This window comes from Amblyomma maculatum, chromosome 6, assembly GCF_055883805.1.
Source record: "Amblyomma maculatum isolate TAMU_Amacu chromosome 6, ASM5588380v1, whole genome shotgun sequence".
Lineage (NCBI taxonomy): Eukaryota > Metazoa > Arthropoda > Arachnida > Ixodida > Ixodidae > Amblyomma > Amblyomma maculatum.
In genome coordinates this window covers 41776091-41848179 of record NC_139349.1, presented here as the reverse complement: position 1 = coordinate 41848179, position 72089 = coordinate 41776091, and positions in this window count along the sequence as shown.

Sequence of the window (72089 nt, the reverse complement as noted above, 5' to 3'; positions counted from 1 at the left end):
GCTGCGAGAGGAGGAGTTCAGACGCAAGCGGCGAGCCCGGCCGTAGATGCCGTGAGCACGTGATCATGTTTAGGACGGTGGTGGTGGGATTGGAGTGCCGATGGCATGTCAGTCGCGCAGCATTAAGCTGATTTTGGTGCGCGAACGCCGCTGGCATTTGTCATTAAAAGAGCTGTTAAGAGTCATTTGCATGATCCACGCAGCCGCAATTTCTTTTTCTTTCTCGCCGGTAGGCTTTTCAAGATGGTTCTAGCACTAAATTTTGGTTTACTGTTCATATATACGCATCGCGCGTGGACGAAAAAGAAAAGTTATGCAATCTGTGACGTAATGTCACCTTTCTAAATTTACTCTTTGTATGGCCAAGTTTAATGCTGCGGGTATTCAATTCAAAAAGTTGTTCAATTAAGCTATGCAGTTCTCGATTAGAGAGGTGCGGGAAAAAGCGCAGCACACATTTGCAGGTAATCGCCATTATGTTTTCTTGGTGGATATTAAAAAAACGAATACTGCCGAATTATTTTAAGCACCCTGGCATCATGAAAGACTAGCTGATCGGGAATGCAGTAAAATAAGCTAGCAATTGTTGTTCCAACTTAAGATGAACAAAATAACTGCATGGCGCAAATAGATACGACCGTAATAAATCAATGGATTACACAGCCTTGCAAATAATGCACGCGAAGTTGGCGCCATGGAACCTTGTCATTGTTGAAGAGCCTATTTGTATGACATAAAACGTCATCGCTTTCTCCATGGTCCGCTGCATCCTACGGAGATTTACCGCCGGAAACTCCGCACAGCGTGGCTACGTGATGTTTTTTTTTTTTCATTTCTTGTTTAATCGCAATATTTCGCTCTTGTTTCAGAGGTTCATCTTTTTCCTTAGCCGTGTTGAAGCCGTGTTGATTCTGTTCGATTTGTCGCTTATACATGAACACGACGTTTTTGTTGTGATTGCGGACCAGATCAAACAGGACCTGCTCCATTGTCAGAAGGCGATATATACGAATAGCTGCTCATGTTCATTGAGTTTCTTGCTGAAGTGTTTGTTGGAGGCATTATATTTCTCAAATGCAATAATGCGAAAGTGTTTCTTACGACTCTCAGCACTCTTTTGCCGCTTTGTCACTCATTTTGGTTTGTCTTTTTTTTGCTCCTTTTTCACTTTTTACTTTTTTTTTCTTGGTTGCTCTGTCTAATGTTTCTTACTCTGGTAGCCTTTTTCCCTTTTTCCTGGTATAATGCTTTCTTCTCTCTTAATACTTTTTTCTTTTCCACTCTTGACGGACTCTTTTCCATGTTGTCACGCAATTACGAGGCCTGACATTAAAACATTGCAAAGGTTTTGCACATTTTTGCGCACTGTCTATATTATATCAACATCCATGGCTATTTTGACGTTGAATTGGCTTTATGGCTCTAATTATTAACTAATTACTCAACATCAATGAAAGTTTGCACACAGACACATTTGTTTTTGCCCTCTGCATAACACGCATAGTTTTTACTCATTAATGAATTAATTTCTCGATAAATACGAGGTGACACCCTGCGCTTACGCACAAATCCTGTCCACACTCATGAGCCTCTATATGCTGAGCCATAAGCCATAAATACTCAAAATGAAAGCGGTGTTGCTGAACTTCAGCCACCATAACCACTGTAAGCATCATAGGCCGACATGCTACCTAGTACAGGGCAGTCAGACTTTTCTAGGGCATAGGGTGGCATTATTCAGACGCTTCATTTTGAAGGGGCTATTTATTTTTGCCTGTGCGCACCGACATACCCTTTGAATGAACATCGGGTATTTGAGATACTCTCGGGATACGCGTAGGTGATTCTTCCGTTCCGATTTTAACAGAAAAGAAGGGTGATAAGAGTTGATATAACTGTAACTGACATATTTCATTTTATCCACGGTCATGCAAGGTAGCACGTGTCAGTGGTTGCCGTAGTTGTTGATGGTGTAATGGAAAAATTACAGCTTGTTTTGTTGAGTGCAGAGTACATGCTCACCTGCTAGTCGCGTTGCATTTCGCTCTCTGATCGGTTCGGTTTTAGGCATTGTTGTTCCAAGTCGGTCAATGGGGACCTTAGCGATAGCGTAATACAAACTTTCGGGACCACTTAACACTTGCCGCCTCCGTTAATATACATGTTTATAATGCAATTTTCCTTTCACATATCAATTGCTGCCTTTTAGTGTGGGGTAAAACAACACTTGGTAATTTAAATCGTATACATGTCCTGCAGAAAAGAGCACTCACTGGTATAGCCAATGTTGGCTTCCGTGAGCACACAGCTTATATTTTCATTAAAGAATATTTCCATTCACAAAAACTGTAGGGGGCACTTTGGATCACTAAACTGCGATTAGGCAAACGCTTCTATCGCGGGGTGGTCCGAAGCCTTCCACTACGGCACCTCTTTCTCTGTGTTTTCACTCCCACCTTCACGATGACGCGATAGCGTAAGCTACCAGCAAACATTTAAAGCTCCGCTTTAACCGAGCCGTATGAACGTGCCTGCGTGGCCATCTTGGCAGGCTGGTTCTGATATCACCTTTCAATATGAAAGGAGAGGCTGGAGTTGGTAGCTCTTGCCAAATGTAATGCCTGGATCGAAGCCCTTAGTCCAGCTAGTTATGGGCCATATCAGCTGCCAGTTGCCACCTCCCACGTAACGAAAGCGTTACGGATGGGCGGACGGACATGATCCGCAAGCATGAGCCCTTAAGGCTATCGCCTCAGTATGTACTCACTATATCGGCAAAAATATAAGAACACGATTCAGAGAAATTCCTCGACACATTTGCAAATTGCACCTCTGTAATTCGTCAGTACAATATACGTAGTAATGAAATTTTGAAACTCCATTTCTCACGAATCAAAATTGCTGAAGAAATTCTCCGTCACGCCCTACCTACTTTACCAACTTTCATGTTGAAGGCATAATATCAAAATGATAGCAGCATGCTGAAACCTTTTTTATAGCGAAGCAATGACTTTATATCATAAGCTATCAACATGTTTTATATTGTCTAATGATGTGCGCTTCCTCTAAGCTCTCACTGTTTGTCTTACAACTAGGAGACTCTAAGCTTGTCAAGTGGACACTTTTACGTTTTTTTCGAGCCCTCGTCTTCTTTTTTATTTGTGGAAGAAATAAAAACAGTGATTGATTGATGTAGTGTGATAGAAGTGATTTGCTCTGGATAAATTGGTCTTTAATGGACTTTGATGAAGACTGTCACATGCAATGCATTGCTCGTGATAGTGGACGCTTAACTTTACAAGGGGTGTTCAACCGCGGAGAAGGCCACAGTGCTCTTGGGCATGATCAGCGAAGCTGATACGTTAGTGCCATCATGGGATAGAAAGCTAGTTTGGTCATTGTGGCGGCCATATTTTGTTGATTTATATCAAGATCGGAGGGATCGCATAAGCAGACATTTTTTTGACATAGATGAAGACTTAGTTATAGAGCGCTAAAAGCAAAGTAGTCATCAAGTGACAGTCACGTTCTACCTACATATCTTGAAGCCATGGTCTCGCATTGCATCCGAGAGAGACCGCATGAATTCCTTCGCGGTAATATCTGCCTACAAAAGAAAGCATAATAAAATTGTTACTTTCCCTGGGTAAGGCCCGTTTTGACTTCGTAGTTGATGCTGTACTGTGCAAATTGCGTACGCGCAGCGTCTAGACAAGATGAAAGCCGGACATTTCGCGTTCATAAATATTTATCGAGGCGCGAACATAGCGCGAAAATCATTGTTGCGAGAACGCAAAAGCAGACGACGATAAAAAACGTTGATATTTTTTAAAGTGCCACTAAAAAGCTCTGAAGTTGTAGCTCGGTATCTTTGTCTTTTCCTTAGTAAACGTTCATACTTAACCTGCTCTTCTGTTCCTTTGTTGCTATTCATAGTCAGCATATTAGATGTTGACTAGAGCATGTGTGATTGTGACACCCTTTTTTGCAATAGTTTTGGCCAGGATTTACGATTGTACAGTCGGTAGCATGTGGGCTCAAGATGCTGAGCGCCCATGGGGGCTGAAGCGCTCTTCGTGAGACTCGCATACGCAGTTACGCCAGCTTTCCTTATTATTACCTAATAGCAAAAAACTGAGTGCGTTGCTGATCTTTCCAACAATTCTTATGCAGTTCTTGCCTTTTGGTATTTGCTCATTTCTTTTCCTATTTATGACCAAGCGGCTCTGGCAACACCCAAACCATTCACGAAGCCCGCGCCTTGTGTCTCTTAATACTCTCTTCAGGCCTCTTGTGCGCCAGTTGATTACGGTTAGAGTATCTTAGGTAGTTGGAAAGCATGTATAGTGCTTTCCAAAGAACAATGACATTATTACATTTACTTTAATCACCCGAGAACATATCAGCTTCGCATTTTGCTTCGACCGCAGACTTCTGCTAACATAAGTCTTGTTAATTACTCAAAGTACTGCAACTCTTAAACTTTAAAATACACGAATAAGTAGTTGTAATATCTAAACAGTTTCTTATTTGTTTTAGGTGCAAGCTTGATCGAGTCCACGCATCGATCCCAATTTCTCATAAATCAAGAATTACTATAAAAATGCTTCTCTGCTTATGAGAAAAGACCAATCTGGCCAGCTTTAGGAGAAGTTGTAGTGGACATTTAGCGGGCCATGCCACCTATATATGGAGATGATATGACTGCTCTCGTAAACATTAGGGGAGGCTAAGTAACAAAATAACTCTTTTTTCTCCATGCCATATTTGTACCGCATCTTACTAAAAAGATACCACGCCATCTTCTGTAATATGCCAAGTGGTACCGTGGAGAAAAATTGGCGCTGGCTTGTTTCTTTTCTTCCAATATTTGTGACCTAGTTTATTGCAATCAGATCGGCACCGCGCTTCGTTAAGGTTTATTTTCTTATCTGACAATTCATTCTGTATACGTACTTTTTTTGTCAGTGTGTAATCGATAAGGAAAAAATAAAGTGTTTATTGAATTACGTACTCAGTAGGTGAAATGCTTGAATTAGCGAAAAATGCAATGATTTTGTATGATTATCGGCCCAATGCCACGAAATCTGTGGACACTTATAAGGTTAGCGCGGAGTGAAAGAATGGGGTCTGCGAAACCGTCCAATCGTGAAAAAAAAAAAACTCTATTGTTAATAAGTGTAGAGCGCGCAGCCTTGTGAGCACAAACGGTACCCTTTTCACATCGCCCGCAAACGGCGGCGACCGCCCTGTGTAAAAGAGACGCGTACGCACCTGCAGGGCTGACCAGTGATGGCGCGCGTTTCTTCGAGAGGACGAGAGGGTTTTACAGTGTCAGCCGCATTGCTCGTATTCTTGAAGGTCATCTGGGGATTGGATTAGACTTCTAAAGGGACGTGAGACTATGACGTCATACTACGTGACTCACCGCCGTCACTGCTGTGTGCTCCGCAGTCACGTTCGCCCTGCTCCGACTGTCGCGATGACATTCCCAAATATGGCCCGGCCCACCCCCTACAATCCGGTTCGTCCAATTTGGACAAAGATAAATGTCCAGCCTAATTCGGCTATGGCGAACACGAAGGTGACCCTCAAATCTAGCCGAGATCACTGCCAAAATTTCTCCCGGGCTCTCCCCAAAATCTATTTCATCCTGGACCAAAACCGAGGTTGTGCCTAATTCGACTATGGCGATAACAATGGTGACCTCCAAATTTGGCCTGGAGCACTCCCGAATTCGACCCTCGATATCGCCAAACGCGTATTTCGTCTGATTTGGATCAAAACTGATCGACTGATCGATGATTTGGATCAATCGACTATAACGAACACGATGATGACCTCAAATTTAGCTTGGACCAATTCCAAATTTATCCACTCCCGAGATTTTACTTCCTTCGATTTTGACCAAACTGGACCTCCAACCTATTAAGAACATGGTAAACGTGGTGGCAGCCTCCAAATGTGGCTCAGTCCACTCCGAAATTTGCAGCAGTGAGCATCCAAAACTTGAGTTGGTGCGATTTGTATCAAAGTCAACGTCCAGCTTGATTTGGCTATGATAAACACGATGGCGACCTCCAATATTGACTCTTGTCACTTCCGAATCCCGGTCCCGGTAATTTGCCCGGTCCACCTGCACAATTTGGCTTCGGCGAATGTGAATCAGAATCGATGTCCAGCCTAATTCGTCTATGGTGAACACAATGGTGACATCCAAATATGGCTTGGCCCTCCCCCCCCCCCCCCTCCAGTGTTTACACTGCGAACGCTAGGTCTAAGTGCGCGCTGGTTATGGCACGTTTTAACAAAGAGAAGCAGCATGCCTAGACCCTATTCACTATCAGATTTAGCGGGCGGGAGGTGTAGGAACCCTATATAATTGCTCGATTTGAAACTGAAAACACTTAAATGTGAAGTTTCAAGACTGCCTGCTTTTATCTCCTAGACTGCGTTCATAATTCTCAAATCCAAGGTTACTGATAAAAAGGCACTAACCTCGTGACGTTAAGGGCGTTACAGGTCGCCCGCGTCTGGCTGGAGATCGAGCATTCGCGCCACTTTTCGGCCAGCAATCGTTCATTATTGTGCAGTCCAATGCGTTGATTCTGATCGCTGCACAGGTTGCAGTAAAAGCTCATTGTATCACAGATCAATCAAAACACACAAGACGGCACTTTACAAGTGCTATAAATGATTTACCATTGTGCACAAAACAGCGAAATCGATGACAAAATAATACCTATTCATAGTGACGCATGGATCTTTTCTCTGAACTAGTAACGGATCGTACGTACAATTTTTTTCGTATGCAGCAGGTGATGGGTACAATTTAGACATGCCTGCAAGACTAAATGAACTCGAGCGCCAAGGCCACAGGAGTGTCTTCAAACTGCACCGTGCGCCACAGGCACGGCTACCACTCCCATGCTTATGCAAGTACGCTGGAATCCACTCCACCCAGGACGAGCTATCGGGATAGCTGGTTTTCCATTCGTTTTTGCAGTGTGTAGCAGGACGAGGACACAGCTTCTTTGTCGGCGCATAACACTCGGGAAACCTACTGAGAGAGTTGCTTTTAACCGGGCAGCAGAGGGTGCAGCCGCTTTGCCGACAAAATGAAGACTCGCTCTAAGAACGCAAAAGTTTATTCTAAACATCACACATGCTGACCAGACGTTGTGGCTGTAGAGGATGCACACATTAAATTCCACGGCCTTCAGAGGATGCACCAACCGGCGACGTGCTATGAAAAGTAGCCCAGAGTAAAAGATATATTACTTAGATCAACGTTCTTGCGGACTAGGTGACTCATGTTAGCAGTGACCACAAGTCAGCCCCGTGTTCTGCAGTACTGCTTGAAGCGCAGGATTGTCCCACCAAAGGTTCAAGCACTCTTGGTTAATTTCGTACCATCCTGGAGCCATGTGAGAAGAATATCAGATGGGTTGACGTCTGCGCCTATGGTGTTGTGCTCGTTCCTTCGCTGTCGTCGTCCTCTTGTTGCACAGCTTTTTTCTTCAGTTTTCTACCATGTGAACTATACAACCACCACATACTGAAACGCTGTGACCACCCAATCTCAGGTATGTACCGGTTACTCTGGCAAATAAGCATATTTTTTATCAGGCTTAGATGTCACAGTCACCCCTGCACTTACAACACAGGTAGCTTCACACCCACACACCCCGTTCTTGGGAGATTGGGCTGCACATGCGGAATCCCGTCGATTACTGTGAGGGCAACGCGGTGCCATATCGCCCTTGTGTTAGGAGAAAGACCCCAACGGATAGGCGTGAGGCGACGAGCCGGACCAACGTCAATAAATTTGTCTCTCTCAACACTGCGAGGTAGTTCAAACACAGCACGCATTAACGCGACCGCCGTTTTGTACGTGCCCTTCCTAGGTGCCTTTCAAGCTTGCAGTGTCAAGCCGTGTGGAGCGCTCTTTTCAATCCTCCCCTCCCATTTTGTTCTGACGCTGGCACTGGAAAGAGAATAATCGATTTCTTGTCGGGCGCACGTCACGCATCAGGGGGTGAAGCTGAGAAGAAAACACTTGGAACCAAACGGACCGCGGGGTCGTTCTTCGCGCTTCTAAAGGAAAGCAGGCGTTCCGTATGCGCACTTCGCTTTATTCCTCAGCTACAGCCGTCTTCAATCGTCGAATCATTTGCTGCTGAGACCTCTATTTGCATTTTTTTTTTATCCTGTGTACGCCATACTGCTCCTCGTAAGCTTGATGGCGTAACACTTACTCGCTCATTTTTGTATTTCTGTTTCCAGTAATGCCGGGTCGGGGCACTCGTGTCGTAAGCTTGACTTGAACGAGCAACGGTTTCTTTTTGTATGAAACGCGATACAGTTTTGTGTGTTTTGCAATTTATGAGCGCACGATGCTTAGGCGATTGGAGCTGTTCCTTATACATAGAGACGCCTCATTGCAAAGTGCCAGACATCTTGCATACGCATGTAACCTGTTAAAATATGAGGCACAAATTAGACGAAGTCTTTTAAACTCTATTTCTTTTTCTCTCCCTGCTTGTGACCGCTAGATCAAGCGCGCTTAAAACGCTGTCGAGAAGCAGCTTTCGTTTGAAATTTCCATAATTGGGTGATTTGACGGAAGCCTTTAGTTTCTCAGCGTTTGCGTTTCGCACGGTGATCCATTTAACGGCTATATCTAAGAAGACAAGCAAACATAAAAGGAAATGTGAAAAGATTCATTGATTGGATCAAATTTGGACAAAATTGTATCGTCGAAAATGCGAAACAACAAGTAGAGATTGAATCGATTATAATTTTCTACTTTTTGTTTTGATATTGGGCTCCAAAATTGTCTCATGTACACTGTAAGAACAAAAATTTCTTTTTACTATTTCAGAAAGACAGAATTGGGCGTGTTGAATATTTAAGGGAATCTCTCAAGGTGTGTAAATGTATAATACGGGATTAATTACAATAGTATCTACCCAAGCTCAGCCATGCAGCTACAAAGGAAAGCTTTCTCGGAAACATCGTTGTTAAAGAAGAATCGCCCTTACTCCGGGAATCAAACCCGGGACTCAATGGCAGTCGCTGTAGTAACTGAGCTAACGAGGGCGGCCAGCAGTTAGATTAGATAGTAGGGCGAGAGCGAATGGACCAATAACTTTAAGTGGGAACGGCGTTGGTTGATTTATTCCAGCTTGGAAGATTCCCTTAAATATTCAACCAACACCATTCTTACTTCGAGTTATTTATGAAACCACTTTTGCCCTACCATCTTTTCTTCTGACTGTCCTGTAGCGGTCTTAACTCTGTTTAGCGAAAATGCAAGAAAGCTGCAAGAACACACTGTATACACAGTTGAATCGGCACTGATTGTGTCAAGCGTATAATATTTAATGTCCTAGCGCTGTCACACATTTCATACTACCTTCATATTTTGCGTGATACCGAAATGCAAAACATTAACATGCTTTTAATCTTGTAAGAATAGATATTAGTAAACTGCAGATCCTCCCTCCTTCAACCACAACCAAACACTTTCTAAATATGTGAATGTTTTTGCGTTGTTTACATAACCACACTTTACATATTTTGCTTTCTGTATTCCACCAATTTGTCTGCAAAAGTTAAAATAGCTGTTTACTGCAAATTGGCAGTTTAGTTAGAAATACAAACATATTGTCACGCGCTTTCACAGAACATCGACGAAAGAAGACGATCAACGGTCGGGTGGATCGGTACAGGAAGAAAGACTAGGTCAGCAGGACGTTTGTAGTCGCGGTCCCGCTTCGATCGATCCCTCTGTAAATAAACCTCCTGAGCGTACTAAGCAGCTAAGAAAATCGCCATCACCGAAACGAAAAGGCTACGTGGGGTAGAGCATCCTCCTCACATTCGGGAGCGGCCAGGTTCGATCCCGGCGCCACTTGGTATCCACCGGTTTTCAATGGGTACAAGCTTTCCCCTGGCCTGGTGCTCGGCTATTTGAGGTGAAACGCTTGAGAAAGGGGTCATAGGTCCCAAATAGTTGCGCCGATAGCACTGTGATCTGTTCTGCCATCGGACAATAATAGGTTGCATTCAATGCGCATACACTAACCGCTTCAATTTCTGGACTTAGGTCTCGGTTTTCAAAGCTAATGCGGGCAACGAGGGAGATCATTAACTCATTATTATGCTTATGTCGTAGGAAAGCCTGTAGAGGACTCGTCCGCAAAACGTGTCCACAGAAACTATATATCTGCACATCAAAAATTTGTCTCTTTAGACCCTCAAAATTTGACCTTGTACGAATCTGACCAAAATTGCTGTCCAACTTAATTTGAATATGACGCATTCAATAGTCACCTCCAAATTTCGGTGGGCCTCTCTGAAAATGTAGCCCCAGGAACACCCTTAATTTGACCTCATCCGAATGTGGCCGAAATTAGTGTCCAACCTAATTCGCGTCCGGAGAAATGAGTGGTGAGCTCCAAAAATAGGGGGGGGGGGGGGGGGGGGGGCATTTCCAAATTTTACCCCTCTGAACTCCCGAAGTTTACTCCGTCCGAATTTGACCAAAATTGATGTCCAACCTAATGTGCCTATGGCGAATTGAGTAGTGACCTCCAAGCCTAGGTGGGCCATTCCCAAAATGTAGCCCTCTGGACCCCCGAAATATCACCTCGTCCGAATTCGACTAAAAATTACGATCCGACCAATTTGAGTAGGGGGAATTCAGTGGGGATCTCAATTGTTGGGAGCCCCCCCCCCCCCCCCCCCCCCCCCCTGAAATTTGGCGCTCTGAATTCTAAAAATTTGACCTTGCCCGAATCTAACATCTCTCCACCAATGCCGTCTACCCCCAGCGGGCCCATACGATAACATTCCAAAAGTCATTTTTTTTTCTCCGCACTGCCCTGGATTGGAACGACCTTCCCGACCACATCGCCTCACTAACCGACATTCATAATTTCAAGACTGCCATCGAAAGACATTTTTTATTGTAACCGCCGTACTCCAAGCCCACCCCTCATGTAATACCCCTTAAATGGGGCCTTTGAGGATTCAATAAATAAATAAATAAATAAATAAATAAATAAATAAATAAATAAATAAATAAATAAATAAATAAATAAATAAATAAATAAATAAATAAATAAATAAATAGATAAATAAATAAATAAATAAATAGATAAATAAATAAATAAATAAATAAATAAATAAATAAATAAATAAATAAATGAATAAATAAATAAATAAATAAATAAATTGGTTTCTATAACTTAATTTGATTATGGCCTCCTTAACCATTTGGCTAGTTTACTAACGTCATGTTCATTTTTGCAGCTTAGAGCAGCAGTCGTTCTAGGGTTGATATAGGAGAATTTCGTACGTGCGCATGCTGTCGTAGTTGTAAACATAAGGCCTGTACTTTTTCCACATTTTGCCACTAAAGAGCTGGTTCACGTTTCTTTACACTAATCAAATCAAAAGCAAAAAAATAAAAAGTTGGTCTCACCAAAATGAGGATTGACACCAATTTTGATGAAATTCGGACAAGGTCAAGTTTCGGCGGTCGAGAGGGCCAAATTTTGGGGTGCGGACGACGCTTCCTTCGGATGACGGGAAATCGGTGCCCGGATCTTGGCTCTCGGTTTCGGCTCGACGTCACCTCAAGGCCGCCGGCATCGAGAGCTAAAGGCGTTTCATGCTTGACAGAAAAAAAAAAAAGAAAATCGACGTTCGTTTGCAAGCAGCCGTGAGGAAAACTACAGAAACAATTAAGCCGATGCATGTGCACTGCGTGGTGCTAAACTCTGACTGCAACCTTACTGAAAATCTTAGGACGGCCATCAGAGCAAACGTCCCAGCCTGTTGCTGGTAACCATGGCACTTCTGGAACTCTCTTGTGAACAACTTCATAAACTGTACTTCCTCGAAAATTAGTTCGAGGTGAATCTACATTTAACTGAGCATCGATATGCTGAAAATATTCTATAATTCTCAAATATAAGGTAAAAACATGTTAAATCTACTATGCCGTGTTGAGATTGACGGCATTGAAAAGTCAAAAGGAATGTGAGATGTATGCTGCAAGCGATTTTTGTTCATGCCGCAAGCGCTCGTAATTCGCACTTTCATTGCGCGTACGAGACGCTAATTTATGTTGCTCATGTTAAAGTCTAGCGTGTCGCATGTCTTTCTTGTTTTTTTTTAATTTAATAACAGCACGTGGAAAAAGCGCGCACGTGTGACAGCCAATTGCCCAGACGGCGAACGAGCGATATTCGACAGGAAATTCGAGGAGGAAAACACCGGAGTGGAGGACAGTATCAATACTTTGAAATTGTCGAGGGGCTTTAATGGCGGCTACATGTTCCGTGGTGACGTCACAGCATGTCTATCCTAATCGTGTGATATACTACTTCAATTCCGTCGTGATGTTCTAACGTTATAGTGAGGTTGTGATGGAGCTACAACGGCAGCACGTAGACCAAAATGTTTGCGGCACTTTGATCACGTGGTGTATTGGACAGACGGGCGGACACGAAATGTGCAAGCAAAAGCATTTAGAGCTTACGCTCTTAAAAGGTTTTCCTGCGGCCTTTATGTGCATTCAACAACCAAGTCCTTTCTTACCGGTCGCAGTAGACGACCTCGTCTTCGACAGCTGAAATTCCCGGGAACTAAAGAAGCTGTTTCCTATACATTGCGCCGAAGCCCCGGCCGATGAATTATCTGTACTGGCTCCAAAACATCTATGCAAATCTCTGCAAACTGTTGAAGAAAACCAGGCAGCCCATTTCCCTCGACATCGGAAATATACGCAATTGGCTACTGCAGCAGGTAATTGCATAAAATTTCAATGAATACCACCTGGTTGTGACATTTTGGCCAATGAAAAAGTGGACGAAGCGGCCCGTAAAGGCCGCCACACTCAGTGGTGCATTTTGACATTGTTCACCAAATCTGATGCATCTCAACTGGCTAAAAGATTTGCTTCCGAGAATAGGTATCGTCTCTGCAGTTTGCGGCACAACATTGCCGATTTCTTCACTCAACCCACCCACATCTAAGGTTGAATCCCGCCCAGAATTCCTCACCATCTGGAAACTATCACCGACGTAGCCTGAACTGTGCATTTACAAATAGGAGAATGCGTTTGGAGGTTATAGGTCCGCAGTCACGTGATACATGAGTGACGTAACCTATACTTCTCATTGACGTGTGTCATGGAGTTGTTCTTTTTTTCCCCCTTAAGAATGGCGCTCTGCTTTCAAAAGGCGCGATGCGAGGAAAGGCAGAGTGATCGCCGATTCTGCGCGTTCGCAATTTTCTGCTTTCGTTCTTTTTCTTCGGGAGGTTTAGGTGGCTGGTATGAGAAGCAGTTTACATTAGGTAGCGAAATACTGGAAGTAGTAGGCGAATATGTCTACTTAGGACAGGTAGTAACCGCAGATCCGGACCATGAAAATGAAATAACAAGTAGAATAAGATTGGGATGGAGCGCATTTGGCAAGCACTTGCAGATTATGACTAGCAGCTTACCGGTATCGCTCAAGAGGAAAGTATACAACAGTTGCATCCTGCCTGTACTCACCTATGGGGCTGAAACTTGGAGGCTAACCAAGAGAGTTCTACTTAAGTTGAGGACAACCCAGAGGGCTATGGAACGAAAAATGGTAGGGGTAACATTAAGAGATAGAAAGCGTGCAGAGTGGGTCAGAGAAATAACTCAAGTTACCGACATTCTAGTAGAAATTAAGAAGAAGAAATGGACACGGGCAGGACATGTAGTGCGAAGAGAGGATAACCGATGGTCGCTGAGGGTAACAAACTGGATTCCAAGGGAAGGAAAGTGTAGCAGGGGGCGGCAGAAAGTTAGGTGGGCGGATGAGATTAAGAAGTTCAAGTGGATGCAGCTATCACAGAACCGAGTAAAGTGGAGAAATATGGGAGAGGCCTTTGCCCTGCAGTGGGTATAATCAGGCTGATGATGATGATGATGATGAGAAGCGATGCAAGAACTCGATGAGCCTGGCTTTTCGCAGCGGGCTGTAGGAATTGTGCGTCTGTGTTTCTCATTACTGACTGTATGCGGGGCTGAAAATGCAAAGAGTACAGGCAAATCAATTTTTTTTTTTACACATGTACGCATGCATACACGCTACGCGCGCCCAGACACATGCATTTTTGTAGTGGCGGAAAAGATATAACTCTCAAGAATGAATGCATCTTCTAAATCTCACGTAAACATTGACGTTTGAAATTAAGCTGTCAAATATGCAAGATCTTGCTCAGCGTATGAACAGACCGATTTCGATCACTATAGTTGTTTCACATAACGGGCATTACTTAAAGTGGAAATGCGGCCGATTGAGTCGTACTCTAACGTGCTACGCACAGAAGCAAATAAATCTTTAGCGCTCCTTCATCTCCCACTCTTTTCAGAGCAGCCCATACCTCCCTCAATACTATGGGGAAAAAAAGGAAGTAATCATGCATACTCTTCTGTGCTTTGCCGAGGGCAGCACCAAGCCGTCATTAGTTTGAAACCGTGGAATGAGGTCACGTCCCAGTACCGGCAGAAGTGAGGGACACCACGATCAGGATCCTAGTCCTCGTGTTTTGCATTTTATTCTGAGTAACACGTAATCAATAATTTATCTTCTAGACCTTCAACAATCGCTTCATGGCAGTGCATGACGGCATCATGCCGCACTAGCGCACCACATACCAATAGCGACTAACAGGGTGAGCTTGCCTAGCCTCGCACTAGATGGTGTACCGAATGGTTTCCATGGCCTTGGCCTTGGATACACTCTGCCTTGGATACAGTTAACATTACGTGGAAATAAGTTCGCTGTCTTTAAAGTACCATCTTGAAAAGTGACCCAGCTGCGCGGCGATTCGGTTTTCGACGCAGGCTTCAGTTTCCCGGGTGCGGTGTTACTGGCCGACGTAAATTTGCGCCCTCGCTGTCTTTTCTCCGGTGACATTAAATCAAATTGGCAGCATGTGTGGTACGCTTACGTCCACCAATTCGCATTCGCAAGTGGGGATGCAGAAAAAGCGTCGGAGAAAGAAGATCAACTGGTCGAATCGCCAACCGGCTCTGGCCGCTGGCGTTACTAGTCAGTTACATTAGATAAAGACGGTACATTGCAAGCCTGGGCTAGTTTTCAGGTAAGTGAGCCTCACGAAAAAAATAAATGAATAGAAACAATAACACTTTAGCTGTAAATTTGGAAGCCGTTTGGGAAATTTCATTATTTTAAAAATTTGGTTTCTCACTTTCTGTTCGGCTATAGCACTGAGGATAAATTGAGCCGCCTGTCGGAGACATGGGATTAATTACTGGCGTATGACACTAATTGCGCTCTGTAGCGAGATCACTAGCGCTTTGGAGATGGCTTAGTTTTCTTTTATTTTCTGCATGGCATTTTAAGGTCTGACGAACGTAAAAATACGCACTAGAACAATACAGTAACGTAGTTGAGAACTAGCAGAATAAAAAGGGACGTGAAAGTGGAACTTTGTTTTCAAAGCAGGAAGTGTTCGCTAGCTATTTCTTCAGAATTTCACAATTAACAGTACGGAAACTGAGGATATTTATTAACCTAGGACTGGCAAAGAAAACAAGCGGAAAGGAAGCCTCCTTTAAAAAAAAGGAAAAAAAAAAACCTGTTGCTGTCAAAGTGCTGCCCGCAGCCGACCACTCTTGGCTCTTCGTGTATTTTGTGGCATGTAATTTATTAAAACAACGAAATTGATACTCTCGTAGAATGCGATAAAAAGAAGTTCGTGCTTCGCTTTTTTGAGATATTTGGGTGCATAGGCACTTGCTATTTGAGTTCTTGTTTTCGTGGAAGACACATGTATGACCCAGAATGATGAAGGCTCTTGAATGTGACCTAATCAGAAATATATCAGACTAGCACCAATAAAAAATGTTATTGAAGTGACTTTCATTCCAGGACTTGCATGAGGATTACCTGATAAAGGTAATTTTGATGCCAAAGAAATTTATGTACTGCAATCGCTTGAGCTAGCATAAGGAGAAATCACGAAATCTGAATTTCAGTGCCACACATTTGTATGTTTCATTTCAAATGTTGACCCCCGAGTTTGTAAAATGCTTATGATGACATTGTAGACTGGAAAGAATAAGTTATAATGCATCCTTGGGGCAGTCGGGCAGAAGCACCATTAAATGTTGGACGCCCTCCTCTCATGAAACACATAAAACACATTTAGTGCAGGACTTCAATAAACAGTTACATTTTCAACTTCCTTTGTCCGTCTGTCCTTCCTAGTCGTGAAAAATCCACTGCATCATATGGGGCAATATTCAGGAATAAGTGAAAATATTCGAATTTACGCCACATTTTTCAGGGAGGTTTCTGTGGGAAAAAGACAGTAACTGAACTGGAAAAAGACTACATACAAATTTTGGAGGCTGAGATCCAATCCAGGAGCTTGGAATTACTAGGCGTGTACACTACCTATAAGCCCAGGAGGCTCGTTAACTTCAAAATGGGAGGGGCTCCTTGACGCAATCCTGCTCAATTCTTAAGCTAACATTTCTAAGAAAGGCACAATACGAGAGATAAAGTTTGGCCTATTACAAAAGCGCAGTACCCTTGTGGCGTGGTGAAAAAGCTACTCCTTGAAAATGTGGCCTTTGGTCATTTCTGAGCGCGTGCGGTGTATTTCTTTATGGCGAGTTCGAGCAGGGCGCTTTCAGTTTCTCTTAGCTATGCTTGCATAAACCGCGCTTGCTTTATTTTGCACAACTTTGTTTACAGGCAAGCTGCAACATAAGAATTTATTTCCTTTAACATGCACTGACATTTGGATGCTTGGAATAAGTATTACTTGCTTTCTCTACTGCGCTGCGTTAACTGTCTTCCACACCTGCGCAATAATTGACACCACTGTTTCTACAGTGTATAATTTTCTGCCATTCTACTATTCATGATGCCAGTGGCTGTCTGAACGAACTTTCTTTGCTCGAACGAACATGGCAAGACGTCTTGTACAATCGGTGTTGCGGCCGAGGATACTTACTATACCAGGCCCAATTCCAAAGACTCACGAGGCGGATGTGGGTGGAATTGGAAAAAATAAATAGAAACGCAATACGCACAATCACGGCATTACCAAAACTCACCCCTATCCCTATTCTCCAAGAATTTGCACAGCTGAATACGTTAACAGAATTAATTGGACAACGAGAGGCAACAAAGAATATGAAGCGAAAGTACGTTACACCCATAGCATCCTTGTATGATGAAGTGACACTGCAAACACCAACAATGGCTGACACCCCTCTGTGGGAATTCATGACTGTTACGATAAACAAGGCTACTCAGCTTCGTAGTAAAGAAAAGCTGGCATATCGACCTCTGGTTGATGTACGTCCACCTACCTGTATTGCATATACGGACGCCTCAATTATAGAAAATAGCGGTAGAACAGCAGCTACTAGCCCAACACACAGTGAACTAAAAGTACATAATGAATATGCTTCAGAATAGCCGGACCCGCTTGTGATGGAACTTTATGCATCCATCCACGGGGCTATGGAGGCCATAAATAAAATAGATTCCATAAGCCCACATCTATACAGGCGCCTTAGCCGCTATAAAACAACTGAAGAAAGTGACAGACACTATGTGTAATCCAGGAAATTCACGCACTCAATAAAAAAAATCAAAGATACGCATCCAGATACATTGGACACAAGACGATGCTGAGAACGCTGAGCAGAGAAAAGTTGACCACCTCACACACGAAGCTCCAAACACTAATGCACCCCCCACCAGGCTCCCTTTTGATTCCCGCTCCGCTGTTTCCATCTTAGCACCCTCTTTAAGGAAAAGTATACGCGCTCTCATTCTCCCGCGTACTTTCCCCCTCCTTCATAACTTAACGAGATTGGAGGAGGTTTCTCTTAGAAGGATAAGAGCTGGGGCGGCCCTTACTTCGTCGGTAACATGCCAATGGGAGTCTCAAGAAAACATCCGACCCACCACATGCCCAAAGGGTTCCACATCAGCTGCTGAAGTGTATGTTCGCCACCTGCTGTGGACTTGTGCAGGGACAAGGGAATCAAGGACACAGATTCTGCAGGAAGTGGGACTAACAGCAACAAGGGAAGAGGACTTATCCAAATAGCTCACCAACAACGATAAGAGCAGGAGCCTTCTTCGGTTCCTTACGGAAAACAATTTACATGGGTTTTTATTACATGCCTTATGACAAGCTTGCGTAATAATAAAAAAAAGCTTTCTTTATCTACATTGTGCCTTGTTATCTCCAGCTGGTACGATACAGTCTCTTATGTTAGTCCCTGTTTCTAAGCCTTTCCTCTAAAAAGCTTTTAAAAGAATAGCCTTTATACAGTGAACGTATTGTTGCGCTCCTTGTCTTAGCTTAACGTTTTAATAAAAAATGGTGCTGCTCTAACTAGTGAATCGTACTTAGAAAGAAGGCAGCGCAAATAGGCCGAACACAGAAGACGACCGACATGACAAAAAGAAAGCCACTATCAAGTGGTTTATTTTTCTTTGTTATACAGCTACATTTGTATCGGTGATAAGATCTCATGCCACACTAGGGCGTTGCCAACTATCTTTGACAGACAGAATTTGAACAAATTTTAAATAATTTTACCGGCTCTTCAGATACCTTCTTTCCAAAGTAAGAACCAAGATAACAAAGAATAAGATGATATAGGCGAAATCACATGACTTGCGGGCAAGGTGAGAAAAACCTGTTAACCTTTTTTATCTTTATGTATATATTTTTTTTGTTTATTTCTCCTTCGGGCAACACACAGATATTGCCCACGAGGCAAGACAAAAGGAGGTGCTAAACCTCCTGACTGGGTCTTTTTCCTCGCCTGGGTACAGCAGCAGGAGCGGTATTGCATTGTACAACAACAAAAGGCTGTCTTTGCCATCGCTTACAAAACAGACGCATCATAAACAGTTCTTGTAAATATATACAGATAATAAAATAATAATACACACTAAATCATATACAAAAATGGTACAGTAATGCAATACATTAGGGTTGTTCGAACCGATACAGCATTCCAACAACCCCACAGACCATCCACCACAGAACACCGCACAATCTGCACGACACACCACCACATCCGCACGGCATATCATACGAATTGTATGGCATATCATACAGACCGCACGATATGCCACACAGACCGCACGACATCCTACTATGAACAATCTATGAGGCCACCGCACCACAGAACCCCCCCCCCCCCCCCCCCCCCCCCCCCCAGCAGGGTTACATCAACGGGACCAGAAGTAAGCATTTTGTTAGGACACAACGTTAGACAAAAAGAAAGACGAACAGATGCGTTTAAAACCCCTGTGCGTGGAACTATTTTTAGCTGCATCTATTACAAACGGATGAGAATTACACATCAACATGATCTGATGCTCAATTGATTGTGTTCCGTAGTTAGTACGAGGCCTATTTACCACAACAGAAGTTTGGCGCAAGCTGTAACCAGTAGATGTGTTTAGGTAAGTGTTAAAAAAATTAATGTAATTTGTTTTTATTTCGTTATAAATAAACACACATATTTTGAGTTCATACATGATTTTCACAGGGATCATTCGAGACTGTGTATTTGCCGAGCAACTATGTGTGTTGTTTCCTGCAGGTAAAAGTAACCGAGCTGCACGCGACTGGAGGGCTGATATTTTTTCTAAGTCAGTTTTGTTACAAGTACCCCAGATAAGAAGACAATAACTGATGCGAGAATGGATAAGAGAGAAATACAACTGTCTTTTCAGCGAGCAAGGTATAAGATCTCGAAGCCGGGAAAGCATACCAATAGCTCTCGCTATCTTGACACGGGTGTGGTCTATGTGGTCGCTCCAGCCTAGGTTGTGATGGAATTTAACTCCTAGAAAGGAATGGGAGCTGACACGTTCAAGGTAGCAAGAGCCGTAGCGAAGCTTAAAATCGTAATCTATTGGTTTGTTTTTTGCACAGAAAAGCATAAATTTAGTTTTTTTCTCGTTGAGTTCAAGACTATTTAAGTTTAGCCATACATTAAGATTTAATAGCCACGTGTTAGCAGTGTTTTCAAGTTCATTAAGATTTGTTCCAGAGAAGAATACATTCGTATCGTCTGCATATAATACTATGTCATCAGTTTGAGGAATGTTAACTATATCGTTTATATAGATCAAGAAGAGCAAAGGGCCTAATATAGATCCTTGCGGTACACCATATTTTGCAGTCCTTGGGTTTGATTTGTAGCCATGTAGGCATACGAACTGAAAACGCGACTCAAGGTAACTGCGCATGAGTTGAAGTGCTATGCCCCTAATTCCACATATTTCCAGTTTTCTTAGCAAAATATGATGTTTGATGGAATCGAAGGCTTTGCGAAAATCTAGAAATATTCCAACGGTGTACAGCTTATCCTCAATATTTTTAATTATTTTATTTTTTATTTGTCCCGGAAACTCCGCTCGGTGAAGTGCAGGCTTATTGAGGCATCGTTGATGCATTGATCCGCTGTCTTCTCTATGTGTAAATGCTCGTGCAAAACTCTGGCTTTTGTGCTTGCACTCCTGCTAAGAATCTTTGCGTCTTTAGAGCCGTGTGGACAATTGCATATTATTAGATGCGAAGCTAAATTCGCATTTACTCCGAATGCAACAAGATATGTCCGAGAGCTTACTTTTGCGTGTAATACTGCATTAAAGAAGCACAGGGAAGGGGTGCCTAGCTGTGGACCTTCATCGGAAATTCAATGCCGCTTCCATGATCAGATCCTGTATCCTTGGCATATAGCTCATGCCTAGCAGCACGACAGGCCTGGTCGCATGACCATAGTTGGTTTTCAATTAAATTTTTATATGCGGTGGGCAAATGTCTCAATAAAAAGGTATGATCTTCGTTTTGCAAGATATGCTGTAGTTTTCTCGGCAAAAAATCGTGTATCACTAGAGGTGGAAGATGCCGTTCTCGCCATTCTAAAAAATGCAAGTCTGAAGCCCTACTGCTTGCACATTAAAGTTTTTCTATGCAATACTTTTTTAAATCTGTGCAACTTTTACTTTAAAGAGAGTTAATAAAACAAATTTTCTTGCCGCATACGCTTTTATAAAAGATAGCAAATTTTTCTCCAAGGCCAACGCGCTGCAAAAAAAGACGGTTTTCAATCCTGCATTCTGGCTCGAAGAATTCAGTTGTGACTTAATCTTTTTCTTCTATTTATGGGGGTTATGATCTTAACCTCAGGAAAAATTTGAGGCTCTAAACCGTTAGGTAGTTTCCCACTACAAATCGCATTCGGCGAAAGTTGGAGAATAGCAAAAATAAAAAAAAAAAGAGAACTTTGATTCCAATAAAAAAAATAATATCTTCGATTTTTACTAAAATTTGGCTAGAATTATTAGGGATTAAAAAAGCGTAACATTTTATTGGTTAAATTAATAAGAGCTAATATATAATTCCAAGAGCTTGTACTAAACATTTTCAATATTTATCCCTATATTCCTGCATCACCTCAAAAGGTGTTGCCTTTGAACATTATTTCCGTACTACGCAGGCCTTGTTCTTTTTTTCCGCAAAATTTTGTAGCTCTAGTATTGTGAGCTGAAAGTCAAATCCTACAGGGCCTTTGAATCCCGAGTTGTACACGTCGGCCAGTTCGCACAGCTTTGTTATGTCAGGTAGTTTTTCATGTACCGTGGTAGCTTAAGACCGTATTCTAGTGAGTATGTGTGAATTAAAGCACAAATTGAAAGACTGGTGATTAGGTGAGTACCAGAGTGCGTGTAACGAGAATCGATAACGGGAGCCTGTAAATTGCAGCCGTTAATGCTGTCGCGTTGTGCCCTAATAGGAGAGCCCAAGTGTCTTCGCCCCATATTTTGAAGCGCAGCATTTATGAACCCGTTCTTATCTAGAGTAACGTCAGCCTAACTGGCGGGCAGGTATAGCGTTATTCAGTGGCTCCCCTATCACAGCTGACACTACATAATTTGGGCGAAATACCCTGCTCGGCTTGCCGCAGCCCGCCATGGTCGCCCCGAACACAGATGTCTTGGAGAGTTCGATGAGTGGCAGCAATCTGATTCTGAGGGACCCCTTAAGGCTGAGGGAACCTACACATAAAGGCAAAGCTTAAGGGCACCTTATTACGGTACCTCAGTTGGCCAACCTACTATACCTGGCAAGTTCCAACAAGGCGCTTGATTCCGCTCTACGTCGGACAACCTTTCATGGTCACTGAAGTCTCGGACAGTCGGGACTTTGTGGAGGGGGCCCCTCGAAATTATGGACTACCAGTACTGCTGCACCTCTGGTAGAGGCCACAACTAAGCGGCAGGAGCGATCGTCTTCCAGCTTACGGGCGCGTCTTCAGCACCCATCGAATGTCTCGTACTTTCTATGAAGCTGGCGAAATGCGTAATGTAAAGTTAAACAGCAGGCTTCTGGTAGTGAATGTCTACTTCTCGCCTACCACGCTTTTCAAACACGCCGCACACTTCTTGCGCCACCCATTAACATGCAAATAATCTGCACCAACCTTAGTAATGGGAGACTTCAGGCCAGATACAGAGAAGAACAAGAACTTCATGACACTTATGCAAAAAAATATTTTTCTTGTGCTTTGTTGCGTTTCCCGCTGCTGTGACGACCTCGCGGATAACTTTAGACTTCCTGTTTTAGAGCCAGGCAAACGTGTAGTAAGTCAAACATATCTTTTTCTATTTCTCGATGAGGATTCCTTAATCGCAATCAATGGTTGGAAAAGTATATAAATAAAAGAACGAGGATGTGTGAAAAATAAGGTTTGCTCTGAATTTGTACTAATTATGTAATTGACTCCCTAAAATGTTTTGTTTTCATGACTGGAAAAGCTTATAAATAGAAGCACGAGCCCATGCGGAAAATAAAGTGTGCTCTACATTTTTACTACATATGTACTTGACTCATTAAAACTATATTCTTCAATAGAGCGCCAAATCAAAACACTTCAACAGCTGCGCTCACATTTCGCACAAGGCGCTCACAGAGTGCCTTAATCATCCGTGTGGTAATCTTAACATCATTTTGAAATAACGGCTTATAATGGGCTGTGAGCATGGCTTTTTATAGAATTTATTTTCATTTACACTTATCGTTTCTGGTATCTGAGATGTATTTTCCTTGCTGGATACTACGTGTTCCAGGTGTTTTTTTCAGTAATGTGTCGCTACTTGCGATTCCCTACGCCTTGAGAAAAAGGAGTAGTTGGGCCTGCTATCGAACAAAAGCCTTTCTGCTTTACAAGTTGATTTAAATAATACATTCTTTGAAAAGCATATGAATACTTTAAACCTATTATGCTGGAAAGCATTTCAGGTTGAAGCAATTACGCTTGGACAACAGTTCTTACCCTTATTAGTGGACTGTACCGAATGATATATAGAGAGCATTGCATATATATTAAGCTGACATCCGCTATAAACAAGTAAACAAGTTGCGTGGGAATAACAGGGCGAATAAAAATGAAAACAAAGGCAGAGACAGAAAAGCCCATAAAATACTATTCAAGTATTCTTAGCAGTTTCTTCTGCTGCTACTCTTGTGCCAGGAAAACTTTTGTTTTAGAAGCTAAGCTAGCAACAAAATGGATGACAAGAGGGGAAAGGTGGTGCGACGAGGGTAGTGTTTAGGGCAATGACATGGCGGTCAGAGACGTGTATTAATGATGCCTGACTCATTTCGTTGAAACGTTTGCTCGGACGTGGTGGAAGCTCCTACACCCCGTTAAACTATTCAGTTGCAAAGACAGCTACGAGCTAGTACATACGTAAGTACGAACGTGCTCGTGTGGTTACACAGACCGCATCTCCTCGGACTAATTCGGCACATATGTGTCAGGACTATATATGAAGATAGCACTTTGATGGGGATGCAAGGCAAAATACCTTTGGTGGTCGAAATTATCAGAGTATCTTTCACTCTGTCACCCATCACTAATATCTGTTTTGACTTTAAACTTACAACTTACCATACCATACCCCCCCCCCCCCCCCCCCCATACCATACCATACCATACCAGTTTTGATACACCAGCATCTAAACTTTATGTAGCAGTTGTAAACAGATTTGTTTTATTTATCTTTCTCTATTATACATTCATTCTTATAAATCAAAAGGCCTCAATACCAGTACTTATATATGACTTTATAAAAAATATGTCATGCGTATGCACTGGTCCACTGCATGTGTATATGATACAGCTATATTTCAATTTAGGGAAAACAATTTTTGGAAATAATTCATAGATTCAATACGCGGTAAGTAGATGAATTCTGTGCCCCAAGTGGTCGGACGTCGTGCCTATTTCCAGAAGAATGAGGGTTGAGGTGAAGCTTACATTACGCTGGTATCCTCGATGGTAAGCGAGAGAGCTACCCCTGTGCTTTGTTCTCGTCGGACATTTGTTCGTTGCTGCCAAGTGTCGCTGCAGAAATTTATGTATTTTAGCCCTGAGACCGCTTTTTATGTGCGCCAGAGGCTTCGTTTGAAAGGAACAGGTCAAAGTTGTAGTTGTTGCAGCGGTAGGCAAGAGGGGGGGGGGGGGGGGGGGGAGGTGTACCGGGTCAGAATTTCATCTCAGAGTAGAGGCTGATGAATATGCAATTCTTGCGTTCGAAATAGGAAAAAATGTCAGGAATGATCGCTTTTCATGTGCCGCACAGCATCAAATGCATGAGGGCGTGCGTGGTGAGATCATTCCGAGTGCTTGAAGTACAGGCATCACATCAAGTTGGTAGTGCATATTAGGAAGCAAACCAGCGCGAGAATACGAAGAACAACGAGAAAAGCATGTGTTCTTTCTACGGCCTTCCTGTACCATTGTTAAAGTAACGTAAAAAATGAAGTGCAAACAGGCCCGCGATGCATTTTGGTTTCTAGAAACTGACAATGGCCGTCTTCTTTCGCAAAAGCTGCTGGTATAGAGTGGCTTTGTAATTCTGGTATTGCTATCTAGCACTAGAATACATTTCGGTAGGCACTTTGCATGCTACAAGACAACCATGCTACAAAGCAGCGTGCTAACACCGTGTTGAAAATTAGCTGGGACAATTTAGTCCTCCTTTAGTACCCTAGTTCGCGTAGCTTTTAACCGGCTTATGCAATGTGGATTGTACTTTTGCAGCTGTGGCGTTATGGTAGTGTACTCTTCTCTTCTTCGGGAGGTAATGGGTTCGACTCCAGCTGGCTGGATAGCCTCCGGCTTTTTCAAATGGGTATAAAACAACTCTGGTGGTCGGTGTCTCAAAGCGCTTGGTTTCGGAAAGGCGCCTGCGCTTTATAATGTCGTCACTGGGGGCTTTGAACTGACACAGCGGAAAAGGGCATGTAAGGGTTTTTATGCACGCAGGGGGTTTAGTGTTGTCTAATGGCGGAACAAATCACTGGCCAGCGTAAGAGATTGGTGGATGACCCTTTTAAAAAGATTTCATGCTTAAAAGCCAGGCCAGGAGAAATCCTGTACCCTGTGAAAAACCGGTGGGTACACGGCGACACCAGGAATCGAACCTGGAACGTCCCGAATGCTATGCACATGATGTACCACAATTCGACCGCTTCGGTGAACCATCGCGCTGGCGGCAAGTGATTAGTTTCGCCGGCCGTCAGACAAACTTAAACCGGCTTTGTGCGGTAGAAGCCCATATGTGGTCATTTTCAGCACTTTTTTTCCGAGACTCTTCTTTCAAGCACGTCACCGCAGAAAAGTCGAGCACATGATCAACATTGTGTACCCATTTAAAAACCGGTGGGCACCCGGTGGCACCAGGGATCGAATCTAGGGATCGGTATATGATCTACCATAAGGTTTTCGATCCTGTAAAAAGATGGAAAAACCGTATGGTGTGTTTTTCCAGGCTAGCTCGGTCATACTTTCTAGGCGTTAAGATCGCATGATGGCCGAGCACCAGGCCGCGATAGCTCGTCCCCGTTTTACGGCTACATACCGGGAATCGGAGAGATACGAGAGAGGCATTCGCCCCGCAGTCAGTATAGCCAGGCTGATGATGATGATGATGATGATGATGATGATGATGATGATGATGACTGGGTGACACAAAAGTTACTCACACGGCCGCGGCGGATGCTCCTCACAAGGCCATCCGTGGTAGGATAGAGGGTCCGGACGACTCTCGAATAGGGGGGCGCCGTGTTGACTCCTTCCAGATTGAGCCTCGTAATGACTTCACATAGAACATATATTCCTCGTTAAAGCCCCTGCACCATCTTTGTATCATATCGAACAGTGACCATCATGTTGCCTGTGACACGTAGTTGGCTAACGGCGCCGTCCAATTTGACACCAGACAAAGATTGTGGGTGCCAGAACTGAAAGCGGCAGGTATTTATATAAAAGTGCCCTTTGAAAATTACCTGGGTTCCTTAAGACCGCTTATTGCCTGCTAGAGGATTCACCCCCTGTCATTCAGTGAACTTGGTTTAGAATGCGCAACGGATCGAATGATGAATATGGGATAAGCAGCGGTGGTAGAGAGAGATTGCGCAAATAGAGCGGAATGCCACGGAGTATCTTAGCTAGAAGTAATTAATGCACCGGCATTAGCAAGGCACACCAGCGCATTCTAGCGCACGTACGGCCTTCAGCGGAACGATAGCTGTATCAAATTGAAGCGCTACCCGTGCACGCGTAAACAGTGATTGCGCAGTCTTTCAACACAGGGCAAGAACTGCATGCATGAGCGAAACTCAGGTGCGTTGAGTCGTCAGTAAGGCGCATATTAAGGTATCTCTAAGCGCAAGAAAATCTGCGCAACTCGTTGGGAAGCAGAATTTACATCAATGAAGTTTCGAAGCCTCAGTGCAATATCCAGGTGCTTTTTTTATTGTTTTCAGGCGGCAAGAATATATTCGCTGTCTCTACAATTAGTGAAGGCGGAGAATGTGCCGCATTCTTTTGACAACAGCAAATTCTTAGAGTTAAGATGGCTAAGCTTATGAACGGCGCACTTAAGAGGAAATGAATGCGAAGCATATAATATAAGCATGTCATTAAACGCCCATTCAATACTGAGTTTCCTTGCTTGAAGTCCCAGAAAATAAGAAGTAGGTTTTTCGTCGGTTATAAGAAGGCAAACATTATTTTTGAAATCACGCAGGAGGTTGATGGGAGTGTATATGAAAGGGGGAAGGGGTGCGGGGAGGGAGGGGGAGGAGCGGGTTGCAATTCACACTAGCGTTTTTTCTCCTACTTTGGAAACGTACTTGTACACAAAGCAAGGGGGTTAGTTGTTGTTGGCTTAAAATGCTGAAGGCTTTCTGCAGTGCATTGCAATTTCGTCGCCCTGTAAGAAGTAGGAACTATGAAATATTCCTAGCATAGAATTCGGGGGTTCTTCAAATTGCATCCATATATATATATATATATATATATATATATATATATATTCACACAGGGAAGTATTAACAATTCCTTGCGTTTTCATTTTGTTAATCCCTGACGTCCGCCATGCAAAGGTTACTGAACGTGGGTAAGGAAACTAGAAACAACGGTAAAGTGGTCGGTGCCTTCTCCACCACAGATCTGAGTGCAGTCGCAATCAGTTCTGACAAGCTCAGCAAACCATACTCTGCCGCTTCGGCACGCAGCCACCACAGTTTTCGTCGTCCTGAGACGTGATTAGCGCCATCTGTCAAGCTCGGCAGGCGTGCCGAACTCGTAATCGTGCTCCGTCATTCGTAGACCTCGGTCCAGCTTTACCACTAGGACGTGAGGCGTTGTGGCAAGCAAGTGCAATCATGGTTGCGTTTCTGCCACAAACAATGCGGCTTCTGATCTGAGCCTCTGAGGAGAAGGCAGCGGCGTGCGGCCATATAAAAATACCATAAATATAGTTAAATAAAGCGTCTACTGGGTTTTAACTTCCTTTAGGAATGACAGATCAGCAGTAGACACTCAGCACCGAATGATGCCTTTAAATGCGTTGTTCGTAAGCCGGAAGAAATATATACTGAACTAAGTCTCTTTCCACTGAGCGCGCTGACTCTCAGTGTGATTGAAAAATAGTGCGGCAGGAAATGTTTTGTTTGGCAGGAATAAGGCAGATCTGCCTTATGTAGAAGTAGACTTATGCTAATGCGATATTCAACATGTAGTATAGCTGCGCAATTTCGTTCTCTCAACGGTAGAGATCCGCAACTTCTTTTCCCTCACTGGTTGTCTCTCAGCAAGTTAAACGGCCATTGTTGCTGAGAGGCGTCTCTCTAAACGCCACCTAAAGGTAACATGCACTCATTGAAGGCAGGAATTGATTACGATGAAGGTAATGGCATTGTGTAACCGCTGTCATAATGTCACTTTCTGGTTCATTCTGTTCACGGCTGGTTTTGCAGCTGTTAGAAATCAAAAACATGACATAATGCAACCTAAAACGGAACATACCCCAGAAAAGATGTTAGTAATTTATTTAATATTTGCGAATTCTAAAATAAATATTAAATTAAAATTGAACTCGAAAGATTCCAACTGATGTTTTGAGTGCTGAGGTAAGTAGCACAGAAGCGGAGCGAGTGGTGCGCTTTAAATGCGGTCTTATTAGTTTGGACAATATTTCGGCTATTTGTCGTCAGGTGACGTTGCTCAGATAACCCCGCAGTTGACAGAACGGAATCACGCGCGCTATGTTGCGGTATTCAACAAACGTAGCCTTGAGAGCTGTAGTACCACCTACAGATTGATGCACGAAACCTGCATAAGAGGAAAAGAGAATTCCTCTTAAACATAATATATCTTTTTGGGTAGTTACAAAACAAGTGTGTGCGTTCGGACGAACAAGAAAAGCAACACGCCTAACCGTGTTTCTCATTGGCTCCTTACGCAGGGCTCATATAGGCAGCCCCTGAACGATGCGTTGAGAAACCAGTGGCCAGGTAGGGTGCTGCAGTGTGACTAGGTTCCTCAATATGCTGACCCGAAAATCAAGGCTCTGATTTTAGCAAGCTGCTGCTTGAAACAGCTCTGGAAGAGAAGACAAAACGAAAAACGCTTGTGTTTCTTTCTTTGTACGCTTCTCGTTTTCTGCTTTCCTTCCCAGTATAAACTATATTTTTGATCTTTTTGATTTTGAGGACGTCTCTACAGTAATTATTTTTCTCTTCCAAAGCCATAAATACCTAGGAAGTTCCTAGGCTCAACAAGCACTATCAATAAACTTGCATTCATTTCGCCGATAATTTTAGAGCGCAATCATTTTACGCAATGCTCTGAAAATAGGAGACATGGAAATGAGATGAAGAAAGTGAGCAAAGACCGGGTTCCACATTCAAGCTTTTGATCTGGCTCCGATTGTATTTAATCAACATATTTAAAGCTATCTTAAGGTATTTTAGGCGCTGTAATACGCCCTGGTGTTTAGCTTTTACGTTTTTTCCGCACGAAGAGAGAGCGTAGCCTTGCGTGCATCGGCCTCACCTACTCCTCATAACCTTGGTGCGATCATGACTCACACGGCCGGAGAAGCAACTCGATGTCTCCAGAAGATTCGGATGAAGCTGGCCAATGACGATGCACGTCTCGGCGGGAGGAAGAGAGAACGCTTGTAGAGTAGAAGTTCCATGTATGAGCGCTCCTACCTTGACGCGTTGTAACAGACAGTCGCGGCGTGCCCTATTTATTGAGGTAGCGTCACTTCGGCAAACTAGCCAGGGTTAGAGCCAGTGTCGCAGCGAGTGTTTAGTGCGACTTTTCGACTCCCGAGGTCAACTCACTGCTCGGCAAGCTCACTGATATGCGAGAGAGCGGCGCTCGTCTACGGGACGGGCACGTCGTGACTGTCCAGACGTCGGTCTGCGACAGTTATTTGCTCTGTCTCGTGCATTGTGCAGTCTTGTAAAACCTCTGTGCTTATTAAAAGCTTATTTAGTTGCATGCTTTGCATTGCCGCTTTGTGGACCTCTGATTTGTGCATTTTAGGTGTTAATGTGGATTACTCTGTACCGTCTCGTGCTGTATAAATTTCGTCTCGCTTGTTAATTATTGCTCCGTCCCTTACTCTGGCTTGAATAGGCGAAAGCTGGGCATCAACACTTCCTTCTGTCACTACATGTAGCTGACATGTAGTGACAGCTACATGTAGTGTCATAAATAAATAAATAAATAAATAAATAAATAAATAAATAAATAAATAAATAAATAAATAAATAAATAAATAAATAAATAAATAAATAAATAAATAAATAAATAAATAAATAAATAAATAAATAAATAAATAAATAAATAAATAAATAAATAAATAAATAAATAAATAAATAAATAAATAAATAAATAAATAAATAAATAAATAAATAAATAAATAAATAAAATAAAGATTGGTGGCGGCATCCCTAAGAGCCTGGTGACAGCTCTCAATGCATACTGACAGTGACATGAACTACAATATTATTTTCTTCTTGTTTGATGACAGCAGGTCAGTTGTCGACGTATATAAAGTGTCAATGATAGCTTTTGTCTTTGTCTTGTGTTTTGTACTTCGCAAACGTGCTGCGTGTGCGTTTCTGAGTACAAGAGTTTTATTTTGATACCGATGTGTATGCTCTTTCTCCATACCTGTACGGTTTGTTTAAAAACTACAGTTGTTATCAAAGTAGCGGCCAGGACGTGAAGGTCTAGTCAGGAAACTAGCTGCCTCCCTATAGTCCGTCATATGGAAAGTGTCATACGTGCTGCCCATATAATAAACAATCCATCACAATAGTATGGCGCATTTAAATCCACCACAAGAAGGCAAGCCGCATGCTCCCCCTCCCTAAGACAATAAGTGCTTTAAAATTCTGCCTTTATTTCGTCTTTAAACATGTGGTTCCTATCTTCAGTCTTCATTTTGTTAAGATGCCGGCCGCGATCCGCGTACTCGCGACGTTTCGCGCTTGCAGCCGCCAGCGAGACCACGCCCTAGTAGCGCTTCTACGGGGATCCCGTGCCTCGCTCGCTTTGGAGGTTTTATCAGATCTTATCGCTGCAGATATCATGCGCATCACCCGTGACCAACAGATCTGGTATGCGCAGGCGCGCTGTAGCTGCATGGAATTAAAGACGGGTACGAGCGTGCGTCATTAGCTAGCTGTCGACGTTTGAATAATGAGCAATAAGTACGCGCTATGCCTGTAGAGCATGCTTTGCTGTCAAAACACTCTTTGTGCAGGCAAGCGTACCTACAAGTGCGCACAAATACGCCAACGTGCTTCGACAAAGCAAATGTTTTATAAAAAAAGATAAAGGCGCAAGTAACTCACGCACATGGAAGAGCAGACAAATGTCGCGTATTAAATTTTCTCTTTTAATAGAAGGCATCGCAAGAACGATGGTAGCGAGGGCAAATCGACATGGTCCTTACGCCACAAAAAAAGTTCGTTTAACTCATTTATGTTATTACAAAGAAGAAAGGACAAGAAGCAAGACGAAACGCAGCAGTGTGACAGTGATTTATTGTGATTTACTTTTGTCCATGTTTTTCTTTGCCGGAAGAAAGGCTTCACCGAAGCCGTTTGCGTAACGACGGCAACAGCTGGGATTCTATGTCTGCTTTGAGTACTGTGGTTCCTTCTTCTTCGGAGTGACTTGGACATGGTTTGCAACACGGACGATTGCGTTTTCCTGTCGCATACTTTTTTTTCTTAACCCACTAAAATCGCTGGTTTCCTCTCAAAAATAACTATAGGTTGCCTAGGTGTATGACAATATTACATTACGCTCGTTACACAGCATGCCTTTCGCGGCCATTACTTCGCTAACTTAAGCTAACGTAACCTAACCTAAAGTTACCCAACCTAAAGTAACCTAACCAAATTCATCATAGCCTAACTTAATCTAATTAACCAGAAGAAGTATGGCGCTTATCGTTACACATTTAACACTTTAATTTAGAGGTCTTGGAGTATCGTGTAAATCCGGTACCAAATTTGCGCTCCTTATAAATCCTTCCATATTTCCGAAACTTCACTGAATTCTGCAGGTTTTTAAAAAAAGGGTATACCCAGCAATATGAAGTTTTCAGTCTACGTACAAGTTTTCGAACAATATTCCCTCTGGAGCTTGAATATCAAGCAAGTCTCACAGGAGGTGTTTACGCTTTTTTTTCTTGAAGATTGAAGACACGATGGTGCAATTTAGGGAGAGCGTATCATCCCTTTCTGCAAGACACCATTCTGGAAATGTGGATAATAAACACTGCCAAGCAGACACGCCGTTTTCCATCGAATCACAACTCTCTTTTTACCCTGAGTTTTAATATACTTGTTATCGGTGTCTGAGAATCAGCCTCTACAGACATTTGCCCTTTTAACAGGTCGGTAACGACTATTAATTTCTGAATTCATTTCTTTTCTTCAAGCGCCGATTGCAGAATGATCCTTAGAGCTGCCTATGTATATTCAATATATGGTTGGAATACACAGAAAAGAGCGAGGCTAATATTGGAGCCTTGCTACCCAAACGCAGCTTGGACACCGGTGCTAAGTGAGAGCCTATTACGGCGATAGTTCCTCGACGTACAAAAATTGCCGCGATTAATGGTCGACAACTTGACAGATTGATTGGCAGGCACGTGTTTTTTTGCGCAATGTGCTTTACGCTTTCGAGGTATGTTCAAAGAAATATGTTTGACAATTTTCTTAGTGAAGTTAACTTCGATTTTGGTAAATATTTCGAAGGGAAAGCGCGTATTTTTATCTCGCTTATGCCCCCTGGTGTTTCTTTTGAAATTCAACGAAAAGCGGAAACTATTTTGAAAGGGAGAGAGCGAGGGAATTTTGCCAAGGCAAAAGGAAAGACAGCAATAGCGGAATCGAAAGTAAAAAAAAAAAAAAAGAAAAAGTGAAGAACAAGAATATGCTGTCGCACAATTTTATAAGAAACGGATGACTGGAGCACATGCACAAGCACATAGTATTCCTCAATAGCTAGTGAAAAGGGAGTTCGTTGAACAGGTTTTTGAGCTATTTCCTTGGAAAACGAATATAAATGCGGCCTGTATATAACAGTATACTATAAAAAGACAATTTCGTTGTGACAGTTGTCGAAACATATATAATCGAACTTTTTTTTTTCATGTTTAGCAGGCTTCAAGGAAGCGGGTTAAATCTTGTTCCGGTTTTGCCAAAAGAGTCACGACGTTCGGATTCAGTGCGTAAAGAAGATAAGGACAAATGCGCTCTCGAACAAAGAGAGCGGAACAGCACTCTGACCAGGAATCCTGAGGCACTGCCTGATGGCATGTCGCATGCTTGGGAAAAAGCTAGAGCCTAAAAAGCTTAGCTTTGTGTGAGGCAGACTTCAACGTCACATCTTCTACCTCATGTTTCATTCCGGGCCGTCCTATGCATTTTTCATGCATACTGTGGAAGCAAACGTCGCAAGGGGCACGCCTTGTTTCTGCTTTTCGTAGGAGGAGCTTCTGAGCTATACATTTCTTATTTATACCAGCTCATTCAAGAGCTTTTTTCGGCTCTTGGGTGTCTAAGCAGCTAGTGCAGGAAGCTTTCCTGCCCCTGCAGTTGATACCGCGAGCTGTTTTGAAGAAGATAATGTCCAGTGCCCCCCCCCCCCCCCCCCCCCCCCCCTTTTTTTTTAAGCTGATCGTTGCCCTTCGCCGTGAAGTGCTTCCCGTGGTTCGTGAGGACTGCGTTCATACAACCTACCGCATATGACTATTCAACAGAGACCATCACTAACTAGAAACCATATCAGCGTAAAATTGCATTCGTTTGCGCAAGCATGACCATTGGTGGTTTGAAAAACAGCCCTTAACATTCACTCTTAACACCGGACGGAACAGAAGGTGAGAGGAGTAAATCTGCCGAAATTGTAAACCAGACTGAAGCGGCGAAAAATAAGAAGTTGCGCTGAGACGAGAATAAGCTAAACTACCTTTTGCGCTGTAGCAAATATTGTATCTTTCCGTTGTCTCAGAGATGTACGCCCCAAAAGCGTCACGAAACTGATTAAGCCTATCAGGGATAAATATATATAATGAAGGGCCGCCTGCTGGAAGAAAACAACAATCGAATGCAGATTCAACTGAAGTAGGTGCTTTCGCTCTGCCATAATTTTGGCCCCCCTCTCGTGGAATCTCTGAACTCGTCGTCCGAAGCGACAATTTTGAGAAAACGGGAGCGCCTCGTCTCCCCTCGTTGAGCGGACGAGGTCTTTTAAAGTCGTTGTATCGAATAAATTGAAGTGACTGTACAGTCGGTTGCGCTCGCCGCCGATCAATCGATTGCGTAGGCTGTTGGAAGGGGACAGGGCGGAATGAGTCAGCGCCGTTTTTCGCGCACCGCCCCATCCATCGTCTCGTACGTGAGTGTGCCGACTTCTAAGCTTCATAATTCCCTTTCCCTTTTTTTCTTGTTAGACGTCCTTGTCTTTTTTTGAATTCATTCCTCGTGAACATAATGCAGTGAAAGGAGCATTCGCTTCGTCCGTCACTTCTGTCAAAGTCAAGTTTCCCTCCGTTGGCAATGCGGGTGACGCCGAGAAAAGTTCAGCCCTTGCTTTGCAGGACTGAATCGACATCGCACGATCAACAAACAAGCGCAACGATGTTAAAAGGGGAGTACTCAATGTTACTGATAGTGCTTTACTACATTGATGTTCGGTAAAAACATCGTATATGGCAGCAAATGGAGATTACTACAGCATGACTTCTCTGGCAAAGCTTTATTTATTTAATCCTTTATTTGTTTACAAATACTGCAAGCCATTTCGGCCCAAGCACGAGTGGCACAATACACAAAAACTAGCTGCCAGTTTGACTAAACCAAAACAAACACGCACAAAAATACAAAAATATTGAAGAAATCTATGGTGAATGATTGACAATTAGAATACAAACTAGAAAAATTAAATGAGATATTCTGCGAGCTTCTTTGCCAAAATTATTTGATTCAGTTATAATTACCGGTAAAGAACTACAATCTGCAATGGTTCTTGTAAAAAAAAAAAAACAACAACTTTGCCTTTATGCTTCCGTGAAGCAAAAATTGGAAGTAAGAAATTTGTTGTGGCTATGTGTGGTTCTTCGCGCTGCAGATCGCTTTATGCAATTACGTGAATCTATACTTACCTTACCTGTAAGAGTTTTCTGCAAAAATACTAAACCATTAAGATTTCTACGAGTCTGTAATAAAGTAATACCGCGTTGCTTCATCAGAAGTGATGGGGAACCTAGCTGTTTGTATTTGCTAAATACAAAACGAATAGCTTTTTTCTGTACTCTACAACTGATGTATGTCTTTTTTGCTATGAAGGTCCCAAATTACCTCCGCATATTTGAGCTTTTTCCTAATAAATGCATTATAGGCAAGCAACATTGTTTTGAGTTTCAACTTGATAAACCTCATTTATCTAAATGAAGAACTGCAGATGTCTGATATGTGACTGGGCCATGAAAGATTGTTCGTGAGTGTAACATCGAGATATTTATAAAACTCAACCTCCTTAGCTAAACAATCTTGTAGTCTAAAAAACAAAATGCCAGGCGTCTATTTTCTAGTAATCGTTAATAGCTTCGTTTTCTCCGCGTAAAGTTTTGTGCCCTCTATCTTGCACCAAATGTTATTCTCAACAAGTGCGTTTTAAAGTAGAGCGTAATCATCCGTGGATAAAATGTCTTTAAAAACAACAAAATCATCAGCGAATAATCTAACAGATACATCATTATGCAGTACATTGACCAAATGATTAATAAAAATTAAAAACAAATCCGGGACTAACACACTGCGCTGTGGGACACCAGACAAAACGCACAGCACACAGTACAGAAGATGAACAACTCCCAATGTCAACAAACTTTCTATCACTAAGATATGCCTTTATCCACTGAATTATATCATGCAGTAGTCATTTTTGTTTAGTTTAGACAGCAATTTTTTATGTGGCGCCTTATAGAAGGCTTTGCGAAAATCTAAAAACAACACATCAGTTCGTCCGGATGCATCAAGAACTCGCGAAAATTCATGAACTGTAGGCAACAGGTGGGTGACAGTCGACATATTCCTTCTAAATCCGTGTTGGTGTTTCGATCTAACCATTCATGCACATAACTGGCTACAGCATACTCCAGCTATTTACAGCCGGTACTAGTTATTGTTATGCTGTCGAGTTGTGGTGCCGATGGAGTGGTTCGCGGAAGAGCGAGGGAGCGTGCAGTGAAGTGCCTTGCGTTCAATTAGGGGCTATGTATGCATGTGGTTTTTCTAGATGGTTCAAAATAATTTAAAAAGAATAACGTACTCATTTTAGATTAATCTTAGCATTGGGGCTAGATAGAGGGTTACGGCGGAGACCATGTCAGACGTAGAAGGCATCAAATAGTTTGCTAATTAACTAAATACGTTAATTACAGTTAGTATATTTCATTTGAGTGTGTGTGCAGTATTCGCAGAATTGAAGCTGGTTCCGCAAATATTTTAGCCACGAACAAAAAGTTTCTTAAAAAGAAATTGTAGCGGGCGTTACAAGGCCCAAAGGTGTCATCCATTAAAATAGGTAGTTTCACCTAACAAAACTTCCCCAGCGACGTGTCCGGCGCAGATCGCTCGGTCACTGCGAGTTTTGAGGTCAGACTGCAAGCGCAATCAGCTGCGCACATTGTGTACTGACGCTGTGGCTATCAGCGAGGCCCCAGTCGAAGCGAAATTGACAACGAATCTTCGTTTGCTGATCTAGCTCTCAGGGGAGGCTGGCAGAGTAACGACATCTCCGACTTAACGGGCGGTAAGATTTTTTTATGATTTTTTTTCTTCGCTGGACTATTTAGAGGCTGAGCTAAAATTCGACAAATACAACCGAGCGTTACCATGAACGTTTAGAAAACTTAATGTTTAGAAAGAGTATACAGTTTTGCATGAAAAGCTTGGGAAATTGTCGACGCCTCCCGTTTAAGTCATCTTGCTCATAAGGTACACATACGCCCCATTTTTTTTATTGCGAAAGCAATACTGCTAGCACTTCGAGCCTTTGGTGTGTCGTGGCGCCTCCGTACATGAGCTTTGAAGTGACTGTGTGACGTCACGCCAGATCGAGAGACTGGGCCCCAGCTCGCGCCATCGGATGGTGGCGGTGAGTCCATACACGGTGCTGTGTCGCAGCCGAGAGAGGGCGCTCGCTGTTTGTGACGTCACACTAGGAGGTTAAATGGGGCTGTGGCTCGGCTCCTCGCAGTAGTCGGGGCGCAGCCGCCGAACAAGGCGCAGCCAAGGGTATTGCTTTCGCAATAATCCAGGCTTAACCAAGCTAAGCCTTCAGCCAATTTCCTTTTCTTTTACCCTTCCTCCTTTCTAGGTAATTTATAAGCTGAGATACTTGACACATAACGCTTTTATTTTTTTTCTTTGGGTTTGGGTCAAGACTCTTCCTTTTTGTCCTCCCGGCCAGGACCAACGAAAACGTCCCGCGTTCTTCCATGAAGGTAGCTACGTGGCCGCGCACTTTGACGACTATCTCAACACAGCGTGATATGCTTGTCAATAAGCACGCACCTTGAACCTAGCAAAGGAGGGCTCGTTCCAGCATATTGTGTGTCCTTACTGCTTGCATGTTCTTCGCAGTCCCCATTTCCTCTACAGCTCATACTGCAATTTATATTCATGAGCATCACGGGGACCTTAACGTCATAACGTTAAGGGCCCCGTGTCGCAGACAAGCCAGTGTCAGCGTTGTGATCGTAAAGCAAAATCAAAGAAAAAAAAATAAACAATAACAGTTTTGATGAAACCAGCTTAGTCACACGGTTGCTTCGCAGTGCGAAATGACCACGCAAACACTCCACCGCTGAAATGCACCGCTTCTCTAAGAAAAAAGGTGGACCTAATGTATGCATGGCTTTATGACTATCAGCTAGTGTTCAGGTACGTCATTAGAAAGAAACTAATTACGGAAGTAATAGTTCAGCGAGTAGCAAATAACATTTCCACTTCGCTTACCTGCGATGCGGCGCTCAATGTAAAATTCCTTCGATGGTATGGCGCTGCCTCAACAGATGGCTCGAGATACCGCCCGATTATACAAAACGCATTTCTTGACGCGGCTGTGTGGCGTGTGCCGCCGCCCTTCATCCATCCGTCGTATTCAAGCAAGCGAAGTAGAGGTCGTGCTTCTTGAACATTCTGGAATGTATGTGCGACTGGAATGCATTTTTGAACTTAAAACTTTTTGAAATAGCAAAAACGGCGTTGTCACCTCTAGGGATATGCAATCTTTTTTTCGCAACAACTACTGGGGATCTTGCAAAACTATGGTTCAATCGCTTGTTCGAGATTTTTGCTCACTATTTTAAAATTTTATTTGAACACATAGAATGGTCGTGCGACCTCGATTACTGTTCGTCTCTGAACATGCACACACACACACACACACACACACACACACACACACACACACACACACACACACACACACACACACACACACACACACACACACACACACACACACACACACACACACACACACACACACACACACACACACACACACACACACACACACACACACACACACACACACACACACACACACACACACACACACACACACACACACACACACACACACACACACACACACACACACACACGCACGCACGCACGCACGCACGCACGCACGCACGCACGCACGCACGCGCGCACGCGCACGCGCACGCGCACGCGCACGCGCACGCGCACGCGCACGCGCACGCGCGCACGCGCGCACGCGCACACGCGCACACGCACACACGCACACACGCACACACGCACACACGCACACACGCACACACGCACACACGCACACACACACACACACACACACACACACACACACGCACACACGCACACACGCACACACGCACACACGCACACACGCACACACGCACACACGCACACACACACACACACACACACACACACACACACCGCCGGGGTGGCGCAGTGGTTACGACGCTCGACTACTGTTCCCAAGGACGCGGGATCGAATCCCGGCCTCGGCGGCAGCTTTTCGGTGGAGGCGAAAAGCAAGGCGTCCGTGTGCTGTGCGATGTCAGTGCACGTTAAAGAACCCCAGGTGGTCGAAATTTCCGGAGTCCTCCACTACGGCGTCTCTCATAGCCTGAGTTGCTTTGGGACGTTAAACCCCACAAACCAACCAACCAACCAACCAACACACACACACACACACACACACACACACACACACACACACACACACACACACACACACACACACACACACACACACACACACACACACACACACACACACACACACACACACACACACACACACACACACACACACACACACACACACACACACACACACACACGTGTGCCGGATGTCCCATCTAAATGCAACCAAGGTTTTAAGGATACAGTGAGCCCAAGCCAATGGAAACGAATTCAAGCTGTTCAGAGTCGCCTATGGTAATCAGTGGTATTTTTTGCTTTGGCTAATTAATTCTTCAAGAATAATTAGCTCCTTTTAATTATTGCCATGAGGAAGAAAGTGTCAAGACAATTATTGGAAACCCCCTCAAAAAAAAAAGGCCGACAATTTTCATCACGCTACGCGTAACGCAAGTATATTTATAGGCCTTCAGAAAATGGCGTCACGTGACCAGGTATTCATTTACATCATTCGCCAAATGCGTACACGCAGCTTCATCGAAGAGAGCCCTGAATAGGAAAGCGAATTTCTTTTTTTTTTCGAACGCATCTCGCTGCTTTAATGCGGCGCCGCTGTCCCGAGAAAGTTTGTTTTTTATGGTGCCATGGTTTTGTTCAGCTAGTAAAATCCTTTGATGGAAGAATTAGCTTGATGGGAACGAAGTACCTTACCGTTTTTCGATGTCGCCAACTTTTTCATGGAAGCTTTCTCTCAAGCCGATAATAAAAAATAGCTAATTATTCTTTACTAATTTATTACATTGCACGAACGAAAAGTACTGCGATTAGCATAAGTGACTCTGAACAGTTGCTAGTAGATTTGACTTGGGGTAGAACTCTCCGTACGTTTCCAGTGTAGACTGGCATCACATAACTTACATGTTCTGCTTCCTTGCTCTCGCATAAGACATTTATTCTGCTCTTTATGTTCTAATTCAGGTGAAGCATGTTAACACATTAGCAGCATCTGTTTGTACTCTTTTTCATTCGAGGGCTCCCAGTGACGCACTCTCAAAACAGGCATTTGACTTTTGCTATCAAGGTTTATCTTAATGAGTAACGAAACCAATTCGTAACGAATGTCTGAGCATAGCTCTTAACCTAGTGATATGCTAGAGTTCCTTTCCCGTGTCGCTAAATAATGACCGCAGTTTAGCCATAGTTAAGCGCAGGATTAAAGTGCGAAAGCGCGTTATTAGTTTAGGTTTAGTTAGGCTACTATACTTAGATGAGCCTAACATGCTTATTCAGTCTTAGGACGACAGGATCATTCCAATGCTAGCGCAGATACGTTCAAATTTCATTTATTATGGGCATTAATGAGGCCTAATTAGTCTCCGTCTGGTATTGTCAGAGTCACAGCATTCGCGTTTATCATAATCACTCTTAACCAGTCATTGTAAAACCTTGTATAGTAAAGCTTGGCTGTAGCTATATTAACACTCAGTTAACTGGGCTGAAACCGGAATGCATTAATCGATGAAATTCTTCTTGCTAGACTAAACCCCTGTAGTGCTATCATGAAAATAAAGAGTCGAGTTATTGTCGTTGCAAATGGCTGTCTCTTCCCGGAGATGCGACTGTTCACTTCGACAAAATGTACACAAGCTCTAAATGCCTAACGCTCACTGGTGAGTTTCATTGATCGTACATGTTTTATAATACCTCAGTAGGAACGAAAGCACATTTTAGCCGCATTCATGGAACGCTAGGGTGCGAGGACTGATCTCCAGGGAGTTCAGACTGGAGTAATATTTTACGACGCTCGGTGTAAGTCTGGTACTTCAATTTGCTTCTCTGCCACCTCATTGCGTCTGCAAGTGAAATGCGCGTGAAGCCCTCCCCGTTCTACGAGCATACATAAAACAAAAACAGGTACCAAGCGTAGGCCACAAATTCGTCTTGGTGGAGGCGATATGCAGAAGGCCCACAGAGATATTTTTTTCAGAGTTACTTTCTCGGCCATGGTTTTGAGGGAAATGGCCATCGCGTTAGCGAGGGAGAAAACCACGCAGCTGAGGTTATCAACCATTCAGCCTCTGTGCCGACGATGGCGGGGCTATGTATTGCGGGTAATAAAACTCTTTTATTTCAGTCTGAAAAAACTTTGATAGCTATATGTCTGCTTAACAGGTAGGAGCTGTTTAAGGAGCGTTGACGTAGACAAATTGACGAACATAGATATGCGCTACAGATAGGCATCGTACGAAAAAAAAAGAGAAATAATGTGACTCAGGAGGACAAAACAGAAACGCGACGAGCTGCAATGCATAGTTCCCTGGCAGTTATTAAATTGGCACACTGAGGTTACGTAAAAAAAAAAAAAAAAAAAAAAAAAAAAAACGCGGAACAAATCTTTAAGCACTTCAGATCAGATGCAGAGTTGTTGCCATTTTAGCGGCAAGCACTGCAAAGTCAAAGGTATTTATTGTCTATATTTCCTATAACTTCATTTTGTTCCATAAAAAGAAGCAAAAATTTAAAAACCCCAACACCAACGTTCTACATTAGTCGACAAAGAGAGTACCCGTTGCAAGAGTGGAGGCGTGGGCGAGTCGGTGATGGTTCGATTGGTGCATAGCGCTAAAAAGACAAGGACACAGCGAGACACACAGGACGGGCGCTATTTGCGATTGAAGCGCAAATAGCGCCCGTCCTGTGTGTCTCGCTGTGTCCTTGTCTTTTTAGCGCTATGCACCAATCGTACCCGTTGCACCCACAGTATGATGCCGTTCCCTTAGAGACAGACCTCGATTTGACTCTTTGCTTCTTTTAATCTTTGCAATTCGTTTACCCCAGAGCTTCCTCGTCGTCATCCTATTCTTGACCGTTCTTTAAAAGGTGATTCACGTTACCACGGGGGATTAAAAAGAGAAAACGATCCGAATGATTAAAAAAGAACGTGGTGTCGATACTCTAAATCGCCCTTAAGCGAACATTTGGAGTAGGAAAAAAAAAAGAAGTGTGCCAGGAACGTAGCATGCTTTATAGAGCTAAGCATCTTTCTTACGCATACTATATAAGCGAAAAAAGTATCGAAGGAAAACAACTTACAGAAATGCCTGTTGGGGCAATTTTTAAACACTAGGTAGCGCAGCATTTGAAGCCATTTTTATTTGTCTCAGGGGCATTCCTTCGCATTTCTAGCTGAATGGGCTTGCTTCTCAACTTGCGTAAAATGTTTTGATAATGAAATCTACTAACCTATTCTTAGTATGGTTTATCCTATCATACAAAGGGTATCCTTTTTTCTGTAAGCTCCAGTACATGAGAATTGTTTTGTTGTTTGTGCCTCAATTTGTGCTTCTTAATGTCACTGGGACCATTGCGAGTACCTTGTAGTATTATAAATAAGTTAATCAAAGCCACCACAATCACGGACGCTGTCCAGGCATACATCTGCTGCAGACCAAAACCCACTAACACTGGTATCTAATTAGGTCTGCCCTGCGCAAGCAGATGCCACTGTGCGCCATAAGTTTCTTAGCCACGTCTTATCTAATATTATGCATGACATGCAGCAGGCAAGCTGCATTTCAACAAGAAGGCTGTTAAAGTATAATTTTGACAGCGCTCTCATTTTTGAGGTCCGATGCTGCAGTTTGAATAAATATACGTTTTATTCACATTAGTCGTTAATGATCTCGCTGACAGCCTATGTTAATGAATTGCGATGCGGATTGACCGGCAAGAAAAATGATCGACAGGATCCCGTTTCTTCGAGGCGAGTAACGACGGAGGCGGTAAAGCCCAGGACACGGCCTTACACGCTACAGCGTCGCCTTAGCCGGAGCAGCCGTCACGCGCTCCTTGAAACGCGATTGAAGCGCAAATGGCGGCACGCGCTCAATGCATGCCACACTGGGATGTTGGTCACGTCTCTCGGGGGTCGTCTTCGCGCCGCCAGCTGCGGCGCGGCGCAGCGTCGGCATCATCCTTCCATTTGCGTGGGCTCGATGAAAACGTGCAGTCGCAGGAGGAGGAAAATGCGCGACACTTACCTCGCTCCGAGCAGCATTTGTGAGCACTGTGGGAGAAGCTGACGAGCGTTTCCCGTCGCTTGCGCCAGACGGTGGCGCATAGTTTGCTCGGTTGCAGATCGGCTCATTTCAGCTTTCGGTGGGCTGCTCGACAAGTACCTGGCTATCAGAAAAACTGCCCATCGGAGATACGTTGCACAAGATGCGAGGATAGATGAGGGGATTCACAGAAAGGAAGAAAAACAATGCGCCGGGGAGTGAGTGTGTGTGGGGGGGGGGGGGGGGGAGAGTAAGAGGAAGCGGTTGACAGAGACTTGCAGCTTGCGTGGTTTGTGTTACAGTGCGGGTACAATGTTATTATCTGTCAGACGTGCTGTGAAAATTTATCACTTTTTGTTTTGTGTTCTTGTTTTTCTACTGGTACAAATTCTTCAGTTCACAGCTTCTACAGGCTCAACTATACATCGTGGGCGTGCTCACAAGCAGTGCACTGCACGCAAGTATGCTAACGAAACCTCCGAAAGAAAGCTTGCCGGCGTCGTGGCAAGGACTTCTTCGTTTCCCGTTCCGCCAGGGTATACGAGCGTGTCAGCGCAGCTGTCTTTTCTAAAAGGAGGAGTGACGGGGGGAGAGCGAGACGTGCAAGAACGCATCATCGTGTTGCCCTCCAAAAGTTTGTTTTGACGTGTCTGGGTGAACGAGGGCGCGTGGTCTGGCATGCGTGTATAACAGGGAGTCAGACGTGACTAGCTGACGCACGGAGTGAGCACGCACTTGGCCTTCCAGACCTCGCGCTCTCCGGCTCGCTTGCTGATGAACAGGGGTCGTGGCGGCATCTCTGAGGCTAGCGGCCATGCGCCAGCGCTCAGTTTCACGCTAAAGAAAACTATCAGAAACCCATTAAGTTTGGCCACTCTTTCTGCGACACGACCATTGGGCTAGAATTCCAGTGTGTGACAGCCGTAGTACTCTGCCCACTTAGTATGCGGATATTCCGAGCTGTACCTGAACTCGGTCATGTAGAAATAAATGAAGCAGAACCCAAACCATGAGGACCGAAATGATCAGTGCTGCTGCGCGTACCTAATATTTGGAGTGTTTAAACTTCACGACAAAACCACTTGTGCCACTTAAAGAGAGTGAACATATTATTCCAAAGTGATGTTGTATACCTTGAAAAGTATCTTCTTTTTCGAACATGAGTTTTTATGAGCTTGAGGAGCTGTTTCCTGTTTTATTTACCTCCTCCGTCCATTAATTTATTTATTCTGCTCAATACTCGTGAAATATGTAGGCGAGAAGCATATATAGTTCTGTTCAGTTCACTGATGAAGATCTTATAAATACTGCGCAAAATGAAATAAATGCTTCCTTTGTTTTTATTGAATACTTGACTGCAGTGGTTTCTTAGTCGCGTTTGCCAAAAGAGTACAGAAAAGGTTTATTTCATCGTACCGGAGTCTTTCAATGCGGAAGCAGCATAATTTGTGAGGTCATCATTGACGTCACCATTATATTGAACTCGGCATCGTCGGGTTCGAAAGTTGACTTGCATAACTTTTATCACACTCCCTTAAATACAGCAGAATGCTGAAGACGGGATCTATGGGCGCGTATCCATGCATGACTAGAAGCTAATTTTAACGTTCGATGGACAGTTAGTTTCACATGAATCCTAACAGCCAACTAAAATTCTAGGGCCCATAATTTAAAAGCGATAAGAAAGACCGAAGATTAGGACTTTATAGTTATCTACGGTTCTGTCCTTAAAGATAGCTTCATTTGAAGGAATGGCATGCATTGAACATGCTAAATATTTGTTAACTTCAAGGTAAAACGCAATGTAAGCGTGCTGTACTCTTCCGTTGTTGTTATTGTACCTAAAAATGCTATGAAGTTGTTTGTAGTACTCACGCAACTCCATACAGGGTGTACGCAGTTCGTTTTCACACGCATATTGGCTGCGTTTCACTTGCCGGTTTATTAACTGCGCTGAATTCTGACCAGAGGCGGTATGAATATATGAGCCCACACGCCCTACTGCAATCCGTCGCCTGCACGTTCATCTTGTAGGGCGTGGACCTGCTCCCACTTCCGCGTCCTGACTTCTTGTCTCGAACTGACGATCTTCAAAAGGAAAGCAAGCACCAGATCAAGGCCTGCGTTACGACAGATCAATAAGAGAACGGCGAGAGGTTCCTGTTTACTGGGCACGTCGTGTGTTCAGATTGCGGTTCGCCCTTTGGCGGCTGGTGTGGATGCCCATGGGACGGGGCCAGCCGGCTTAATTGGCCGCGGTTCCGACTGAGGGGACGCTGCGGAGGAACTTCATTAGTGCAGTAGAGAAACTGCACTCCTGGGGAATAGAGTGCCACCGCACTGACCAGACAGCTGCGCGGATTAACTGCTGGCCAGCGGAAAGATCTGGAAAGAGAACGTGCGGACCAACCTCGGAGAGTTTTATTCCAAGTGCATGTCCTCTTCGTATGGTAATTACTGGTTACGGGAGTTCGCTAGCTTTACATCCTAATGCAACCTGAAGACGCTCACAACGTATTGCGGCCAGTGAGCGTTGGCATGTGCATAAATATGACAAAATGTTCGCAGACTTCCTCATGGCCGAGTATACGCACGGAGACCACTATCAAGACTGTGGGAATTCCATTTTCACACAAGCCAAAGTGAATTCTAAATATAATTCACCTTTTCCTTCAGATAACACTCCAGGCCATTGGCCACTTTGCATGGTAGAAATATAATGAAATCTGGTTCTTTTTCGAGACTTGAGCAGCAGGGGCATTAGCATTTTGTGAAGTGTGTTGTAAAGTGGGGGGAGACAACCGTTACATTTACGAAATGCTGCCAAAATCACATTCTTGGCTTTCGATGCAAGAAACCTCAACAGGGGCAGGATATATATACACACACACACATATATATATATATATATATATATATATATATATATATATATATATATATATATATATATATATATATATATATATATATCAGTTCAGTTCAGTCGTTTAGTCGTGTCCGACTCTTCGTGACCCTATGGACCATGTCACGCCACGCTTTCCGGTCTCTCACTATCTTCCTAACATCACATAACTTCATTTGCAGTGCCTCGAGGATGCCATCTAACCATCGCGTTCGCTGCCTACCCCTTCTCCGGCGACCCTAAACTTTTCCCAACATAAAATCTTTCTCCAGCGACTCCTCTCTTCTCATCAGATGACCAAAGTAGCTGAGCTTTAACTTTAGAATTTGACCCTCCAATGGGCAGTCAGGGATTATGGTCGACAATATTTACTGATTTGATCTTCTGGCAGTCCAAGGAACTCTCAAGAGTCTTCGCCAGCACCACAACTCAAACGCGTCAATTCTTCGGCGGTCAGCCTTTTTCAGAGTCCAACTCTCGCATCCATGCATCACAACTGGAAAGACCATAGCACGAGTTATACGGATCTTGGTTGGCAGACTAATGTCTCTGCTCTTTACTAGGCGGTCAAGACTAACCATTGCTCTCTTTCCCAGAAGCAGGCGTCTCCTAATTTCATGGCTGCAGTCTCCTTCCGAGGTAATCTTGGAGCCCAAGAAGAGAAAATCTGTCACAGTTTCTACTTCTTGTCCATTGATGCTCCAGGACTTGATAGGGCAAGACGCCATAATCTTTGTCTTTTTAATGTTCAGTTTAAGCCCAAACTTCTCACTCTCTTCTTGTACGCGCATCAGAAGTCTTTTGAGTTCCACTTCACTTTCTGCCATTAAAGTGGTATCATCCGCATATCTAAGGTTGTTGATACATTTTCCAGCAATCTTCACTCCAGCTGAAGACTCGTCCAGACCGGCCTTCCTCATGATGCACCCTGCATATAGGTTAAATAGGCAGGGCGACAGTATGCAGCCTTGCCTCACTCCTTTCTCAATTGGAAACCAATCAGTAAGACCATGCCCAGTTCTGACTGTGGCCTCTTGTCCTTCATACAGGTTCCTGAGGAGACAGATGAGGTGAATTGGAACTCCAAACTCTTGGAGAGCTTGCCACAATCTGCTGTGATCTATGCAGTCAAACGCTTTCACATAATCAATAAAGCAGAAGTAGATGGGTTTCTGGGACTCTCTTGCTTTTTCCATGATCCAGCGAAGGTTGGCAATTTGGTCTCTAGTTCCTCTGCCCTTGCGAAACCCAGCTTGCACGTCCGGAAGCTTCCGATTCACATACTGCTGCAGCCTACCTTGGAGGATTTTCAACATCACCTTGCTAGCATGCGAAATAAGCGCGATCGTGCGGTAGTTGGAACAATCTTTGGCACTGCCTTTCTTTGGAATGGGGATGTAAACTGACCTCCTCCAATCCTGTGGCCACTGCAGGGTTGTCCAAATCTTCTGACATAATGTATGCAGACTGTTAACAGCGTTATGGTCGAGGTTTTGAAGCAACTCAGCTGGAATGCCATCAATTTTGCTAGCTTTGTTCTTAAGGCTGGCTAAGGCCCATTCAACTTCACTCTTCAAGATGCCCGGCTCGAGATCAGTAAATCACAACCGTCTTATGTTGGGTTTGTACATTCGAGTCCTTCTTGTACAGTTCTTCAGTGTGTTCCTGCCACCTCTTGTTTATCTCTGAGGCTTCAGTGAGGTCCTTGCCTCGTTTGTCCTTTATCACGCCCAGCTTAGCACAGAAGCTTCCTTTGATATCTTTGACTGTCTTATACAGAGCTCTTGCGTTCCTTAATTGGCTGTTGTCCTCAACTGCTTGGCACTGTATGCTCAGGAATGCATTCTTATCTCTCCTTGCTATTTTCTGAAAATCCGCATTGAGAACCTTGTATCTTTCTCTTTCCCCCATAACTTTTGCCATCCTCCTTTCCTCAGCTATTTGCAAAGCCTCTTCAGATAACCAGTTTGCTTTCTTGCGTTTCTTTTGCTTTGGAACTACCTTAGTAGCAACTTATTGTATTATATCACGAACATCAGTCCACATCTCTTCGGGCTCTCTGTCTTCTAGATCTAATTCTTGAAATCGATTCCTCACTTCCACAGCATATTCTAATGGAATTTGATCCAGATCATACTTGAAAGGCCTTCTAGTTTTCTGCGTTTTCCTCAATCGAAGCTTAATTTTGGCAACAAGAAGCTGATGATCGGTGCCACAATCGGCCCCAGGCCTTGTTTTTACTGCTTGTATAGCGCTTCTCCATCTCTGCCGGCAAAGAATATAATTGATCTGATTCCTGTACAGGTGAACTCCATGTGTACAGGCGCCTCTTGTGCTGTTGAAAATGAGTATTCGCTATGGTCAGGTTGTTTTCTTGACAAAACTCTACTAGCCTCTGCCCAGCTGCATTTGGCTCGCCAAGACCGAACTTGCCTATAATTCCGGATCTTTCTTCACTCCCGACCTTAGAATTCCAGTCTCCTATGAGAAAAACGACGTCTAATGATGGGGTGCGGTCTAAAAGGCATTGTAGGTCCGCATAAAATCTCTCAACGTCAGCTTCTTCAGCAGTAGTGGTCGGTGCATAGACTTGGATAACTGTTATGTTGAAAGGGTGACCTTGGATCCGAAGTGAAATCATTCGGTCGTTTTTGGGGTTGTACCCTAGCACTGCTTTGCCCATTTTCCTGTTTACTATGAGAGCGACCCCATTCCTTCTCTTGGATTCGTGCCCACAATAAAAGACATAATGGTCGCCGGAGTTAAATTCTCCCATTCCGGTCCACTTGAGCTCGCTGATACCCAAGATATCAATGTTCAATCTGTCCATTTCTCGCTTGACGACATCCAGTTTACCTTGCGTCATAGATCTTACATTCCATGTTGCTATGTGATATATCTCCTTGCAACATCGGACTTTCCGGTCGCTTCCCGACGCATCCACAACTGAGCGTCCTTTTGGCTTTAGCCCAGCCGCTTCATTCGTCCTGGAGCTACTAGGAATCGCCCTTTGTTCATCCCCAGTAACATGTGGGACGCCTTCCAACCTGGGGGGCTCATCTTCCGGCGCCATATCTTTAATGGTATTGTGACTGGCCATAGGGTTTTCTTGGCAGGAAATACTGGAGTGGGTATTTCCGTAAGTGCCGTAAGAGTGCTCTCGCACAGCTCAGTCTTCAGGTCGAAAAAATTACAAGGATTCAACGCTGCTGAACCAAGTATTGAGCGAAAGCATTAGCTGCCGGTGACCGAGCGTTCTTCTTCTCTTTTTCTTCGCCCTCAGCCCACATATAAAGCCCCGCTTTAGCCAACCGATATGAGCGTTAATTAGTGGCCTATAGGGGTAACGTGAAGGCCAGGGTACTAGCAGGTTGATTCTGGCATAACCATCCTATGTGAAACGAGAGACTCTAGCTGGCTGCTCCTGCCAGCTTGGTGTCGTCTACAGGGGTCGTGTGAAGGTCAAAGGTCAATTGTGGTCACCGCCGTTCCACACTGAAGGCTCAAACTGCGAGCAGTATTGCTTCCGCAATAAATGTAGCGTAAGAGTGTTCTCGCACAGCTGCCGCCCTCCCTAACGATCACGTGCTACCTGACGCTCGCGGTATAACAGAATGTTTCACATCCGCCACTAGGTATATGAGGGGCACTGGTGAAAAGGCTTCGGTTACAGTCAACATAAATACCTAAGAAAGCAGAAGGCTGGACAGCCGTCGTTGTAGCTCACTTGGAAAGATCTCTGGACGCGACATTCGGAGGTCGTAGGTTCGACTCCCACGAACGGAGCATTGTTCTTTCTTCTGCTTTTCATTTAATATTCTTCTCCCTAAAATTCCCATAAGACTGTGGTCAATATAAACAACAAACGTAAAAAAATAAAATAAAAAAAACTAAATAAACCCCCAACGTTTACCTTCGAATCGCAGACTGTTCGCTCCTTTAAATTATATATATATATATATATATATATATATATATATATATATATATATATATATATTTAAGCTTCTGTCTCGAACAGTTAGAATTATAATAGTGCGAACCTTTTCCATATTTATCTTTCTCTGCTAAGCCTCAAAGTGGAATCAATATGCATTCACATATGCATAATTTTATTATAATAGTTTGACAAACAGAACACCATTGCTATCATCTAGCCATAACCAATAAACCGCACGAAACAATGAAGAGGGCCATTACTTTCAGTTTCGAACGGATGTGCCGATACCTTGTTTATAAGGTTAACTCAGACTTGTCAAACTTCTTCTATATTAATAACAAAATGGAGACAGTTCTGTAAACGCTGTTTTACCGAGACACTATAAGCCGCTCCGTGAATTCATACAAGCCGTAGCTGCATACATCGTGCTTGTTTCTTTCTTTTACGGGAATTAATTTTAGTTTCCTTCACATAGCATGCCTTTGTTACTTTCGTAAGACAGTTATCGTTTTCAGAGAGTAAGTGATGCTATTGCTTACATGAAATATGCTTTCGAGAAAGGGGTCACTACGGTTACTTTAGCTTTCGCGCTTATTTTAATGGGCCATTAAAACGAAGGAACTAGATACCATGAATTTCTACCCGCTGAAAGTGGCATTCATAACTCAGAAGAGTGATCAGAAAATAACAAAGAAGGAGTTAAAGATTATGTAGCAAAGACATAAAGAATCAAGTCGCCCATTTCATTACGCAGTTTGTAATCTTTCACTTGCTTCTTACCTTCCACCTCCCACGCTGGCATCTCACTTTTCCTCTTTCAGGCGTGTCCCATATGTCGCGGATACATAAGGTCGTGGAACTAATCGAGTGTCTTCCCGCCACTCTCCCTCCCTCTTCCCTTAATTCCATCATCGTGCGACGCAGAAATCGAACAGGAGCTAACACCGTGAAAAACAAGTGGAAGTATAGAATCCTGCTTAAAAATGAGGCAACCCCCCGCCGCTGTCACACGCCGCTGCACGAGAACTTGTCAGGGTCCCATGTTACGGGTTGGGCCAGGGCACCACTAGCGAAACCAAGCATAGACTCATAGCCTGAAATTCCCGTTTGGTACAATTTTGCGGTTTTGCATCGAGCGATCATTACTTTGGTTTTCTATTGATGGCATAAAATAAAAAGCGAAAGAAATATCAATAGCCCTTAAATGCGCTTCCATACTTGCTATCGTGTTCCCGTCTTGACTTTTCCTTTCCTCCTCAATCAGGAAATTATTTTATTTCCTCAGCCATTTTCAGCCTGTCAGTGTTGTATTATGTCTAATAGACTTACACTTGCCTTCTTCATCCAGATTCAGTCACTCGCGGCGAATTAGGCTCACTTATTATTGGAATGGTTTTCTGCGCAAACAAAACAGTCGGTTTTATTATACTTGTGTTTAAGCGAACACTTCAAAAATTCTTAAAAATAGTGATTTCCGAAACGAAACAAAATATTTGAAGACACAAATGATCAAGCTAGGCGAAGGCTGCTAGCTGCAAAACTACTCTAATTATACAGCTTAGCAAGAAATATTTTTCAATTAACTTTTTGTTTATTGCAGCTATGTGGCTAGTCCCAATGGGGACTTCGAAGTTTGAAAACGACGATAACTTATTGGGTTTTGAAACGAAGAAATGCACTTATTTCTTTGAAGCACTGGAGAGCAGAAAATCTGAGATACTGACCGTACGAAACCGAAACTGAGCGCTTGAATTACAAAAATATGTGTGCAGACGCAACATCCGGTGATGTCTTGACGTAGGTCTATAGCGCTTAGTACGAACTTGCATAAGTGGCATTGCGCCACATCATGCGCAGTCTTTGAGTTGTGGCTTGACGCAAGGAAAAGCCAGTCGTTGTCAACTGCGTTGTCGATATGTGTGCGAGTGAAGGAGCAAAATAAAGTGCACGACACTTTACCATAGAGAATGCAGTTTGAATGGGGCGCTGTTCTCTGAAATATATCTCAGTGGACGTCGCTTCTGCACTCTGCTGCGCTTCTCTAGCGGTCAGTTTTGGTTTCGTGTAGAAAAAAAGCGTTGAATCGTTTTGTAAAGCAGGATTTTAGAAAACAGTTTTTTCACGGATGCTGCCGGATGCCAAAGCAATGCAACACATACCTTGTAGTGGTTCGTGAGAGTGGAGGCCCGGTCCTGTGCCGCACTTAAAACCTCACGTGCAACTGAGGCAGAAGAACATGCCATTGCTCTGGCAATAGCACAAAACGGTACAAGAATGACAATGACACTAAGCCAGCCGGCCAATAAGGATTATGGTATGACACGTATATCTCCTGTTGTCGCCAAAATTCTCAGATAAGGGCAGGTATTAGCAGCGAAAATAGTACTGAACTGGTCCCCGGCTCCTCAGGGCCTTTGGGAAATCGAGAAAGCCCACACGATCGCCAGAGGTCTCCCTTTCCAGTCGATCGTAGGGTAGTCGATTGCCGCTAACTTGCCGCTACACGCGAGGAACCCCTCCCTTCGTGTTACGAACTCGCAACATTCCACGAAATAATTTTGCATTACAATCTTGGTCGTAAGGCAAATCAAGCAGGTGATAAATATCTCTGAAGAAAACAGGAAATCATGTTCAGAATAATGCAAACTGGGGTGTTTCCTAACCCTCAACTGTATACAGTAAGTAAATAGCATCCGGAAGTCTTTAGCCTTAGATGTACACTTTGCGATATCCTTGCAGATCTAGTCTACATGGTCTGGACCTATCCTTCATTTGACGACTCGACTAGAAATGTAGTCCTGGGCGACCTTATTCAACCACGAAGCAGAAGAGCAAAGCAGTCATCAGTTTCGCCTTGACCACCGCAGAGTCCCAAGGGACTCCGGCCAATGGTTGAAGGAATAAATGAAAGTTTAGGCTAATGCCTTCGCCCCCTTCATTTTTGACTTGTGCGAATAAAATGCATTGCTCTCTGGCTGTCTCTCTCTCTACGCGAAGCTTATTGCCCTCATTGAGCCGAAAAGCCGCCACCCGCCGCTGTATCTAAGTTTGAGAGGGAGCTTTCAAACTTTAATTAAAATTCAGCCGAAGAAAACATTTTTGTGGCGATGACTCCTCCATGACTGCGGCCACCACAACTGACTTGACATGCCTTTTCCAGGATAGGTAGCGCTATTACAAACTACGAATTTAGTGGGGGAAAACATGCCAAAATATTTTGAACGCCTTGCGTTGATGGTATTTAATATTTGCATTGTTGGTTCATAGATTGGGCGGTGGTTCCTATTGTGATTCGTTTACTTGTTAGTGAGTAGTGACTGTTGAGTAATAATGAAGCCAGCGTGGCGTCGACGAATAATTTCGTGCGTGCATCGCTCAGTTTGAACTCGTGTTAAGGAATCTGGCTGGTGCTAGTGCGGAGTCATCGTCTGACATTCTATTAAAAGCGTGCAAAAGTGTGTAGGATATTCGTCTGAGGGTGTCTTCTCGTGACGGGGGTACTCAACTACCAGAAAGACTTTGTAATACGGATGCTAGGAATTCTGGAAGAAAGGAATGTATGAGGCACCTAGACAATTGAAGCTAATACGGGATGCCGAGCTGCGTACATTAGATGTGGGCCATTGAGGGCGCACTCTTTCGTGTCTTTAAAGCGAAGCTTAAGGGTCCTCCAAATATTAATCCATGTCAAATGATGATATCACATAATATTGCTTATGACTTCGAAATTGTATTTGGGGAATAATCACCACAAAGTAATGATTGAAAAGATAATTAGTGAGTTATAGTTATTTACTGGTATAGTTCGAATAGTGTTCTTAAACTGTGTCTGCTATCTTCAAAGTATACTGCGCACACACAAAACAAGGAGGAGAAAGGTACACAATATGCGCATTGTTGTGTTGTTGTGTACCTTTCTCGTCCTTAAGTGTTGTGTTGTTGTGTATCCTTCTTGTCCTTGTTTTGTGTGTGCGCAGTATACCTTGAAGATATATCTGACCGACTCGCTCAACAACGCACTCTTTTAAACTGTGTCGGCTATGCCGTAGAATTTGCCCCTGGAAATAATTTTTTATATTTCGAAATATTTTTGAGATTTTTTAGTGTTCGCTTAAACACGCGATATACTTTTGGGCTTGCGAAAAGCCCATTATTTGTACAAAATACGCACATGCTTACACCGCAAAAAATTGTTCCTTATTGTAGATTAAGATGGTAACAAGAAGTGCCTGTAATCCTTTTTGTTTGTATTTCACGGCTGACCGTGGGTTAAACTAGACGAAGGCGACGACAAATAGTCAACAGTACTACGGGAATTTTATTAGCTTTAGTTAACAACTATGAACGAGCCCGTGCCGATAAGCGCAGGATGAAGAATGCAGGTAATATATAACTAAAAGCTGCATCCGCGGTCCTTAAAAATATCTGGTTTTCTGTTGTTCTGAAAATACGTGCCGCACAAACGGGACGAAATACTCTTTCTGATGCCAGAAGTTTTGAAAACGTTTTTTTTTTGTGTAGAATACCATGAACGCGGACCAGAGAGACAAATGTGCCCTCCTGACCGAGAGTAACAAATGCGGTGGACGGGACCCGAGACATATAACACTCGCGCCTGGAAAGAGCTACGACAACAAGGAAAAGATAACGGTAAAAAGACAGCTGGCGTCAGCGTTATTATATTTCTTTACTGTTTTCTATATTACGCGGCAAAGGTACCCGTAGCATTTATGAATCTTCGTGGCCTCTAAAGGCACTGCCGAAGGCAAAGCTAACTTTTTCTTTGTCGAATAACGCGGCTAAGGTAGAAGCCCCTGAGCAAAATCAATATTTTAAAGCAGCAGTGTTAGAGGTTTCGTGTATATTTTGTTACCGTGTGGCGAAACACAACATCTCTTTTTTATCCTTGCGTTCAGGGGTGCATATATCCAACTAAATGTTAAGGCAGCGACCAAGCCTGTAATAGCTGAACCTTCCCAGAGTAGCCCTCAAAGTTGTCTCGGAAGAAAATTACAAAAGACAATGTCGAAAATAATTGTTCGAAGGACAGCAAGAAGCAGTAAACAAAGTGGTCTGTACTCGCCCAAATTACCGATTGGAGTATATTTTGGGGCGTTCATGCAAAATCGGCCCCTGTAGAACTCATCGATACATCAATATTACCAAAAAGTTACAAAATCTTAGTGGTTATATAATAAGAAGCTGTTCTCGCCGCGCTCCTATTGTGTATATGTTAGAAATGAAATTAATAATGAGAGGTACAAACGATAAAAAAGATTTTTGGCTGATTCTGCTTTGTACACCGTAACAAAATTAAGCCGTTGTTTTGCTTCGGGTTAAACCTGTAGTTACGCGAGAGCAATCAGCATGGCTACGCTTAGGTTTGGCTTGAACGTAAAGACATGATTTTTGTACATAAAGTAGTTTACTCTATGGTTTCAGGTTTATTTATGCCAGAGGAGAATCACTTCAGGTATGAGCACCCTTGCCTCTCGTCGTTGACAATTCTCATTCGGGTGTAGGAGACTTCTAGTTGTATGACATCGTCTCCACGTCGAACTCTGGGGCACATCGCCGATCCGATGCTAGAATGCATCTGCCGTCTTAGCATCTCGCTGTTGTCGTTCGCCTCTGCCAATTACCGAGTTATTTGTCTTCTTCTGCTTTTCCTCCTCCAGCTCTTCCTTCTTTTTCTTTTTATTCTTATTCTTCGCTCGTCGGACAGGCATGGACAGGCACGGCGTAATGGCGTAATGCAGCTCTCGCTACAAAAAAAAAAAATCAATAAAATAAACACGGTAGAGAATGGTTCAGGATCTTTCTAAGCATGTATTGATGAAAGCACTCAACCATGCCCCTCTTCAGAGGTCACTACTATCCATCTCCCAAACTCACCCCTTTACCTCCTCACTCCCACAAAAAGGCAGCTCGTATATATGAGGTGTCCCAGGTAACTTGAGCAAAGGGATAAAAAGCAGAATACTTGAGGCAGGCGCCCCACGACCATTTTTGTTTTGTTTTGTAGTTAATCAGTTAGCTGGGATGAATAATCTACGTCACTAAATATTGAAGACAATGCAGTTCTATGTCTAGCGCTTCGCTGAGAGCATGGAAGAGTTGCATTCCATAAACTAATCCTGACTAAATTATGTGTCTTAGTGCTTGCTCTTATCGTTTCGTACTGTTTACATGAGAAGTATAAATTGGCAAAGCTTTTTTTTTTTTGTTTGCGGGAAATGCTTTATTCAGAAATCTATGCTATAGTGATATCAAGTGTTTGAATGTACTGTACCACTCTATGTTGTAGCCTCACGGTCTTTTGCGTTTACTATTGCTGCCAATTTCGAGATATCGGTTTCGGTCAACGTTGTTCTTGAGGTGCCCTTGTAGTCATTTTTCAGCAGCGGTAGGTTTTGCTTTTTACCCACCGGTGACTTGCAGGGATGGGGAGGCCCGTCAAGCTGCGTATAATTTCAAGCTTTTTTTTTCACCATTCCCAGTTTTCATGTACAAACCTAAATATAACATTCATTAATTGATTTTTATATTTTAAACATAGTCATACTTTTTCGTGCTACTCGGTTTCGCATGTACAGATGAAGGAAACAGGAACCTTTCTCCATTTCTTCCTAATGCCAAAAGATATATTGAGGTTATACTGCATGGGGTTTCTCAACATAGGTTACTGTCGTTTCTCCTAAAGTAGGGTTGTTCAACTAATTAGACTTTCTCTAGAAATACACGCAAGACATTCCATAAATTTTGACCGATGTTACCTAAGGGCCCATCGACATGGCAACGCAAAGGCTGAGGAGGTAAGCTTCGGTACGGTTGCTTGTCTGACAAGATAACCTGTATATATTGATGTCAGAGTCAGATTATTGCTCTCGAAAGCAGGAGAAACCTAGCAACGTACTGCGAATAGAAGCTGCGTTGCTAGAAGCACAAAAATGTTCAAAATGCCCTCGCATTTGATATTATGCACAGAGAAACGACAGAGCGCAGTCGTTGTCATTTAATTTCTTCGTTTGTGATCATTCAAGCAAGTTTGAAATTGAATTAAAGCTTCAGTAGACTCATATATCCGATTGTAAGTATAGGTTCGATTTTTATTCTATCTTTATGACTGAGTGTTAGTTCCTTGTGCAACGTAATGGTGAAAAGAAGAAAGATAAAGAAGCTTTTATTTGCTCTTATATATAAGCAATTACCATATATGTTTTGGTGAAATCCTGATGATGTAGCCAAACACTAGCTGCTCTTCTGTTTTTAGGGTTAATTATTTCTGAATCTTTTCTTGTTATTTTGTTAGTGACGTCATTACTGCAGACGCATGTGCAGCTTGAAATCAAATCATTAGGAAGCATTTAAATACTCACATGTTGTTTATAGCTATTCTCAATAAATCTTCAGCCTGTAACCGCATATTCAAAATTTTGTGGCTGTTGTGTCAACTAGAACTGCGTCAGTGCTGCACAGATAAACAAGACAGAGAAAAGACATGGAAGGAAAAAGAGTTGAATTGAAAATACATGAAGAATGTTTCGTATCGCAAAACCCAATTTCTTTTCATTTTTTACTCTCCTTTGCACATTCCCACTGGGATCGATGTTAACCGCTTTGAACCGGTGAGCCTGACTCGCCGTCTTCCTTCAGGGCAATGGTCGAGCTTCGAGACGCCGAACCACGCAGAAGAGGCCGAGGCACGAGGGAACGCCTCCAGCGTTGATGCTGGCCTGCGGGGCTTTGATTTTCTCTCCTCGCGGAGGCGACATCGCGCACTGACAGATGGAAGATACAGCTGTTGAGTGGCGCTGGAAAAAGAATGGTCAGGTTACAGCCTTCGCTTTAAAGCATTGTACAGTGGGCAGCTTTTCTCGCAATGACGGCATGCGTCGGAAAACAAGTGGTCCGGAAATTGGTTCCTGTCAAGAAAGGGGCCCCTTGTCAAATTTCGTCCGGACAGGCTTCGTTGAGTTCTGCCAGATGCGGGACGAGCACTGCCGACAGATCCACTAGGCCTGAAACTGCTCTTCAGGAGCGCAGTTCAATGCGCACTAGGAAGGACAGACAGACAAGTCCAACACAAGCATCTGTGAAGCCTTGCTTCTTGCTACACTCTGTTGCTGAAAAATAAAAATATACGCTGAGAGCAGGTTCTGTTGTGTAAGTCACTTCTGTACGTACAAAACACAATAGCAGCCGATAAAAGGCTGCGAAACGGTCTAGCGCATGGGCCAGTGTGCAGTCACGAAGAAAACAAAAACAGTTTGGTTGTGAGCTTGCTCTAACAGTTCACGTGCATAATATAATGTCCTTGATTCACTGAAAAAATTCTATACACGTCGGTGCATGATGATACATAAGCAAGGATTTACCGAGTATTTTACCTACCATGTGTTTTTTTTTTCTTTTGGCCCACCCAACGACTTTTGAGATGAGCGTCTGTCGTCGACAGTGCTTACGAGCACAACGTGAGCCGACAGCTTTAAGCCGGTTAACTGATGCTGTTTAAGAGGTATTAAGAGAAATCAGAACCTGGGAAATTCAATTTCATGATGGTAAACCAAATTTACTTCCAAAAGTTTAATTGTCTACCCAATGGAAACAAAATTCCGAATCCCACAGCTTTTGCTTGAATGCGCCAAAGAACATTTTGCGTACCGTCTTTTTCCTGCGATGCAAGCAAAGAGCATAATCATGATCATCATCAGCATGATAGTGATGGTGATGATGCTATTGATCATGAAAAAGGCGACAGAATGGCGAAAGGCCTCTCCCATATGTGTACCCCGGCCGCTGGATCCTTCACTACAGCCAACGTATTCACCGAAACTTCCAGACATTTATCTGACCCCCGAACGTTCTGCCACCACTTGTAACACGCGCCTTCTCTGGAATCTAGATCGCTGGCCTTAACGACCATTGGTTACCTTGCCTCCGAAATAAGTGCTCGTTCTATTCCCTTTTATTCTTCACCATCATCAGCATCAGCCGCACTACACTCACTACAGGGCGAAGGCTTCTCCCATATTCCTCCAATTAACCCGTTCCTGTGCTAGCTGCATGCACTTGACCGTTGCTACCGTTTTAACTTCATCCGCCCACTTAACTTTCTGCCGCCCCTGGTAAGCTTTTCTTTCCTTAGAATTCCCTTTTATTTTTAATATCGGCTAAAATGTCACGAACTGGTGTCTTATTTTTTGACCCACTCTGCTCGCTTTCTTTCTCATAAAATTGAATGTTTAATTCGCCTTTCTATAATTAGCCATGTATTTCTTAATTTGAGGTTTACTTTTTTCATTAGCCTCCAGGTGTCTACCCCATAGAGGAGAGCTGTTATTAACTTTACTCTTGAGGGATAATTATGTGATACACGGTACGCGCGTATAAATTCCCCAGAAAGCAGTGTGTTTGGAACGCGCTTGGCCATTTGTGTAATAACCTGTGGCATCACACTTTTAAAAAATTCAGGCCACTGTCGGTTTGCCACGAGTTGCACCCATTGCTGTATAAATAATGCCCGAGGAGGAAGTGATGAACCAATACTGGCCGGGGCATTTGCAACAATCCGCAAGTGGCGACGCCACACCAACTAACCGATGGGAACAGAAGCTGTGGACTTGTGCCAAATCATACGCCCCGTGAATTCGAGAGGCACCAAGTTCAATCGCTTGTGCCGCAGGGCACCCATCGGCCCACTTAATTTGAGTACCAGGCTGGAGGAAATCTTGCACTCATTGAAAAGCGGTGGGTGCCCGGCGGCCGTAGGCATCAAGCCTGGTGCCTCCCGAATGCTAGGCGGATGCTTTACCACAAAACCATGGCTTCGGTGGGCTTGTGGTCGGCCGGGGCCGCACGAGTCAGTACTGTTGCTGCTTCCCGCTGTGAAAGGGAGGCAAACGGTTGCTCCCGGCCCTTCGCCACCTGTGTTTGAATATCTGTTGAACATACTGTCATTGCACTAACTACTGCTTCGGGGGCGTACGACGGCTGTGGCGGCGATGCTTTCTTTCTTTCTTTCTTTCTTTCTTTCTTTCTTTCTTTCTTTCTTTCTTTCTTTCTTTCTTTCTTTCTTTCTTTCTTTCTTTCTTTCTTTCTTTCTTTCTTTCTTTCTTTCTTTCTTTCTTTCTTTCTTTCTTTCTTTCTTTCTTTCTTTCTATTCTCCTCTCTCTGCAAAAGGCAGTGTGGCTATGGAGCTAAGAAACCAGCTACGCATGCCCGTGCATTTTGTTCCTTCTTGCAGTCGGAACAATACCGTTAACAACAGCTTCAGGCCACAAGTGAAAAGGCCACGCAGGATCTAGCCACGCGATCAAGTTGCTGCAATGCCACCAGAGTTCAGGGTCAACACGCAAAGGAACAGAAACAAACTACCGTTCCGAGCTGCAGACACACGTTTGTGTTTGAGCGTTCGTGCACCGCAACACTGAGACAAGCTCACTTCTGTTATTATACTGAAAGCTTCCATTTCTGCGATTTTAAAGTAGTTTATCTTTAAAGCAGGTACTTTGGAATCGTTTTTCCTAGAGCTGTGTCCCTTAATCGCTGATGTCTAGACTCGGGAGTGGAGGTGAACATAAGAGGGGCCGGGAGTTACCGCGTAGGAGCAGCTTGAAGCGTGGCCAGAGAATTCGGGATAGTACGGCACTAACGAACTATGTGAAGAGCGCGGGCGTTTCCAGTTTAAACCCAGGCTACAAGAGAATCAACTTAAATGGGGCATAACGGATGGAAATCGATGGAAGGGGCAGCGGGGGACAACGCCGTCCGACCAAGGCGAGGCATTCTTGGGAGTTCGAGGAGCCGCGACCGGTGGTTATCGCTGGAGTGGGCATGTTGGAGGCGGCTCTATCGAACGAAATTGCTCTTCTTGGAGAGTAGACGGTTGGGGAGAGGGCGTAGTGGTACAATGACGTCGATTCTTTACAGCACGTGATAAACACAAAAACGCGCGAACTATATTTTAATGAATTATTCTTGGGCCGGCGAACTAGGTCTCAGTGAAGATTTTTGCATGTGTGCTCGCTTAACAAAAGGAAAGACCCACTGACAGCTTTCAATTCGGTACAATTTCTTTTGTTTCAGAAAGATTGAATGAGTCACCTAAAATTTTGCTACCAGGTCCGTCCTTCGTTAAACGAGAATGGTTTTAAGAGTATCTCAGGGATCAGACCTCGGTTAATAGCTGTTACTCTTAGCTTGACGAGGAACAGGGCCCGACGCGAAACGCTAGACATACCATAGAAAGTGCTGTCAAATAGATATATGAGTATAATTTAAAGCTAAATAAATTCGTGCCAGAGATGTACTGGAATACAACTGGGACGTCTATAGAAGGTTTCAGTAAAATATAGACATGGGAGATTATAGATTTAAATACAGAACACTAAAACGAATCGTACGTGTCGAATAGAAATTATAAACTCAACACCATGAAGAAAACACATGCAAAGCAAGTGTACTGCTCATACTATGAATGATCATAACAATAAATAAAATATCAGGATGACAGGGAATAAATATAAACCGCAAAATTCTAAAGTGGCAGAAATTACTTCCGCAAATGGTTAAATTTGAGCCTTGTACAATTTTTAGTTTATGAAGCTTATGTTTCACAGATTCTATCTTGTAATTCAGCAGACAAGCGATACCAAATTCTCTACCATGGTTCCTATGTAGCCACTGCATACTCAAACGCTCTCCGATCATCACTTTAAGCTGACGTTAGTGGCGACTGCCCAGCAACATACAAAAATATTGCACCTGCCCACGTGTCACAGAGTCACAACCCTATCTACCCCAACGCAGGTCCCTGCCAATTAACATGCCCTCTTCCTGAAAGAGCTGGGCCGCTCCACTAGCTGAACTCCGTTCAATGCATTGGCCACAACTTCGTTGCCCACATCGGCCATTTGTCAGTCGATATACTGTGGTCTCCAACTCATCCACTTGAGTCGACGACTCAGACAAGGGTCAATCAAGAAATGTTTTCTCTCTCATAGCATTGTTTCACTTATTAGTAATACCCTTTTCGGGTATTAGTGGCATCAATACAAAAGTGGTAATAGATAATACACACACGAGCACAGTCATACTGCCACTCGTCTTTCAGCCATCACATCAGGATCATCATCCCCACCCCGCGACTGCTGTATCGGTAAATTCCTCCGAACGTTCAAGAGAAGTAGCCGTTCATCTTGTTTTGTTGCTTTGCCATTTCACTGACCTGCGTTCGATGCCGATCATGAACCTTACTTGTAATCGCATGTTCATTCTTTTATAGTCTGCAAATTTCTTCCACTGAAATCAATAAGGGTCCAGCTTGGCTCACTTTTGTTGAAGTCGTGGATTCATAGCATGGTTACTAGTTTCAAGAGCAGATTGCACGCTTACGAACGCAGTATTTCCTAACCTCGTTGTTACAAGAGGTCGGAAGAATCGCTTGTTTAAAAGGGCTGAAACCGTTTCCGAAGGATTTGCGAGAGCAGGTGAGGGCCGGACAGCCTGATGCCAAAAGACCAGTGACCTTTGCCATGTGCACGGATTCTTGCATAATTTTAAATATGTGATCGGAAGATATGAAATAGGAGCGGTGTTCTTTGCTCTTAACAAGTTATAAAGATTATGCAATATTGTGAAGAAGTCTGCTATCGCGGTTAGGGAAATGAGCACGTGTCGAGTGAAACGCGCGGAATGTATACATGCCATCTAAAATAAACGTAGTTTACCAAGTAGCGTTTTCTTGCGGTTGAGTTTATGTGGGTCCAACTGGAATGTGTATTATTGCACCATTACGGTGCATTAATATTATAATTGCATTAATGCACCATTAAGGTACTTTCTTTGTGCCGCCTGCACTGCATTGCACGCCGCTGCTTACTGCTCCAGCTATAGCGTACTTCAGCCCACGCGGGCCAGATATGGTGAGATGGCACTGGCGATGTTTACCAGCGCTCAGCGCGGGGCTTGGAGCGCGGACTTTTCAAAAGAGCGCGTGTTTTGTGGCGGTTTACCCACATTTTGTTTGGCCGCAGTGCGAAAGGTAACTGCGTTGCTAAAATTCTAAATATTATATGTGAATAAAAATTGCTACAAATCTCTTGTTACAACAAGGTTCCTATTGTTACAGTTAAATAGTTAGTCATCAGACATTTACTAAACCAGCTTACTAAACAAGTATATTCTGCTGATGTGTGATGTCATCGACACCGGTACAGCTGTATGGCAGAATCCATTCTGACATATCGAAAAGTCTATTTTTAAGAATTTGGGGGCGGCATCCTTCAAGCACCTGGCAAATAAATAATCTGTCACCCAGTAATGCCTGACTGTTTGCTGAAGAGCTTGTCATGCCCTGCTCTATAAGAAAATAATCACATTTCTCCCGCCGCTAAAAGGATCTTTCTCAAATGCTGCATTGGGTGATACGTGGCTTATGTTCTTCAATATTTTCAAGGCATCACTAATTTCCTTTCACCGTCGCCCTGACTCCTTCGCAACTATATACAAGATAGGTACGTATCACCTTCTTCCATTTATTCTCACCGCGCTTAAGCATCCATAGTTTTCTCTATTTAACTGGAGCTATTTACACCACGTAACCCGCCTGAAAAGTTCGCCGAATAGTGTTTTATACCTTCGATGCTGATTTGCTTTTGCAAAAAATGTTATATATCACTGCCGCACGAAACTATCGCACAGTCTTAATACCAATATTCCAACTCCTGGTGCTATAAAATGGCCAAATGTCGTCCTCAGAATAATATTATGATATAAGTAATCAGTTCAAAATCGTGCGCCCAAATTCATTTCACTGTGTATGCTCATCAACCAGCACCTCTGCAGAGATATAATTTGCAATTACCTGTCGGGCTCGCACGTCGTAAGATATCATGATTGTATTTCGCAAGTTCATGAAAGTTAATAGATGGACGGGTAGCCGGGCTGACAGATGGATGAATGAATTACCCGATGGACGGAAAGAAGGATGCGTGCATGCAAGGGCGGTTGATTGGGTTTTTTGGTTTCTTTGGATGACTGGTTTCGGACAGTCGGTCAATTTGTTGCTGGGTTGGTTGGTTGGCTGTGTGCGCGGATACAGGGTAAGTTTGGTGTTTGTTTTGTCGATGTATGTATGTATGTATGTATGTATGTATGTATGTATGTATGTATGTATGTATGTATGTATGTATGTATGTATGTATGTATGTATGTATGTATGTATGTATGTATGTATGTATGTATGTATGTATGTATGTATGTATGTATGTATGTATGTATGTATGTATGTATGTATGTATGTATGTATGTATGTATGTATGTATGTATGTATGTATGTATGTATGTATGTATGTATGTATGTATGTATGTATGTATGTATGTATGTATGTATGTATGTATGTATGTATGTATGTATGTACGTACGTACGTACGTACGTACGTACGTACGTACGTACGTACGTACGTACGTATGTATGTATGTATGTATGTATGTATGTATGTATGTATGTATGTATGTATGTATGTATGTATGTATGTATGTATGTATGTATGTATGTATGTATGTATGTATGTATGTATGTATGTATGTATGTATGTATTCGTTTGCTTAAATGACGAATGATTTGTTGTGTGGATGGATTTTTTTCGTGTTTGTGTGTGTACGAATATGTGAAGGCTGAAACGACGGATGGATGGATGAATGGAAGAGCGGAAGGGCAATTGGATGAATGGATAGATGGAAGCGGTAAATCTTGTTATAGGCACGATTGCTCTTCATGTTGGGGAATTATGAACTCGCCGAGTACCTCTTGTTTTGATGGCCTGATATTAGGTCTCAGACATTCCAGCTTGTGCCAAGTTTGCTCCTAAACAGACGCATAGCTGCAGCTCGTAAATAAAGATATTGATTGTCTTTACTTATAAGCATCTTAGTTTCAAGGTAGTAGGAATCAAACTATATCATTTGTGAAGGATACGACGTTGTAACGATTTTAGTTGCCTTATCGACTGTGCTGCGTTATACATCGTCTAAGAAAGTGTGTTTTGAAAATGGAGCAACGAGAGTAACAACGCAAATTATTCTTGCGACATTTATAGACTTCTGGCGCCCTCTTCTGGTGAAACATGGTGGAAAACATTGAAGATTTCGAACTTGAACATAATGGTCAGTGCACCATTCAAAAGCGCGAAAATACCTTCCATCGCGTTGTTCAATGCTTTCGCAACACTTTCGCAACAAACGCATTGAAAAGGCCGGTTTTTGTAGAAGGACTCTTATACGTATTCAGCACAAGGCGTAAAAAAAAGTTATCTTTTTTGAATTCCCAAGTTTGAAACACCCAAGGACTGAGCACAAGAAAGCGCAGCAAAATAAATCGGCGTGGTATTGCAGGAGCACATGTTTGCTGTTTCCGAACAGAAAGTGAAGGTGGGCTACCAAGGTTTATAATACGACGTATGCATGGCTCCACATCACCGATGCATAACATCGCGGGTTTGGCATACCTGACTGCTGGCGCGTAAATCTAGCTTATCAAAGGTGCGGTCAGAATTAAAGAAAAACTTCCTCGCTTGCTGGAGCGGTGTCCGTTCTTTTAAGCATTCCTTACAGCCTCCCAGTTTTCCACGGCTGCTTCGTTTGGCGCTGCCCAAAGCGAATTATCGGGGCGAAGTAAATAAGCAAAATCACATCAATGAGATAGAGGCTCAGCTACCAAGGTGAGGCCCCCCTCATGGCTTTTGTTGTGCCGTCAGGAGCATCCACATTCTTTTCGCCCCGGAAGGTAATTCCAGCGCCATATGCGAAATGCGATGGAGAAAAGAAAAAAAGAGCGGGAATATTAAACTTCATAAGCAGGCGTCGCTCACGGAAGAACAAGCCGCGTATTTGCCTTCATCGCGTTTTGCCTCCCTTTATCCTCCTGGAGAAAGGATTTTCTTTCTGAGCCGAGAGAAGCAGCAGACGCTCCCCGGAATTTTAATGCCGTTCGTGTAATGTACGTTCGTTTGATTTGCGCAACAAAGAAGAACCAGCGGTGAACGAACGCAGTGAGCGGGAAGCAAGCTTGCTCGCTAATTTTCAAGTAAGGCGTATAAAGCCATACTTGGAAGTCTTCTCAGGGCTTGCAGAAAAATAAATGAGGTGAACAACTGCAGCCATTTGGGTTGCTGCGCTGTTTGGACGTCGCAGTGGTGAAACAGCGAGCCATGAAGTCAGGACAGAAACAACAGCGCAGAGCAAGCATCTTGCTCGCTATGTAGCTAAAAGGGTCAACCAGCAGAAAGTATTTTAACGGCTTACGGAATATAACGGACACGCAAGAAGCTAGGCTCTTCGCGCAACTGATAATAATGACAGAAATTTCCGTATACATTTCTTTTCGTTTTCGCCTCTAACTCATGAAGGGTTTTGTTTTGATAAAAATGGCCTGTTTTTTATTTCGTGACGCTTAACTATAAGTATAGCCTAAGGCTCGAATACCATATCAGTTGTAGCTTTCACAAATGTGCACTATTTATCTGATATTTGGACAATCCTTCTTGAATCTGGGGGAGTGGTTTTCGAAACCGCAGTAGCGGGAATTGAACTTCGTTGATCGCTGCATTCAACCACCATGCCATCACCGCCGCCAAACATTCTGAGAAAGATGCACTCTAAATTTTAAGAGAAAAGAAGGAGGTTGGGGCGAAGGCCGTCAAGGAAATCTTGTGTGAGACGAAAGAGGCAAATAATCTTGACGCCGTGGGCTCATCAACGGGAAGATAACGATAGTGTGCACCGATAAAGGAGAAAAATTAGTTAATGAGATATCGATTCGATGACAGGAAATCGTTCAGGTGGAGCAGAATGCGATAGGCTTGGCAATTGTTTAATGGAGACACTTTAATACCTAATGACTCCCATACTACATGTCGCCAGTATGCCTTATGGTGGATTCGGTAAACACGCAAGGGGAATACTTCAGAGTAGAGACGTCAAAGACTTTGAGTCCATGCTAACTAATCAAAATCCATACCGCTAAAATTGTCAGCACTATAAAGAAGCAAGGGAGCAGGAGGCAGAGGAGGAGGAGCGCTGACTGAAGAATCGGAGCTGCGGGATGGCCGTCACGAGGAATCATATACTAACGATAAGGACCAAGAGCCGATCACAGAAGAGCTTCTCTGCTGAGCGCCATCGTTGCCCGTCGTTCGAATTCCATTGCAGGGTCTAAGTGGACATATGTATCAGGTCAGTAGGGATGAAAACAATACCTTGGCTGCTGAGCAACGACGTCGTGGCGAAATTCCGCCATCACGCGGAATGTAAGAGAAAAGTGCAAGCTGGGGCCTCGAAAAGATTCTCTAGCACTGAATTCATTACCATGCCTTCGACTTGAAAACATGCCTGGCAAGAACATGGCATTGATTATAAACACTAGGCTTACCAGGATATCTTAGTTTTCGCTCTTCAGGAAGAAACAAAATGCCGAAAGACTTGTACAGACGAGCTTCGAGAGGTGACGTAAAACCGCTTAGCCTTTCACGCGCCCAGAAAGCGGTCTCACTCGCCGCTTCAAAGTATGAGCTATATTTTATCTATCTCGACAGAAATCTACTTGTAGTGCTCCCACGCGTAAATAAAAGAGTTCATCAGTATTAAATGATTAAGGAAATCATATTGAGCACGAAGTGAAATATAAGGAATTGAAAATTGAGTTCAAGGCGGTACGCCTTAAGATTGGGGGTAACTTGAATGTGTTCAAGAGGAAACTGTGCATGGACAAAAATGAGATATATGCGATTAAGACAAGGCTGGCTGTGCCATCATCAACAGGGATAATATTTTTGATCTAGCTGAGCAGTTTTACATTGATATACTATGGAGTAGTAGTATCAGTAAGAACGATAATGATATTGACACTGTGTAGAGCGTTCCATCGGCAACGAAGGACTAAGAAAGCACCGTGAATACGCATTGCCTCAAGACCTCTACAGCGTCGGCATCTTCGAAGAGCGCTGACATTGTTATAACTCATACAAAAGTGTGCGTTAAGGACATGACAAATTATACACCAATAAGCTTAATCTGCGTTACCGGCCAGGTATTTACTAAGCTAATGGCTACAAGAGTCGGGATAACTTTCCGCTCAGCACAAACTTGCAGTAGAGGCTACATAGTCAAGAATCGATCATATTCAAACTATCACTCAGATGATAGAAAAATGGGCAGAATGTAACCGACGTCTATATCCAGCTTCATATATCACAAAACGGCATTTGTCATAGCCACTACTGCAGCAGCCTTGCATGCACTGCAGAACTAGATAATCAGATGTAGATAATTCACATGTAAAACAAATTGTGGGGGTTCAAGCCTAGCTTGAATCTAGGGATAGAGCGAAAGCTGTAAGTGAAACAATGAATTTTTCTGCGGACACCTTGATTTAATGTACCACCGTCACAACGTTCAAATGAACCTTCTGTCCAAGCAACTCGCTGTTGTCGTTCGCCTCTATCAAACAGAGTTATCTGTCTTCTTCTTCGTCTTCCACGGCGCCATGCCGACGGCCTGAAAACCTACAGTAGTGTAGCTTTCGCTTCAAATATTGTGGGAATTCAACATTTCCTTCGCCCGCACGACTCAGCGAACACAGTCTCTCACTTTCTCTTTATTTAGCGGGGAGCTCTCATCTTTTCCCTCTTGGCCTCCTTCCCCTGGAGCTCTTGCGGAGAGGGTGGAGTGAGAGAACTGGAGTAGTGTGCCGGGCGGTACCTCCTTCACCCTCCCATCTCATCTCGGCGACAGCATCTGCATCCTGGGAGAGACGACACCGCGACTTCGAAGCGCGTGGATGCTGCTGTGACACTGAGGAGGAACGTTGGGAGCTCCCAATAAACAGCTTGTCCTGCTGGCTGTGCCTAGGCGTGTCGTTCTTCATTGCCACGGATGGGGCCCGAGCTAGCGGCGAGGCGTTTGGCTCTGAGAGCCTGAGCCCCGCTAGAAACTCCCACAAAATAATGGAAGGACTCTGGAGTGGCTGCACATCGACCATAGCCCTCCATAAAGAATGTAATTAAATTTCTTAGAGAATGATGCTAAGCGAGGAAACACGATTTGTCCAGTGTTATTAAGCGTTGGTTTATATTAAGGCGATAGCCTTTAATGGCTCATGCTCGCGGATCGTGTCCGTCCGTCATTAACGCTTTCGTTACGTATGAGGCGGTAGCTGGCAGCTGACATGGCCAAACACTTACTGGACGTAGGGCTTCCTGACATTACCTTTGGAAGGAGCTGCAAACTCTGGCCTCTTTTTTTCATACGGGAGGTTGATATCACAATCAGCCTGCCAAGAACCTTGCATTCACAATATTCCTAGGCCACGCAGGCATATTCATACGGCTCGGTTAAAGTAGGGTTTTATATGTTGGCTGGTAGCTTACGCTATCTCGTCATCGAGACGGTGGAAGTGAAAACAGAGAGAAAGAGCTGCCGTAGTGGAGTGTTTTGGACCGCCGCACGATAGAGGCTTTCGCCCCATTGCAATTTAGTGATCCAAAGGGCCCCCTAAAATTTTTAGGGACCTGGTTGGAGAATAACAAGTGATCAGATTTAATAAAAAATACCTTTGTAGTCTGTGATTAGATGATGACACTGCTGTGCTAGGAACTCAGGGAACCGACTGCGAACGATGATCAGTGACACAGGAACAGCAGAATTTTAGGACAAACATTAATATGCTTAAGACTAAAGTTAAGTTCAACTGTCGCAGAAGGAAAAAGCAATTTACGATAGGTTTCGCGGCCGCAGATCCGGAGGAGGAGAGTGAAATAACTGGAACCGGTGGGGCAAGATTGGATTGCTTTAGCGGATAGCGGCTCCAAAGCGCATATATTATTTAATTTTAAGGAATCACTGCCTTCTTGCGAAATTACTTGACCTTGATTGGTTTTCCTAAACTTCGGAAAAGCACCAGTTCCACTTCAAGTTCATTAATTCGTTCTCGCTCCGATAAAATCTTCATGCCTTCCTGGTTAGCTTAGTTCGTAGATCAAGTGCCAAGAATCCCAGCCCTGGTGATGCAGTGTTAAGGACGGTCAATGTCTGTGTCCAAAGATGTAGGATCGAATCCCGGCCGCAGCGACCGCTTTCCGCTGATGGCGGCAAGCACAGCGCCCGTGTGCAATGTAATATCAGTCCCGCTAAAGAACTCCAGGTGGCTGAAATCTTCGGAGCCCTCCAATACGGTATCTCTCATAGCCTGAGTCGCTTTGGGATGTTCAGCTCAACGAACTGAATTGACTGCACGAATTAGTGCTGGTCGTCGGTTTGAAAGCAGCATCACGGTGAGTTCATCAACTGCGATGCTTGTTTAAGAGCCGTATACGTTTGCTTTGCAGTGGCTTGGCGGGCCTTTGGAGGATGCTATCAAGCAATCATTCTGTTAATTAAAATAAGGCGCATATATCGAGGCTGCTATGAAATAGTTTTTAGTAAGTACACGCGATATTCGGTGCATGCTACGCTGTTTGCTGCATATTAGTGCATCTCATGATTTTTTCTGCTCAATACGCCGATGATAAAACAATTATTCGCAGTTTCTTGAGTCTTGAAATAGCCTACCATATGACACTCACTTCGGCAGCAGGCATTCTGGGTATGCTTCTGTATTTGCGATGGTTTCCCTACTCGTACTTAAGAGGCGGCAGCACCTAGCATTCGACGCTCGCGGTGTGTTATCTGCAAGGTTATATTCCCAATTCACGAGTGGAAATCTGACAGTATCCCCCTAGAGGAAAGCATATAGTAATTATACTTTATCTGCACTCTCCTGTGGGAAATGATCTCGGAAGCTGTTGAAAAGGCACCAGTTAAAATTTAACGCAATCGCAGAAAGCTGTGTAATGGAAAGTTATAGGCGTAGCGTAAAGAGGCAGGAAACGCGTACACTAGGTCGATGGCCAAGGGAGAGTTAGTGAAATTCCATTCAGCATAAAGATGAAATAGCTATGAGTAAGGCGTGTACCGCGAAGGAAAGACAACCGATGGGAGCTTAGGGTAACCAACTGGAATCCGAGAGAAGGAGAATGTGGCTTGACGCGACAGAAAGTCATGTGGGTGGACGAGATTGATAAGTTTTCGCGGACTATGTGGATGCAACTGGCACAAGACCAGATTAATTAGAGCGCTATAGGAACCCTCATTGCTTTGCAGACGATGTGTTAAGACTGATGATGAGGATGAATTGACAGAGCAGCCGAACCTAGGTGGCCGGCCATCGCCTGGTCGTTATATTGAATTTTATTTTAATGTAACTGGCTGCGGAGTTTTCTTTTATAATTTTATAGACGTTGTTTAGTTTAGCTCAGGAAATTTTAACGCGATTCGGTAGCCATTAAAGCTGCCGAATCATACTCTTCCTGCCGAACGTATAGCGTTCCACTAGATACCCCCCCCCCCCCCCCCCCCCCTCAACACTTTTTTTTTTGAAGCAGATGTGCAACTAAAAGATGCGTGCTTCTATGTTCTCTTCTTTGGGGGGTGGTATAATATATTAAAGCGCGGAATTACGAATGGGCAATATGATTTACAATTTCATTAATTTTTTGTAAAACCGCCTTTTAATAAACTTCCCAGCGGCACATTCTCTGCTATTGGTACAATCGGAAGGTCAGAGCAAGAAAGGATCATGATGAAATTGAGTCAATTGAAAGAGTACTTGTGGCACGTAAGTTTTTTGAGCTCCAATTTTCATCATAGACAGTTCCTGAAACGCACCCATTCGAGGAGAAATTCTGAATATCCACTGTGATTCAAATAGTTTCGCTCTTCTCTTCGCTTCATAGATAAGCTAACTTTAAATTTGATATGCGTATGAAGAAGACCTATATTATGTTCCTGGAATATTCGGACTTTTCTCGCAATAGGAGCTCTTCAGACACATAAGCCTAGTCAGAGCGGGCTAAATTTTACAGTTCACCTATTATGTTTGCTATTAGTTGTCAAACAAATTAAAATAAATAGGTCGTA